The 60948-nt window shown below is 48.8% G+C and overlaps 1 protein-coding gene across 1 annotated transcript; it reads left to right on the top strand.

Annotated features, from left to right (window-relative positions):
- The first annotated feature begins 16335 nt into the window (after positions 1-16335).
- On the top strand, positions 16336-58600 carry HS3ST3B1 (heparan sulfate-glucosamine 3-sulfotransferase 3B1). Its single transcript, XM_061175624.1, has 2 exons — positions 16336-17314; positions 54928-58600. Exons 1-2 carry the CDS (start codon positions 16761-16763, stop codon positions 55544-55546), a joined length of 1173 nt encoding a protein of 390 aa, XP_061031607.1. The 5' UTR covers positions 16336-16760; the 3' UTR covers positions 55547-58600.
- The last annotated feature ends 2348 nt before the right edge of the window (positions 58601-60948 follow it).

Below are 60948 nucleotides of genomic sequence, written 5' to 3'. Positions count from 1 at the left end.
CACCTCTACGAGTTCCCGTCTGTAATGCGGTACGATTCCTGCCGTTTCAGAAGTTGGTGAGGGAGGCCGGGGACGGGACTGGAGCAAGTAATTCGCAGGCTTTGCTCCGTCCTGCGCTGCGCCACTGAACTGTCCGACGAATGATTTTCCTCAATTGCCCAGCTGTTCTGGCCCCGAGCAGACACAGCCCGCGGCTCTGAAGTAGAGCAAGACTGGAAATAACGGTGATGCTTCCGCGCGTGGGGAGCGGGCGGGCGTGCGGGTTTGCCCCGCAGGGTGTCCGGCTCTGTTTTCCCACCGCCCCCTCCTCGCAGGTCCTTTTCTGTTTCTGTTTGGACGCCTGAGTTCACCTTCACTCAACAGCGCCTCCTATAGGGGACCCCGGTCTTCTGCTCACCCTGCTTCCTCCTGAAATCTGTACTGGGCGTTCAATACCTCGTACTTCTGTCCTTGTTTTTCAAGGGTGAGCATGTACGGCGTCAAACAGCATCTGCTACAGAACTTGTTTATGGAGTTGACTCGTCGTCCGTTCCACTTTCCTTTCCTCTACACGTGCCGCTAAGTTCTCCTGGTCCCTCCTTCCTGCAGGAGCTATGACTTAGGGCCAAATCAGCCCTGACTTCCTCCCCATTTGTATTAGCTTCCTAGGGCTGCTGTAACGAATTGCCACACATTAGGGGGCTTAAAAACAACAGAGATGTGTTCTCTCACGGTTCTAAAGGTCTGAAGTCTGAAATCGGTCGGTATCAAGGGCTGCAGTCAGGGTGTCAACAGGAGTAACCTCCCTCCGAAGCTTCTAGGGGAGAATCCTTCCTTGCTTCCTCCAGCTTCTTGTGGCTGCTGGTGTTCGTTGGTTTGTGGCTTCGTGACCGTCACACTCCAGTCTCGGCCCCCTTTCTCACACAGCCCTCTCCCGTGTGTGTGTGTGTGTGTGTGTGTGTGTGTGTGTGTGTGTGGGAAATCTCCCCCACCCCCGACCTCTCTCCTAGAAGGACATGTACATCCTTAGCCAGATCCCACCCAGATAATCCAGGTTAGCCCGCCCATCTCAACATCCTTAACTTAATCACATCTTTTGCTATGTAATAGCCACAGTCTCTGGGGAGTAGGGCCTGATATCTTTGGGGGACATTTTTCAATGTCATTATCAGCACCTAAAACTCCAACCATTCATCTGTTCAATACTAGCCAGATAATCCCTGCCCACAGCCCCTTCCCACGAGAGCTCAGCTCCCCCCCGAGACCATCTCAACCCTGTGTTTATCCCTCTTTGTCTCTCCACATCCCCTGCCGTCATCCTCATGGACAACAGCATCCATTTTTTTTTTTTTAATTATTTATTTATTTATTTTTGGCTGTGTTGGGTCTTCGTTTCTGTGCGAGGGCTTTCTCTAGTTGCGGCAAGCGGGGGCCACTCTTCATCACGGTGCGCGGGCCTCTCACTATCGTGGCCTCTCTTGTTGCGGAGCACAGGCTCCAGACGCGCAGGCTCAGTAGTTGTGGCTCACGGGCCCAGCTGCTCCACGGCATGTGGGATCTTCCCAAACCAGGGCTCGAACCCGTGTCCCCTGCATCAGCAGGCAGACTTTCAACCACTGCGCCACCAGGGAAGCCCCAGCATCCATTTTTAATGAACCAGTGACTCCCTTTGATCTGACAGCCCTCAGCCTCCCCACCGACTGGAGGTCCAGCCTCACACCCCACCTCCACCTGCCAGCAGACCTGTGTCCCTAGGTCCCCTGTTCCCTCCACACGGGTCTGCAGGAGGAGCTGGATGGGACACACATTTGCTCACCTCGAATCTCCGCAGCTTGCCCTCTTCCTTTCCTGGTCTTTTTGTGGACAGCCCCATCGGTGTTATTTGTCGGGATGTGTTTCCTAGAGCTGCTGTTACAAATGACCACAGACTTGGTGGCTTAAAGCAGCGAAGTTTATTCTCTCACAGTCCTGGAGGTCCCAGCGTGGGCGGGCCTGGCTGGCTCCCGAGCCTCTGGTGGAGGATGGGCCCCTGGCCTCCTTCAGCTTCTGGGGATCCCTCGGCTTGTGGCAGCAAAACTCCAGGCTCTGCCTCTGTCTTCGCTGGCCTCTCTTCCATGTCATCCTCTTCTAAGGACACTTGTCATTGGATTTAGGGCCCGCCCTGATCCAAGATGATCTCAGCTCAGAATCCTTACCTTAATTACATCTGTAGAGACCCTTTATTCAAATAGAGTTGCATTCACAAGTTCCGGGTGGACATACCTTTTGGGAGACCGCCATTTAGGCCCCTGCACCTCTCCAACTTCCAAATCTGAAAAACACAGCATGCTGCAGGGCGTGGGAGCTGCTTGCTGCAGCCAACAAAGGGCCACGTGATGCAGTCTGGAAGCCTGAGGAAATAACTCCCAACTGATGGACCTTGACCAATGGGGGACAAGAGAAGGAGGAAACCCCCTCCAGTGGTAGATAAACCCCTGTCCCATCCTGTGGACCTCCTTCCACTCTGCTGAAGAAGGCTAGTGAAAAAAAAGAAAGGTAAAATAAAATAAAAATAAAGAAGGCTAATGAGCCAGCCTGCCTACCTCTTCCAAGCTCTTCTCCAAGTCTCCCACAAAGTACAGCCTCTCCTCTCTCCTTCCCTGGCCTCACTTCCCGTGGCCGCTGGTCCACACCCTGTGGACTTGTGCCTCTCCAGTAGATTGTTAGCATGTTGCTGCTCGCCTCAAGCCTTGTTTTCCTGAGGAATCAAGCTGCGACTCCGTACAGCTGTGCCCTGAGTTCCCTTCGAAGGGGCTAGGGTTAGGATGTTAGCTGTGGGCTTTATGTATATAGCCTCTATCATGTTGAAGAAGCGCCTTTCTATTCTTAGTTTATTGTGTGCTTTTTATCATGAAAGTGTGTGGAATTCTGTCAAATGTTTTTTCTGCATCAATTGAGATGATCATGAGTGTTTTTAAAAATTTTTCCTTCATTATATATATATATATTTAACATCTTTATTGGAGTATAATTGCTTTACAATGGTGTGTTAGTTTCTGCTTTATAACAAAGTGAATCAGCTGTACATATACATATATCCCCATATCTCTTCCCTCTTGCGTCTCCCTCCCACCCTCCCTATCCCACCCCTCTAGGTGGTCACAAAGCACCGAGCTGATCTCCCTGTGCTATGCAGCTGCTTCCCACCAGCTATCTATTTTACGTTTGGTAGTGTATATAAGTCCATGCCACTCTCTCACTTCGTCCCAGCTTACCCTTCCCCCTCCCCGTGTCCTCAAGTCCATTCTCTAGTAGGTTCGCGTCTTTATTCCCATCCTGCCCCTAGGTTCTTCATGACCATTTTTTTTTTTTTTTTTTTAGATTCCATATATATGTGTTAGCATACGGTATTTGTTTTTCTCTTTCTGACTTACTTCACTCTGTATGACAGACTCTAGGTCCATCCACCTCACTACAAATAACTCAGTTTCGTTTCTTTTTATGGCTGAGTAATATTCCATTGTATATATGTGCCACATCTTCTTTATCCATTCATCTGTCGATGGACACTTAGGTTGCTTCCATGTCCTGGCTATTGTAAATAGAGCTGCAGTGAACATACATGACTCTTTTTGAATTATGGTTTTCTCAGAGTATATGCCCAGCAGTGGGATTGCTGGGTCGTATGGTAGTTCTATTTTTAGTTTTCCTTCGTTATATTAATGGAATGTGTTACACTGATTAATTTTCATATTTTGAACCACCCTTGCACTTCAGGAATAAATGCTGCTTGGTCATGGTGTATAATCCTTTTAATATACTGCTAAATTCACTTGCTATTATTTTATTGAGGATTTTTGCATCAGTATTAATAAGGGATAATTTTACGGCATCCTGTACATTTTGGTTTTTTTTTTTCATTTGTTTCAAGGTATTTTTAAGTTTCCCTTATGATTTAATCTTTGACCCATTGGTTGTTTGAGAATGTGCTGTTTAATTTCTGCATATTTGTGAAATTTCCTATTTTACTTCTACCGTTGAATTCTAGTTTCATTCCATTGTGTCCAGAAAAGATACTTTGCATGATTTCAGTCTTTTAAAATTTATTAAGATTTGTTTTGTGACCTAACATACAGTCTATCCTAAGAATGTTCCACATGCTCTTGAGAAAAATGTGTATTCTGCTGCTGTTGGGTAGGGTATTCTGTATGTCTATTAAGTCCAGTTGGTTTATATTGTTGTTCAAATCCTCTATTTCCATATTTATTGATCATCTGTCTGATGATTCTATCCATTATTGAAAGTGGGGTATTGAAGTCTCCAACTATCACTATATAACTCCCTTTACTTCTGTCGATATTTGCTTTATAAATTTTGGGGGGAGGGTGTCTGTTGTTCAATGCACATATGATTCTAATTGTTATATCATCTTGATGAATTGACCCTTTTATCAATATATAATGTCCTCCTTTGTCTCTTATAACAATTTTTAAATTTAAAGTCTATTTTGTCTGATGATAGTATATCACTATCTCTTTTGGTTTAACTATTTGCATAGAATATCTTCATTCTTTCACTGTCAACCCATTTGTGTCTTTAGATCTAAAGTGAGGCTCTTCTGGACAACACATAGTTGGATAATGTTTTCTTTATCCACTCTGCCAATATCTGCTTTTTGAAGGTCTAATCCATTTACATTTAATGTAATTACTTATAAGGAAGGACATCTGCCATTGTGCTATTTGTGTTCTGTATCTCTTATAGATTTTTTGGTCCCTAATTTCCTCCATTACTACCTTCTTTTATGTTTAGTTGATTTTTTTGTAGTGACACACTTTGATTTCCTTCTCACTTCCTTTTGTGTATGTTTATAGATCTTTTCTTCATGGTTACTATGACACATTTAAAATCTTAAAGTTATAACAATCTAATTTTAATTGCTATCAACTTAACTTCAGTAGCACATACTCTGCTCTTATACAACTTCTTACCCACCTCTTTAATGTTGTTGTTGTTACAAACTACGTCTTTATACACTGTGTGTCCAACATCGTATTACGTTGATTTTTGTGCATTTGTCTTTTAAAACATGTAGAAAATAAAAATAACAATAATACTGGCTTTTATATTTGCCCATGTATTTACTTTTATCAAAGATCTTAAGTTGTTTATCCAGCTTTAAGTGGCTCTCCAGCATCCTCTCATTTCAACCTGAAAGAGTCCCTTTATTATTTCTTGTAGGGCAAGCCTGAATTCACCAAAACAAACTTTCTCTGGAATTACCCAATGGGATCTAATTGCTTGAATCATTACTTAGGTAGTACCTGTGTTTATACTCAGGAGTCCTTGAGGCCAAAGACAGACGGAAGGTCATGAAATGCTGCCTTCAAAGGTCAATAATTCCTTCCTGGATGGGGCAAAGGCTCACCAAGGTCTCTTCTGGATCTTTGCTCCTCTGGTGCCAACTCTGTGCAGGAATCATTCAGGCTTCCTCGGTTGCTTTAGGAAATAACTATTTGTTTCTGAGCCACCAGATAGGAGGCCTGGGGAGGGGGAAGAGATTCCTTGTGTACAGCTGTCTCAGTTTCCAACTGAATTCCCCCTCCGTATCCATGTATTAAATTAATCTGTCCTTTTCACTTTTATAATGAATAGATACCTTTATAATATCTACACTTAAAGCTATCAAGATGGTTCTGGAGATCGTGAGCTGTATGAAGGCATGGACTGCATTTCTGTTACTAGTACAGGGCCTAGCCACAGGGGTAGCTCAAGAAAGGACAAATAAATGAATGAATAGATGAATTAGCGAAGGTTTTGAGCTAGTGAAAAATCCAGAAACTCACTTACTTTCTAATCTAGGGGCTCTAAAGCAGACCACAGACTGACATTACAGAGTATTTAAGTGGCCATTAAGTAAGCTATTACTCTAATGCAATAACCCAACGTGCTTAATTACTTTAATTACTTTGAGCAGCAACAATTCGTTGGCCACCGACTATCAGTCTGGGACGGTGCCCGGCGCCAGGGCCGGGTTGGAGGAGGGTTTACACGAAGTGGGAGAGTTGGTGTGTGGATGGCGATGTGTGCAAATAGGGGAACGTGAGCGTGCACAAGCGGTCTGGGCGTCTCCCAAAGGGGGCTGGATTGGGAGGCTCTTGCGTGGTGGGGAGGAGGCAGCGGGGGATCAATGGCCCCTTTTGCTGCGGTTTAGATGACCTTAGCTTTGCTGAAAATCAGTGTTCGCGTCTGTAAACAAGAGTCAGAAGTCTTCTTGCTCTCAGGAGCTCTCTGGAAGGAACAGGGGTTTGTAAAGGTCAGAGGTTGGCAGTTGGATTTCCTCCGTCTAATCTACCTGTGTTTGGCTCAGATATTAATGACCCCCAAGGCTGTTCTTAAATTTTATTTCAAACATGTAACTTTTAAAATCTCCTCACATATAAAATGCAGGCAATTTCACATAAAGGTCCAGTTTTCTAGCTTTGCTAGGAAAAATCGGGAGATCTGGCAACAGCGACCCACAAGCCCGGAGTGGCGTCTGCTGCTTTCCTTTTCACTCAGCCTCTCAGTCCTTTCTAACCTGGCCAGGCTTGGTCTAAACTGTCGGCCAAGTTTCAGGACAGGTATCTGAACAGGAGGCGTTCACGTGATTCTCATGAGGGAATGTCCGTCGGGGTGGAGGGCGGGAGAGTGCCCCCTAATGAGTTAGATCAGAACATCTGAGTGTGTTTTCAGCCCCAGAGGTTCCGAAGGTGCCCCCTCTCCACTTCCTCATCTGAGAATCACGGGCCATCATGAGCTACGGAGCAGAGGCGAGCACTGGGGCAAGGGGGAGGGGTGTGACAGTCATTTATTTACGTGTGATGAGGAGAGCCAGCATCCCTTGAATGCCAGCACGGGTCTGGCATTGCTCTAAGCCCTGACAGCATTACCAACCCATTTTACAGACGGAAACTGAGGCACAGAGACATTAGTAACTTTTCAAAGAGCCCTAGGATGGCAGGTGACAGAAGCAGACAGCCTTGTCCAGATGAAATCAGAGTTGAGAACCACAGGTGCACACAACCAAGAACCACGGAAAGTCTTCGAGTAGAAGAGTGACAGGTAGAAATTGGTGTTGGTGAGCGCAGTTAATCAAGGTGGGCAGAGCAGAGCCTGCAGGTTAAACACTCATTGAACTGATGGTCAAACAATTTCCACAAAGAGCTTTTACTCCAGAACAGTGTGTTACTTTCAACATACTGGTAACCTCCTCGGGACACAGTCTTAGGGAAACCAAGTAAGAGGCAGCTCTGGGCTTTACAAACCAACCTCATTTTTTAGGTAGATTCACCTTTGTGCTGTTGTGGCCGATGGAAGTCAGCATCACTATTTTATACTCATACTCTTACTTCACAAAAAGAACCAGGCGTTCCTATTTCAAACGGGTTTCCCAAAGGCTCAAAGTTAAGAAATTCATCAAGCGCTAATGGAAGTCAACAGGAAACCCATCTTCCTCCTAAGGCCAGTTTTTCCAGTAATGCACTTAGCAAAGCCAGGGAAGTGGCCGGTGGCGTTTATGACAACGGGAAACTCACTTATCTGTTACTTCAGCCTCTATGCGGACTGTTGGGAATCGGAGATGAAGAATAGGTTACGAAGGTGATCTCCAGAGGGAGAAAGTGAAAAGTGGGAAAGAAGGGTCGGAAATGAAAGAGGAGAAAGCGTCCACAGTGAAGTGGATGTGACATTAGAGTCCACACGACACTGTACCCAGTTACTTCCCGCCACTTGAAGAGGGACCGGTTTGAAATACCTGAGAGCTGTACACAGACCTCTGGGAGATAAGTTATAAGAAGCACTGGTGCCCCCAGATACCTCCGAAGATTTTCTCTTCGATTAAAACAGGATTCCTCTCTAGCCAGTAAGTAAGGCAGATCTGGTTCAAAGGCTCTCAGGCTGCCACCTGCTACTTCAAAAGCTCTTTCAGTCCCCTGAGCGATTGACTGTAGGACATTTGCACTCCTGGGTGCGGTTTCTACCATTTTCTAGACATGCTGTCTCTCTCTGCCTGAAGGAAGGAGCAGTCTGTGAGGGTGGGCTTCAGTACAGACCTGATGTGTATTTGTCAGCCTTTACGGCTGTGATGGTGGAAGTGGGACAAAAAAAAAAAAAAAGGTCCCATTTTGATGGCTGAAAAATACAGATAGGTCAGGATTTTAAGGGCATTGATAAGGAATCTGGGTTTAGGTTCTACATTTAATATTAAATGTTGAAGTGACTGAAAATTCCCCATCTGTGTTGCTGCAGGTACTCTGCCATCCTATAAACAGGGCCTATAAACTACAAAAAGGTTATCCTATGAACGTGTAAAAGTACTCTAAAGCACACTAATTATTAGAGAAATGCAAATTAAAAAGAAACACAGTGAACTCACCCATTAGGATGGCCGCTATCATAAAAAATAAAATAACAAGTGTTGGCAAGGGTGTGGAAAAAGTGGAACTCTCGTGCCCTGCTGCTAGGAATGTAAAATGGAGTAGCTGCCATGGAAAACGGTATGGCGGTTCCTCAAAAAGTGAAACAGAATTACCATAGGATCCAGCAATTCCTCCTCTGGGTAGATATCCAGAATAATTGAAAGGAGGGTCTTGAAGAAATATGGGTACACCCTTGCTCATAGCAGCATCATTCATAATAGCCCAAAGGTGGAAGCAACTCCACTGTCCATTGATGGATAAATAGATAAACAAAATGTGGTTTATACAATGGAATATTATCCATCCTTAAAAAGGAAAGAAATTCTGACACATGGTACAACATGGATGACCCTTGAAGACATAATCTGAGTTAAATAAGCCAGACACAAAAGGTCAAATACTGTATGATTCTGCTTAAATAGGTACCTACAGTAGTCAAATTCATAGAAAGAGAAAGTAGAATGGTGGTTGCCAGGGGCCAGGGGAGGGGGAAGAGGGAGTTATTATTTAATGGGAGCAGAGTTTTGGTTTTGCAAGATGAAAAGATTTCAGGAGATTGGCTGCATAGCAGTGTCAATGTAGCTAACACTACTGAACTGTACATTAAGAAATGGTTAAGATGTAAAGCTTATGTTATATATTTTTACCACAATTCAAAATAAAAAGAGAACAAAACAAAAAAATACCCTAAGGCAATGGTTCTCAAACTCAGGCACACATCAGAAGCTACCCGGGGAGTCTTGTTACAACACAGACTACTGGGCCCCGCCCCCAGAGTTTGGGGGCGTTTTCTAACAAATTCCCAGGTGATGTTTCTGCTGCTGGTCCAAGGACCACACTTTGAGAACCACTGCTCCAAGGGTTCCATAAAGTGTATCTATTTTTTCTTCCAAAAACAATGGGAATTTGCCGAAATTTTCACCAATAACACCTAGCAGCTTTGTAGAAATAACCGTATTCTCACTGAGGTGGAATTTAATCATTGCTAAACTTGTACAATGTGTCAGGCACGTTATTAGACACCTTATATGCATTTTAATTCAGTCCTTACAGACTAATTCATTTATTCAACAAATACACATTGAAAGCCTACCCAGGGCCCTATGCCAGGTGTTCAGTGATAAACAAAGCAAGTATGTTCCTAGCCAAGGGCGGTGGGGTGTACAGTGATACAGTGAATGAACAAACAAAATAATGACAACAGTTATAAATTACTGAAAGCGCTGGGAAGAAACAAAGTGGAGCTGAGCTCAAAGAAGACCTACTTTTGATAAAATGATCAGACAAGGGCTCTGGAGGTGTGATATTTAAACTGAAAACTAAGGATTAGAAAGAGCCTGTCATGCAAAATGGAGGGAAAGAGCAATTATAAGGAGAGGAATCAGCATGTGCAAAGATGTGATGGGCGTGGGAGGAGGGACTTGGGATATTTAAGAAGTTGATAAAGGCCAGTGTGGCTGGGCTCTCATGGTCATTGGAGTGTAGAACAAAATGAGCTGGGAAGGTCAGTAGAGCTGCAGCAGGCAGGGTTTGTAAACTGGGGGTAAAGGGTGAGGATTTTATACCCGTGTTGGGGAAACACTGGTGGCTTGTGAGCAGTGTCAAGGAAGACCCAATGGTCACCCGAATCTAATGCTGCTTAGACCTCATGGAAAATTCAGACAGAAGCATGTCCACTGGATTTGACTTCCGGGGGAAGCAGGGTGTCTTCGTCAGCTCGAGCTGCTGTGACAAAATCCTGTACACTGGTTGGCTTCAACGACAGACATTGTTTTCTCACCATCCTGGAACTGTGAGAGTTCTGGAACAGGCCGGGAAGTCCAAGATCAGGGTGACGGGCGATTCAGTGGCTGGTGAAGATTCTCTTCCTGCCTTGCAGACGGCCACCTGCTGCCATGTCCTCACTTGGGGGGAGTGGGGGTGGGAAGGAGGAAAGGGGGAGTGTGTGTGAGCTCTCTGGTGTCTGTTCTTCTTGACAACATGAAATATACACTAGTTAATTTTTTTTTAACTTAGAAAGGGTGAAAGCAAATATAAGTGTGTTAATTATTTCTCAAAGCAAGGAGTCAATAAATACTGTCTAGAAGTAAGATATGTAGTTTAGAAAGTTATTTTCTTTTTATTTTCTTCTTAACTTTAGCAGAATCTTTTAGGAAACCATACTCCCAGGGATAAAGAGACATTTATTAGTTCAATAATTCCTTCATTTGCAAATGGAAGTTATCTATAGTTAGCATTATTGAAAACTCACACACACACACACACACACACACACACTGACATAGAATGATCACCCATATCATGGCATTACTATTTACTTAATGCTCCCATTTGAAAAAAAAAAAAAAAAGACACAGTAATGTACACTTGTTTACTTGTATTTGCATAAAATGTTTAGCAACAGTGGTTGCCTTTGGAGAGAGAAACTTGAGGATCGGGGTTAGAGAGTCATACTCTACTCTGTATTTCTTACAGATTTTTCAGTGTATGCATAACCTGCTCATTGTTTAAAAAAAAAAAGATGGGACTTCCCTGGTGGTCCAGTGGGTAAGACTCTGTGCTCCCAATGCAGGGGGCCCAGGTTCCATCCCTTGTCAGGGAACTAGATCCCACATGCATGCCACAACTAAGAGTTCACATGCTGCAACTAAGACCTGACGCAACCAAATAAATGAATAAATGAATAAATAAATATTTTTAGAAAAGAATAACTGGCATTATAAAGAGGAAATAAGAGGTGAGAAAGTAGAACCTGCACGTGTGTTTGGCTCTGAAAAGGAGCAAAAAACAAACAAACAAATATATATACACTATATATATATATATATATATATATATATATATATATATATATATATATATATATATATATATATATATATATATATATATATATATATATATATATATATATAGGAGTATGTTTGGATACTGATTTGAACCATACCATAGAGAGGGAGGGACACAGGTCAGGTTGGGTTCCTGGGCGATGCCCTTGGGACCAATACCTGTAGAAGGAGGAGGAGGGGAAAGGCTTGGGCAGGGGGCGATCCCAGCTGTGACATGGGCCCCACGTCCTCTGCCAACTGGGCAGGAAGCCCTCAGAGATGCTGGGAGCCTGCTGGGACGACCAGGCCTTTTCTCCCTGCTCCATCATTGGATGGGGCCCTCCTGGGAAGGGGCGTGACTTCCGGCCCTCAGTCTGGAGGTGCTGACAGCCGGAGGCCGTGTGCTGACAGCACTCCCGCAGCTGGGGCAACGCGTCCTTCACTAACGGGGTCTGGCTGGCGCATCCGTGTCCACACAGCAGAGACTGGGTCAGGGACAAGGAGATGGGAGGGGAGAAGGGCTGAGGTCCAGAGCAGTACTGGGGGTCACTGTGTGTCAGGCTGGCCCGCAGCTTCTTCCACTGCAACGAGAGGGAAGAAGGAGGGGTAGGAAGGAGTTGGGTGAGTGCTAATGTGCGTGGATGTCTGGTGGTAGGAAGGTGTAGACAATCCCCGTCAGCATCTACGTTCTCAAAGAGGCTTTGAGAAACGCTGGTGGAATCAAAGGTAAGAAACGCTGTCTCAGGAGCTGGAGAAGTGGGCCTCCTGGGGACATTTAGGAGAGTTGCGCCCTTATGTGCCCGTGGAAGGCTGTGGTGGGGAAGTTGAAACAGGACCAATGATCCCTAAGGCACCATCTCTACCCGCAACTCAGCAGCTCAGGCCCAGAAGGTTGAAGGCAGGATTGGCCTTGGATTTCCACGGCCAGGAGAGCTTAATGGAGCAAGAGGGGGCTGAAGGCTTCTGTAGGAGAGGAGCTCAGGCTCAGAAGAGGTGTGGAACTTATTCAAAGTCACACAGCCGGTAAGTGGTTGGGAACCAGATGAGAGAAAGTAATGCAGCCCTGGCATACCAAAGTCAGGGTCCTGGCAGGAAAGACAGGGCACACTCCCGCTGAGTAATGTGGCAACTACTTAAAAGATGCTGGAGGGGAGAACACAGGGAGGGCACGTGCCTTGGCGCTGGAAAGGGGAGGTGTCATCACCACTCTAGGCCCACAGAGGCCAGGCGGACAGCCATTCCAGAACCTGGTGACAGCAAGGCTGTGTGGGAGGACTTCCCAACAGGAGCTGTGTCTTGCAGGACAGGAAGCCACCAGCCTTTGATGACCCAGCGGAGAGGGAACCTGGGGCATAAATACCTGTTCTGCAGTCTCCCCACCACGCCCTGCCCCTTGGCCGAGGGCAAGGGAAGCTGTGGGCCCAGAGCAGGGGGCCCCGAGGGCCAGGGAGCCGGAATCAGCACACGACCTTGACTCCTCTGGACACCAGCCACCAAAGCAATCCGGGCACCAAACGTCTTTTATCCATAAGACAAGAGCCACCATCCCTCTTCTGTGGTGTGCAGAGGGCTCCTCTTAGACGGCCGCGCTCCTGCGACGTCGCGGGGCGATGGGTCCAACTAAGCCCAGTGGGCACACGGTCCCCGAGGTGCAGCTGGAGCGCAGGCTGGGAAAGGGTTTCCTCTCGGCGGAGCCCTCAGGCCACGCGGTGTCAGATCCCGCGTCTGCCTGGCCAGCCGCAGGCCGACAGCTCCCCGCAAGGAGAGGGCGGGTCCGGGGCGCGCCGGGGACAGGTTCCCTCCTCTGGGTGCGGGGGCGCCGCGACCCTCTCCCCACCGCCGCAGCCGTCGGAGCGACCCCTGCGGGCGGGCATCTGGGCGCAGTGGGGCACAGGGCGGAGCGAGCCTGCAGTCGCCAACCCGGGGCCCGCCTCGCTGCGGGATCGGGGGGACACGGGTTTCGGTGACGGGAACCGGGCTCCGGGCCATCAGCTCAGGCAGCCCAGGAAGTGCGACCCTTGCGGCGGGCAGCTGGGGGGCCCGGCCCCCAGGGGAGCTGGAGGGTCGGTGGGCGGAGCGGCGGGGGCTCGAGCCCAGAACCAGAGACCCTTCAGGCGGAAGAGATCGCGGGCGTCTTTTGGCTCAAGTATCCTACTCTACAGGCGGGGAATTTTAGGGCCAGAGAGTGACCCGACGGGGGTCGTGGGCAGCAGGACCTGGGGGAAGAGGGACAGGCGATGGCCCCTGGGGCGGCCTGTGCGTTTCTGAGGGAGAGGGGCTGCCTGCCACGCTAGCCCGACTGAGGTCCGAGGCGAGAACCCTATAGGTACGCGCAACAAGCCAACCGAAAGAAACCGTAAACCCTGCAGTTATGCTCAAACTTTGCGGGTTTCCCGAGGGCAAAACTTCTGAATAAGTGTATCCAAGGGAACCCTTTCTCCGGGTCTGGGTGGCCGCGTTTCGCTGACGGCCAGGCTCGGGCGTGGGGCGCCCCTGATTGCTGAGCCATGACTGCGGGCAGAGGCTCCAACTGGGTTCACGGTCAGCCTCGCCACCAGCTCCGCACAGGCTGGCCTCGGGTTGCGCCTCCGCAGAACCTGCAGCGGCCCCCACGCCTGGAGATTTCGGGGCGCGTCTCCGGAGAGCGCAGCGAGCGGTCCAGCCGAGTGGGCGGAAGGGTCAGAGCGCGGGGTCACGGTGCAGGTCCGCTCCGCCCCGCCCCGCCCCGCCCCACGTAACGGCCCGCCGGGCGCTGCTCAGGTTCGGATCATCGTGCGCATCGGGCCGCGGAGCCCAGCTCTGCGCGCTGCCGATTGCTCGGCGGTCGGGGCCGAACGCGCTCGTGTGGCCTCGGCGGCGACTTGGCCCGGGGGTCGCTGGGCTCCGCGGAACTCTCCGGGCAATTTCCGATGCCCATGTTTTTGCTTCCTCTCCTTCCTTTCACCCCCGGAAAAAAAAGGCCTAAATATAGCCGGCGGACTCGCTCACTCTTTTTTCTTTTACACTGGACTTTGCTAACCCGCAGGACAGGGACCATTTTTGTTAGGATTATCAAAAAAACAAAAAAAATTTTTTAAACCATGGCATTCACACCCAACCAGGCCTGAAGTTAGCCATGTGGGAGCTACATTCGCCTGAACACGCACAAATCATAAACCACTATTCCCCTCCCCGCAAACCCACAGAAGTCCACAAACTCTAAGCCGCCTCAGGATAGGAGGGACTTCATTTCCCCCCGAAATAATGTGAATTTGAAGAAACCCTTCGGAGACACTAACATTTTCCCTGTCGCTTTAAAAAAAAAAAAAAAAAAGTCGGGCTAAGCTAACGCTCAGAAATATATTCTCATGTTTTAGAAGTTTAAAATAAACTTATAATAACTTAATGTAATTTAAAAACTAGGGGTAGATAAATCACTTCCGAAGCAGGAGAGGGGAAAAGAGGACTGGAAAGAAAATTTCCCTGCGAGTATAAAAGGAGGAGGAAATCCTCTTCCTAAATTATTTTCCCCTCAGCCATTCTATAAGAAGATGTCTTGGGCTTGAGAGTTACCAGGTGGTCGCGCGGAGCACAGCTGGGCGCGGGGGCCCGGTGGGGGGCCGCAGGGTCACCCGAACCCTCCCGGGTCGCCGCCCCTTCTCTCGATCAGAGATGCTCACTGCCTACGGGCTTCCTCGGTGTGCTCCCGACGGAGGGGAACCGGGCCCGGGGCGGGACTGCGGGACTCGGGACACTACCTCGAGAGGGGACAGCGAGGGGACAGCGCAGCAGGGGGCCCGGGGCTTGGTGGTTCCGCCGCCCGCGCGGACCGGGAAGGTAGCGGGGGCAGCGCTCAGCCGGGTGCTGTGCGGGGGTCGGGATCGGAAGGAACGTTCTGTCCCGGAACCGCCCGGGGCCAGGCGTGGGAGGCCCGCTGGCCCCTCCGGGTCGCCGGCATCCAGAACTTCCTGAGTGCCACCGGGGTGACTGGAGCACCCGAGCTTCCAACCGGAACGCGGGGCAAGAATGCAGCAGAGCGCGGTCCCCGCCCCGCCCGGGAGGGTCACTTTGCGGAGGAAAACCCGGGAGAGAGGCTTGGAGTGGACTTGAAGTGCAACTCAGGGATCGATTTGCTCCGAGTTGACGTTTGACTTAGAAAAAAACATCGGTGGTAAAAAAAACAACACCTAAATAATTCGTGTAACAGGTCAGCAAACCGAACCGTCTCCTAAATGAAGGCGAATGTTGGCTTTGATATTTATTCATGGGAAGGGAGAACATTTTTTTCACCTAACGTCCTCAACACCCTCATATCCGGACAAAACTTTCTACACGTGACTTTCACACTCACTTTTCGACCAGGAAAATTTCCCTCAGCCTTTAACTCCCTGTTAATTTCTCCCTTCTTTCTCCCGACTTTTCTTTCCTCGGCACTTTGGGAAGCGAGGGAAGAACTTTTCCTGAGGATGGTTTACACCGACCCCAGTTAACCGGCAGCTGGAGAGAGATCAACTCCTGGCAAAGAATAAGAAGGAAAGACTTAAAAAAAAAAAAAAAAAAGGTTTGACAGCGATTTCCACTTAAACTTCCTAAACCGGTGCCAGTCCCGGAAGGGCCCCCCCCTCCGAATCCCGGCGTGGGGTGGGCGGGCATCTCCGGCCTGACTCTTGCTCCTCCACCCCCCTCCCTATTTCTAACACACGCACACACCACGATCCCGCCTGCGAAACATCTGGATGGGGACTTGCGTCCCCACACATGGACAACTGCAGCCAAGGCTGGCTCCTGGGGAGCAAGTGCGGAAGTGCGCGCGGGAGCCGGGGCGCAGCGCTAGGTCTCTCCAGCGTCCTTCCTTCCAGCTGCTCCTGTCACCAGCCCCTGGCTCCGCCCCTCGGAGCCCGCCCCTTGTCTCTCAGCCAATAGCAACCCCCGACTGCTCTCCACCGCCCCAAACCCTTTCCACACCCCCACGTTCCGTGAGCCGGTTGGCTGTCGAACCCTCAGCGGAGCGGCTGGATTTGCATGGTGCTCCGTGTTTCTGGTAGGTGGAGCGACCCGTCACTCCCGGTGGCCGGGTCCGCCCACTCTGCCTGGGTCCCCGGCTCTCTTCCTGCGCAGTTCTACTTCGCAGCCTCCGCGGGGAAGCGTCGGGGGTGCAATCAAGGCTCGGTTCGCAGGACCGCGGGGAGGCAGCCCCGGCGAGAGGCCGTGCGGCGCGCACCGTTTGGAGGGGCCCGGGCGCGGGAGTGCGGCGCTCTGCTGGCCCCGAGAGCGGCGTCGCAGTCCCCGACCAGCAGTTGCCGCCACCCGACTTTCGTTCCAGTTGCGGCTCCTCCGGGCAGCATGTCAAAAGCCGCCGCCGCTACAGCTGCCGCCGCCACCTGGGGAAGAGCAGCAGCAGCAGCGGCGGCCGCAGGCGCGCGGGGGCAATAAGCCGAACCACTCGGCGTCCAGGGAACTCTCTCCGCGCTCACGGCTCCGGCGGGACCCGCGCCATGTGCTGAGCCATGCCCCTCGCCGCGCCCGCGGGCAGCGCATGGGGCAGCGCCTGAGCGGCAGCCGATCCTGCCTCGATGTCCCCGGCCGGCTTCTGCCGCAGCCGCCGCCGCCCCCGCCACCGGTGAGAAGGAAGCTCGCGCTGCTCTTCGCCATGCTCTGCATCTGGCTCTACATGTTCCTGTACTCGTGCGCCGGCTCGTGCGCCGCCGCGCCCGGGCTGCTGCTGCTGGGCTCGGGGTCCCGCGCCGCCCACGCCCCGCCGGCCCTGGCCTCAGGTCGCGACGGACCTCCCTCGAGGCTGCCGTTCCCGGCGGCGCCAGCCACCCAGTTGGCTCCTGGCGGGGAGACGGCCGAGGGCGCCGCGAGCCAGGAAGAGCAGAGTCCCGAGGCGCCGGACTCCCCCAGCCCCATCTCTAGCTTCTTCAGCGGGTCCGGCAGCAAGCAGCTGCCGCAGGCCATCATCATCGGCGTGAAGAAGGGCGGCACGCGGGCGCTGCTCGAGTTCCTGCGCGTGCACCCCGACGTGCGCGCCGTGGGCGCCGAGCCCCACTTCTTCGACCGCAGCTACGACAAGGGCCTCGCCTGGTACCGGTGAGTTTCCCCGGCAGGGCCAGGGCTGGGGCCTGGGGCGCCAGCCGCGATCCCGACGGGGAGAGGAGGGAGACGTGGCATGTGCTGGTCGAAGTGACAAGGGTACAGCTTCGGACCACCGGGGTCCGGGAGTACCGCAGCGCGGTACGTACGGGGTGCGCTGGGCTCCGCTCTCGCCACAGTACGGAGAAACTTCTCGAGGAGCTCTGGGGGCTCAGCGGCCCACGGTGCCCTAAGATTAATCGGGCGATCTCTCCTAAAAGAACGAGGACAGTGTCTGCGACGGTGCTCAGGGGAGCGCGCGACCCTCTAACTGTGGCCGCGGCCCAGACGAATCCAGCCAGCGTCGCTCGCATTTTATTTTTCCTCTCGGATCCGGGACGGTCTGCGCCCCGCCGGTCGCCGTCTCCGCCCCAGACCAACTTCTAGAGCAGCTTCTGCTGCCCAGATGGGGATGGGGTGAGAGCAACGCCAGCCTGCGGGGGCCGCGGGGAGTCTGTTCACTTTCCGAAGGGGGTCAGACCGGCTCGCGGCCGGGCAGCCTGGGCTCCGGAGGGTGAGCCGGCGGGCGCGCGGCGCGTGGAGCGGTGCTGGTCCCTGTCGGGCAAAGGCGCGCACTGCAGCCGGCGGGAGGCGCGCGGCTTTGAAGGCTTAGCGGCGCCCGGGGCTCGGCCCTCCCGTTTCCGCCTCCCGGGCCGGGGTGCTGAGAGAGCCAGGGCAGGGAGGCGTGTCTCCGCGGGCCCTTGACACTTCGGGGTGCAAAGAATATTCGGGGCCCGTTGATTGAGAAATGCGGGTTGCCCAGAGGTCGGGGCTTCTGTAAAGTCGGTTCTCCGGTCGGGTTGTGGGTTCTGTTCCAAAGGGACAGCGGCCCCTCGGGGTCATAATCACGACCCCTGCTCAAGGCTTCCCGCAGTCTTTGGGGTGAGCCGTTGGGTCGCTCGAGTTTCCGGTGAGGCGCGGGTGGCCCCGCGGTCCAGACTCGGGCCTTGGGAAATCTCGTCGCCAACCAGGGGCCCGGCCACCGGCCCCCACCCCTTCTCCGCGGTCACCATCTCCGACCCCCGCAAACATGACTTCCTCGAGCCCCCGGCACCCCTCCAGGCCCAGTTAGCCTCCAAGAGGGTGGAGACTTCGGAAAACAAAAGGGGAGAGTCGAACCAAACCCCATTCCCTGCCCGCAGCCCCTCTTCGGGGACCGGGAGAGCTTGGAGGATAAAAGGGGGCTGACCGAGCGGATTAAAACCGCTCTCTTCCCAGCCTCGCCCTCCCCCTCCCTTTTGTCCTAATGTTTTTATTATTGTCAGGAGTTGCCCAAGTCTCGAGGTTTAGCCAGCCGTGACAGTCACCCTTCCCACTGTCCCCGGGCCCTCGACACCGGTTGTTGCGAATGGGGGCTCTGGAGCCCGAGCCTGGGTCCACGTCCCGGCCCTGGCAGCTCGCTTGTCGCGCGGGCCTCACTGCTTTCACCTGTGCAATGGGCGGCCCGGTTCTCCGACGCGCGGGTCAGGTGCCTGGCTGGCAGATGGGGGCCTCTCTAATTGCCAGCTATTGTCATCGATCGTATTGTTGTCATTATTTCTGCTACCACCGCTCCTCCTCCTCGGAGGGCGATGCCGGGGGCCGGGACGTCAGGCTGTAACTAGCGCCAGTCCAGGTAGAACCCACTGGAGGCCGGAGGGAGCCGGGGATTTTCTGAGATCAGACGTAGTGGGGGCCGGGCTGGGAGGAACTGGCAGGAAAAGAACTGAATCCTTAATGTCGGGCGGTTCTAGAAGCACCTGGGTTGGGCAGTGGAAGTCACCACAGGCAGAGTCGCGCAGTTTCTTAGGCGGCCGCCCTCCACCTGCCACGTTCTTTTTGATTGATTCAACAACGCAGAATAAAGAACGAAGTCGCCCTGGAAAGTCTGGCCGCGCGCCTGCAGCGGGGAGCGCAGCCCGGGAGCTTCGAGCGGGCGGGACCGGCGCCCGGGGCCGCTCGCATCGCGGCCCGCGGGGCGGCTGGGCTTGGGGGGCGCTGGGGCTTGGCCGGGCCGCGGGGAGCGGGAAGTGCATCCTCCTCCCGAGCCACCTCCCTACCCTGATGATCCGGACTGTCTGGGCCCGGAGGCCCAGGCCCGGGCCCGCGGCGGTGACCCCGCGGAGCGCGCGGCTGGAGGAGCGAACTGCAAACGCAGCGGCTCGCCCCCAAAGCTGCGATCCCGGGCTGCTCCAGCCGCGCCGGGCGTGGCCGCAGGGTTAGTGGTTTTTTGGTTTTGGTTTTGTTTTTTTTTTTAAGGAAAAAAGAATAAAAGAATCTTTTCAATGCCATCTGCTTAATTACAACTTTTAAATTAACTTAGAATATTCTGGATGTCTGGGCAAATGTGTGGACTTAATTATTTTGAAGGCGGCCGTTTTAACTTGAAAAACAGACACACCGGAGAAGAAGCCTGACCCAGAAGGCTTCTCCTAAAATCCGGTGTCCAGGGAACACCCTTCGTCCTCCTCCCCCCCCCTCCCCCCAGAGTTCTGTCCGCTGGGCCCAGCCCAGCTGCTCGCCAGAGGTGCGCTGCTCGGCTTCATCTGTGCAATCAGGCAGCAGATTGGAGAAGAGTATAAATAGTAATTAGCCAGAGTTGCAGTTCAGAAACAAGTAGTTAAAGCAAGTCGTCAAAGCTAGAAAATAGGAGACAGCAGGGACATCTTGAAGGCGTTAAACAACTTCGGGCACGGATGGTTGGATCCGAGGGTCAGCGTCGTCATCGGTTGGAGAATGAGATCTTGCCTGTGTCTGAACGAGTGGTTAGTAAGTTTCATCGACTGATACACAGCCCGGCTCCGGGCCTAACCAGTAACCCAGGGCCTGGGCGGATTTGCTTGAAGTCTCCCAAGTTGATTGTAGTTTCTTCCACGTGGCAGAACTAGACGCCATCAGCCCCAACGGGAGGGCTCGCGGTGGGATGGAGCCCATCGTGGTGGCCACGCGGAGCTGACCCGCCACTGGCCAGAGGGTGGGCGGTTTGCCGCTGCCTTCCCCCGCTGCAAAAATCAGACGGTCCATCTGTCCTGGAACCCGAGTTTGTTTTAGCCTGGGATGAAAACTCTTCGGGGTTTACTTTTCCAGTTCATCACCCGGCTCACTCTTGAATCAGGCCTCCCAAACTGAGCAGGTACTTATGAGGACCCCACGGAGTGGCTTATGAGGACTTCCGTTTAAGCGGGCCCTTACCTTCTGTTGCAGGGGGTGATGGTGTCTGAGAAACAGACGCCAGTGGTTCAGGAGAACCTCACACGTACCAAGGTGGAGAAACACCCACCCGGTACATTTAGGCTTTTTCAACATTGATTTAAACTCGGAATGGTCTAAAATTAAGTATATACGTTCTTTAATAAGTTTCTCTTTTTGATTTGGCTTAAGTTTGGTAGATTTTCACAAATTCAATGAGCTCAGTTTGAGATTTAAGTTAGCCAAATATTGTGTAACTACTATTTTTTTATATAGAAATATTCCTTAGACTTTACAGTGGCAGAAACTCCTTCCCCACCTTGACTCTCCTTTCCATTTTTGGTTGTACAAACTAAGCTGACACTTTAATGCTGTGGCCACGTGAAAAAAAAGTGCTGTGTGTTTGTGTGTGTGTGTGTGTGTGGTTTAATAATCTTGGTAGCTAACACTTACTGAATGTTTTCCCTATGTGCCAGGCACTGTTTCAAGTTTTACAGGATTAGCAGATTTAATCCTCATTACCATCCCGTGAAGTAGGTACTTTTACAGATGAAGAAGTACAGGCCCAGAGAGGTTAAGCAACTGGCCCAGGATCTCACAGCTAGAAAGTGGCAAAGCTGATACACCAACCCAGGCAGTCCTGCTCCAGAGGTCACTCTGGGCCATTCTCCCTTGCTTAAATGACAGAACGTGATGTTGGTCATGTATGATGAATTCAAAACTGAGTTGTTGGGGGGTTTTTTTGTTTTTGTTTTTTGGTTTGTTTGTTTTTTTTGAGTTTTCTATTGCACCTCCAGTGACCTCAGTGAAGGTTGCTCACTTTGTCATTTACTTTAAAAGAAGACCAGCTCCAGAACAGGATAGTGAGGGCATCCAAAGTTAGTTTATAACCAGAGTGAGGATAATTACATCACCATGGCAGTTTCCTTTCTCTGCCTGCACAGGACAGTGAGAATCAATGGAGTCATTAAAATGACAAAAATATCCTCAAGTATAAAGGCTGAGAAAACATGGCAAGGGTCCCCACCGAGAGTAAATTTATTCTCTTCTATTTGTCCTTTTTAAGGCTGGGAGACATGGGAGAATACAGGGTTAAATGAGATGTTCCAAAAGCTCTTGGAATGAATTTATTCATTTAAAAAAGTACAGTGCTTCAAATCAAGACTGAAAACTTGTATTTATTAACCAGAAGACAATTACAAAAATTACAACTAACACTTGGATAGAGCTCTTTAGAATTAGAATCTAAAACCCAGTAACTTCTGAAATCTGTCTCAAAAGAGAACTTTCCCTACATTTTAAATTTAACAAATGCTGAGAAAACTAATTTCTTCCCTCTTTTCCTACTCTATTTCTAAAAACGTGGTGGCAAAGACTGTTTCAGTCTTCCCTAAGGGAAATTTATGATAAGATCTGATTGGGGATAATCCTTTTTGAAGTAATTGCATTTTTTCAGTCCAGGAGTTTAAATCAAGTATGCAGCTCACTTCAGGCTGCTGGGTGAAGATCGAAAATCTACATTTATATGCAACAATTTGAAATACAAACCATCATGTTACAAAGCTGTCAAGATTTATTAGCAAGACAGTGTAGCATGTGTTGGACTCTGTTTTCAATTAGGCACCTAAATTAGACCATAAAATGGTTGATTAATCTTTTACAAGTTGAGGGGAAAATATAACATAAATTAACCTAATCATAAGTGTTTTCCCAGATGCTCTGAGTTAATAAAATAGTCAATATTAAATAGCAACCTATTTGTTTTAGGTGAATAAAATGCTGAAGTGCATGCATTAAATTACATTTATCTTCCAGATGATATGCTGTTATTGAACAGGTCTCTAAAAATCAGGTTGCAGCCCATGTCTTAAAAAATATATATCAAAATAGAATACTGCAATTTGACTAAGCTACTAAACTAAATTTTGCTTTTTTAATGGAGCCTGATTATTGAAAATTTACAATTTAATATAGACTAATATTTATAAAGGATATTTTTCCCAGCTAAAGTTGTATTACTTGCCATTTTAAAGTGAGCTGTCACAGCTTCTGTTTTTTTCTGGTTTGGTGTGTTTATTTTTTGTCTGAAGAAAAGCTTTTAGATAGTTTGAAAAATCAATATGTCACCAAAAACCTCATTTCAAATATCTATGCTGATGTACCTTTTTGTTGAAAACATTGTAGAACATAAGGTTTTCTGATTATATAAGATAAGCCTTTGAATCACTAAAATTATTTAGAATTAAAAGCACACCAGGAATTAAAAAAAAAAAAAAAAGATTCACCAGTCGGTTAGTGTTATGAATCAGGGAAATGGCATTCATTTAAAGCTTCGGGACTGAAATACGTGACCAAGGCTGCCTGCTCACCGCTTTCTATGTCAGTAGTTTTTCAATACTTTATGCTCTCAATTCTATGAACATGGAAATTAAGTTGATTGACAGAAACACAAAAAGTCCACTCTAAAGGCACAGCATAATGAGCACTTCCTTTGCTGTGAATAGACTTAGTTTCCAGATAGGGTGCTACCTCTCTCTTTTAACAGTCAGTGATTTCAGACAGTAAGGGAAATTTCAGTGCTAGGCTGTCGGGATAGTCAGGAATCCCAGCAAAATGAATTCCCCAAGTATGTGCCATATTTTCAAGGGTAATGAGTACAATATGCTACCTACCTCAAATGAAAACATTTACCATGACCGAAAAGAAATAAGATACTGATATCTTTGAAAACTATTCGGGAGTAGAGCATGAAACATTAAAAAAATATATATTTAAAAGATTACCTTGTTAGAGCTCTCCTATTCCTCTCAAACTATACCAAAATAAAACTAACATCAAATAAAACTGGTATTAGCATATGTTCCTTTCTCTTTCTGATTTTAGATTTGGGGAAAAGTTTAGGATGTGAGGAGCAATTACTAGCCTACTAATGTGATAATAAATAATTTTCACTCCAGCCAAGAGACTGTGTGAAAATACTGCTAGTGCTAATAATATCCCCCATTAATTTTCTCTGTACATATAGATAAGAGTGACACTGGTTTCCTTTATATTATATCTGAAATTATTCATTTAAATACATATTTCTGTGACTTGAAAAATATTAAAAATAGCCTAAGTTACTGGGGCATTAAGAAAATGTGCTTCATTTTGTCATGGATGAAGCATTTTAAAATAGCGAAGTTGGAATGCAGTTTGTTGCTTCCCAAAGAGAGCTGCTTTTAAAAATTAAGAGTCCAGATCTGGGGAGAGGGAGCTGGTATAAAGAGTACTGCCAGCAAGGCATTTATATTTTCTACCTGCATTTTAAAAGTATGTATGTGTGTATACACATACGTATTCACTGTGACTTTAAGTTGATACATTTGTTACAGAACAGATAAACTCTTGGCATAAAATATTTTTGTCCCTAAGTACCTATAGCAAATGTGTTAAAATAAGACTCTGGTTTTGTAAATTGCGTTTCAGCCCAAGCTAGACTGTTTTGTGCCAAGGGGTCACTTTTAAACCCCTTTGACTAGATTGTGAATGATTCCATGTGCGTTCAGCAAGCAACTTGGGGGCACATGATTCAGAATCCCTGTTTTTTCCCCAGATCTTTGCCCCACAATACTTAACAGGGTTACACTTAACTTAGAAACCCACAAAATGCTGAAAGATGGTTCTGGGCAATACGAAGCTTGGGGCAACAAATGGAGAGTGAAAAAAAACCCGCACATACACAGTGGGAAGAGAAGTAGAAGAAGAAGCACTTTTTTCACGCACACTCGATTTAATGAATGGGGGCAGGAGGGAGGCACTGGTGACAGAAGTGTCCAACATGGCCCAGCAGGCGCGACGGGCCACGTGTCTGCTCTCTGGCAGCCAGAGGGGCGTCCGCGCGGACCCCCGGCTCTGGAAGGGTGGGCGACGCGCACCCGAGGGCGCGGGACATGCTCCGCGGCGGGCATGCCTCGGGGAGCAGTCAGCACGGCCCCTGGGTCGCGTGGGACTCCCGCATCTGGTCCGAGGAGGCAGATGGCGGTGCCGCCTCGTGTCGGGGGCGGGGCCAGCGGCCTGGCCGCCCCTCAGCTCCGCGGGTCGCCAGCCGCGACCACGTGACCAGCCGAGCCCCGCGCTCCCGCCTCACCTGTTGGGCGCAGCTGGGCCGAGCATCCCGCGCTCGCAGAGGGTGATGCCGGCGGGCCCGGCCCCGCGCTGATTGGCCCTAGCAGCTGTCAGGAGACCAATGGCAGCCCGTCTGCACGAGGGCCCCGCCCAGAGGGGGCGGGCAGAGGGGCGCGCCCCGCCCGGGCCAGGCCGAGCTTCCCAGCTGCTGCGCATCCTTTCCGGGAGGCGAGCGGATGCTGAGCCGGTCTCCAAGTCTGGCTTATCTGCTGATCTCTGTGTCTCTTCTCTGAACGTTTGCCTCTGTTGGGTGGAGCAGTGAGGACGGAGTCAGACTCTCCCGTCCCTGCAACCGTGGCGTCGGACGTGGGTCTGAATGAATGAATTCTTCAGAGCCGGACGTGGAAGCTTTGTCTTTTTAGGGCCTTATTTTGGGCGCGGAAGAGGGTGGGGTTAGTTTTCAACCAGCACGTTTCTTTTCTTTCTCCCCCTCCGCCCTTTAGCCCCCCTCCTCACCTTTTTCTCTTTTGGGGAAAGAAATATATAATCCTCAATTCACCCACTTCTATAAAGGGTACTTAAAATGCGATTCAGCAAATTCAATAGATAACCCAAAATAGGTTAGTTCCCATAATGTGACCCGTTAAGTGACGGGATGAAGACAAAAAGTGGGAAAGAGTCCGACGGATCGGAGAGGAGGGAAAGGAAAAGCAAATAATTCTCAGCCCCCTTCCGATTCCTGAATCTCCGCTCGACTGAGACCAGGGGCCCGTCCCTCCGCAGCCCGTCCCCGCTGCTCCCCTAGGGTCCTCGAAGACACGCCCTCCCGGGGCGCCCGCTCTCCTTCCCTCTGCCCCTACCCAGAGTGGTAACGCATGGCTCCCGCGGCAAACTGGAAGCTGCCTTTCTGCTCCCCCAGCTTGGGGGAGGGGGCACTTACCAGCTGACCCTCCCCTAGTGCTGTCCAGGCAGAATCCCAGCCCGAAAATGCCTCTTCTCGGGGTGGGCTTTACAGGGTGGCGTTGAGAGTTCTGCTGTGGATTTGGATGAGGCAGCCTTGTCCTCTGGAAGTTTTTTCGGAGGTGCAGGAGATGACCTGTCTTAAAAGGGCAGGAAGCTCACTTAGGATATTGCTTATTGCTGCAGGAGATGTTGAAGAAATGCAGGATTTGGTCCCTATGTTCATTAAAGTAGTCTCCCTGGGGGAGACGACACACCCAGCCAACAATTAGAGAACAGTAATCTCCAGATCACTCCTGGTGCCTGCCCCACCCACCAGCGGAAAGGCGTCTCCCTCCCCATCCTCACCCCTCTGGCTGGAAACCTGTCCTGGCTCAGCCCAACCATTCCTCTCACGTGTGCTGGTCCTTGGGTCCCTGGTGCCCTCCATCTGACTGTTCCAGCCTCCAGACACTTAGTATATGTTGGCACTGCCAGTTAACACAGATACACAAAGAAATAGACATCGTGTCCCACCGAAGAGCTTTTACAGATAGATGCCCAAATGTGTGTGGTACGGGGTGGGAGAGCAAGGTAGGGAGGTCTCATCACTTTGTCATTGATTTGAAATACTTAATGGAGGAAGGGAAAGGTGACCAAAGTCTTTTTCTGTAGTCAAAGTCATTCTTATAAATCGTGTTGACTTTTTTTTTTTTAACCTATTCTAGCAAGGATTTGTTGAGCACTTAGCTTTTAAAAATATATAAAGTTGGGCTTCCCTGGTGGCGCAGTGGTTAAGAATCCACCTGCCAATGTAGGGAACACGGGTTTGAGCCCTGGTCTGGGAAGATCCCACGTGCCGCGGAGCAACTAGGCCCGTGAGCCACAACTACTGAGCCTGCGCGTCTGGAGCCTGTGCTCCGCAACAAGAGAGGCCGCGACAGTGAGAGGCCCGCGCACCGTGATGAAGAGTGGCCCCCGCTTGCCGCAACTAGAGGAAGCCCTCGCATAGAAACGAAGACCCAACACAGCGAAAATAAATAAGTAAATAAATAAATAATAAATTTATTTAAAAAAATATATATATATAAAGTTTATTTTTTAGAGCACTTTTAGATTCACAGCAAAATTGAAAAGACAGAGTTCCCATACACGTCCTGCTTCTCACAGACACAGCTTCCCTGCTCTCAACCTAAAGCCCCAGAGCCGCACATTTGTTACCATTGATGAACCTACACTGCTCACCACTGTTGTCCAAAATCCATAGTTTACATCAGGGTTCACGCCTGATGTTACACATCTTATGGCTTTTGATAAATATATAATGACACGTATCCATCATTATAGTGTCATACGGAAAGTATCATTGCCCTAAAAATGCCCTGTTTGAGCACTTACTTTTAGCAAGGGCTCTCCCGGGCAGCACTTGAGGTCCCAGGGAGGTTCAAGAGATGTGAACTTGTCCTTGAGGTGCCCCGTTAGTCGGTGAACTAAACTCTACAGGCTCAAAGAGGTCTCAAAGCAAGTTTGGCACTGGCTAAAAATAACCATTAGTCCTGCTGAACCACTAATACATCTAAAAACCATTTTAAGGAGATGAGAGTGCGTGTGATAAAATATTCAATAGTCAAAATTAAGAAATGTGATTTTGTATTTTATTTTCCGGGAACCTTCCAGAGAGAGCTAAGGAGAAGAAGGAAGGAGAGGGAATGTCAGTGACTAGGTGATGTAATAGGAAAAAAGATAGCTCCGCCTTAGCGAGTGAGGCCTGTGGTGTGCAGGCCAGTGGCCAGCGTGCATTTCATCTTAGCAGTGCTACTTCCTTTGTGATTTTCCGCATTCTACAGAGGAGGAAAGGGGACCTCACAGAGATGGCCAAGGTCATACAGCTGTATCTGTAGGTGGCTTAGCCTCCTGAACCCAGTGCCTCCCTGAGGGCCCTTCAAACTCTACAACATGGAGCTTCTCTCCGTGGCTGAAATGTGACATGATGTTACTTCTGGACCAGTTTAAGCCATGTCTTTTGTTGTTTCTTTCCTCCCCCCAAACACAGACTTTTCCATATAAAATATCTCCAAGATTATATTTTTTTCTCTCTTTTTCTGTCCCAACTTACACTCACTCTCTGCCCCGTCTCTGTTGCAAGGATGTCTGCATTGAGGCTGGTAGTTTTCATGCCCATCACCCCTGCCCCGACCCAGGGCTCTGGCATCATCCCTGGAGCCCTTCCTCCCGCGATGAGATCTGTATATTTGATGCCCCTTTTCTGACCTCAGCTCCCTCCATCTCCTCGTCTGCCAGCCTATCTCTCCTCTCACCTGTCCCTGGAAGCCGCCCCGCCATGAGCAGGACACTCAGATTCTTAGTTCTCAAGATGATACTGAAACCCTCTCCACTCACTTCGTATGGTCTCTTCATCTGCTGTGTCATCTGACACCCTAAACACCCTCTACCCCCGCTGTGCAGACACCCACTTTGGTACTGTCCCCAGCAGCTGGCAGGAGAAGGTCTTATCCCAGAGCAGCCCTGGCCCACTGAGTTCCTACCCTCGCCCAGAACTTGGACCTTATAGCTCGCCAGCCCTGCTGGTCACCAGCCCTGACCCATGCCAGGAGCCCCGTGTGCACTGGTCCTTATGATGATGTCCTCTAACTTCAGTCATCGGTTAACATGTCTCTCCACACACAGGGAGAAACTCCAGACAAATCGCAGCATCTGTAGGAATTCCACTGGTTCAGTCACCTCTTGGTGTGGCCTTAATTTCTACTTTGCCCAAGACTTCCCTCCATCATTTCCAGGAAGTGCTGTATTCTCTCTTTTCTATATTATTTGAAGAAAATACAGACATCATATTATTTTACCTATATATCTGGCCTATATATGTATATTTTAGTAAAATTTTATTCACATGCCTATAAAAAAGTGTACCAATCAGAAGTGTGCACCCTGATGAAGTTTCACAGCGCGCATCCCCATGTTACAGGCGTTCCAGAGTCCCCAGAGCCGCGCCTAAGATCCCTTCCAAATACCGTCCCTGTCCCAAGGATAACCACTCTCCTACCTTTTACCACCACAGATTGGTTTGCCTGTTGTTGGACTTAATATAAATGAAATCCTTGACTGAATATTTGTAGGGTGTTAAAAACATGCAAATTCATTGCCAATATTGACAGATTTGGAGATTTCACATACAAGTGCAGATTTTCTGTTTTTTTTTTAATTTGTATTTTATATTGGAGTATAGTTGATTAACAGTGTTGTGTTAGTTTCAGGCATACAGCAAAGTGATTCAGTTATATACATGTATCTATTCTTTTTAAAATTCTTTTCCCATTTAAGTTATTACAGAGTATTGAGCGGAGTTCCCTGTGCTCTGTAGTAGGTCCTTGGATTTTTAATATAGCAGGGTGTACATGTCAATCCCAAACTCCCTAACTATCCCTCCTCCCTGCCACCCACCCGCCACCCCGATTTTCTTTTTTTGATAAGGGATCTGACTGTTCTAGGCCTGCGTTTCTCATGGCAGCAGCTGGCTGGGGCTGGAGAACAGCTGTGCCTGTGACCGGGGGCATCTTCTCTTCCTTGGACACAGTTTCCACTGTTCCTTATTGTCTCACACTTGGCCTGCTTCACTCATTTGTCACCTGCCTGGTCCAGCTCAATGCCAGACAGTGGGGAGCTACAACCTGTCCCCCCTTCCTTCAGGTATGTGCTGTTTCAGGATTGAATTTCCTCATGGACATTCTCGTCCGATGTTGGCATTAGCCTTTTTTCGACTTGACTTAGTTTTCATTTTACACCTCTGTAGGGATCCTGGGAGAGGATGCACGGAGGTCTGTTGGCTGGGTGCCATTTCGAATCAGAATCACCATCATCAATGATTTTTAATGGATGCTTCTCCTATTTAAAATTTTTTTTTAGTTCTTTAACAGACTCTTCTTCCTTGTGGCCTCCTCTTGTCGGCAACCCTTAGGGTCAGCTCCTTGCTACGGACACTCTGTGACCTCGAGCAAGTCACTTTATCTCTTTGGTGTCAACACCCACACTGATCTATCCCCTGCCCAGTGAGTTCATTGATCAGGGCCTTGGATTTTGTAGCCACGTCAAAGGACTTATAATAGCTTTAAACGCTTACTCTCAGGCCTTATCTTTATCTCCTTGAGGACCCTTGGCAGGTGGTCCACAGATCACACTTTGAGAAGCACTGTCTCAAGTTTCTTCAGTGAAAGAAATTTCTGAAAGATTAATAGGTGATGTAGAAAAAATGGTTCCATGTTAGCACATTAAAGGCCCTGATAAGTACTGTAACCAAAGAAAAACCCCCAAATCTGTTTAATTGTGTTGAACCTAGCGTTTCCCCCGAGTACAGAATCCTCTTTTCTTTCAATGCCGACTGATAACCCGAGGAGGGGTGTTTGTCGAATGCTGGTGTGGGGCACGTTATCAGAACAGGTCTCCAAGGTCACTTGCAGTTCAAGAGTTTGACCCCTGACCCTGGGCTCTGTCTCTCCACCTTTACCCCTTGGAACAGGCCGCCCCTTCTTTTTTTTTTTTTTTTTGGCCGCTCGGCATGTGGGATCTTAGTTCCCGGACCAGGGATTGAATCCTCACCCCCTGCAGTGGAAGCACAGAGTCTTAACCACTGGATCGCCAGGGAAGTCCCAGCCACCCCTTCTTATTGGGAGTTAGATCCCATACTTGTGCCACTGGGACATCATCTCAAATGTATTGTGTCTGCACCCCCTTTGCTCCTGGAATGATGGGTGAGAATTTCAAGCTGGGTCTTGCTACGAGCTTCTTTAGCTGGGCTTCCACCGCTGCTCCCTCAGCAGGCTAATTGCCGGTTCAGCTTTCCAAGACGATTATTATGTCTCTTTTCAAAGGTAAGCACTCGTCTCTGTGCTGTTTATATGGAGCAGGATGTCTGATGATGCTGGATAAAGGGGCCAAGCTGTTTTGCACCCTGCCTGGTCCAGGGTCGCCCCCGTGGTCTGCATGTGTGTTATCATCACACCAGGCTGACTGCTCTCCCTGCACGGAATCCTGAGAAATTACAGCAGGGCCGCGAAGAAACATTGGCAGCCTTGAGCTGCAAACAAAGCCAATCGCTTTTTTTTTTTTTTTAAACATGCATTTCCCCCTCTTTGTGTCGGGGCCAAGGGGGGACACTTGAAAGTGTTCTTTAGTTTTACAGCACCGGAAACGAAGGAAACTTTCAGATTAGGTGTCGCTGGGAAAGGAGATGAGTGGAACCTTTTACAGAGAGAGGTGGGGGATTAGTTTACCTATTTGTACAAAACTTAAGTTACAGGAGAATCTGGATTTCCCCTCCACACACTCTGCTTGCTCGAATGATCTTGTTATCTCCTGACACACTTAGCAAGGCCCCTTCCTCGTATTTGGCGAAATCCGAACTCCTGTTTGTGTGGCCCCCTCACCTCGCTTCTGGGTCTGGGGGTGTGTCTGGCTAAGGTGTTTCCCACGGTCTGGAGGTGAACAGTTTCACACCAGAGTGGGGTCCTGGATGGTGTACTCTCGACTAGTTTTTCATTCTTATCACACTTCCTCTCCTATAAAGTTACGTATCTTTTACCAGGACACTTAATACCCACCTTCTCTTCCTACGGGGACTGTGAACATCAGGCAGTAACGACGCGGCCTTCTCGCCAAGTCGTGACCAGAGTGTCTAGATGGCGGTCCTAATGGGATACCGTGGAGTCTACCGTTCCTTCCTCCGTGATTTAATTTCATCCACCAGACAGTTTGGAACAACTGGGATGGGCCAAGCAGTATGAAAGCACTTGGGAGAATCAGATGTTAACCCGTTATCAGACGCCTCAAGGAGCTCACGATCTTGCTCAAGGGGCCATAGTGAGAGATAATATAGAACAAAGTGAGAAATGCCATGGGAGCAGAGAGAAGGGGACCCAAAGGAGAGGTCACTGTTGAGCTGGGCTTTGACGTATGGATAGGAGTTGGCTGGCTGATTGTCCCAGAAAGCTGATAAAAGGATTCAGGGCAGAGCAGCTCTGTGGGAAAGGCCCAGAGCAAGGCCTGGCCAAGTGATGGGGACATGCGGGGGGATGGGGAGAGGGCCCAGGAGGCCAGCTCGGAGGTGGAATGTTTTGTTGAGGATGGGTCTTCAGCTCACTGGAAGATTTTTGGGGCAGCAGAGCCTCCCATACTGAAGAAATTCAGACGTGACATGAATTATGCATTTGAATCATATGAATGTATTTTTGAGGAAAAGGAAATGATTCGGTCTTTCCAAGGCAGAGAAAGCAAGAAAATGTATAGATGGTTTTCTGGGGTGATCAACACCCAGCCCCACTGGATGGTTTCTATGAGGCTCTTGGAATTCCAGGGCAAGCATGTGTCCCCATGGTGCTCAGGAGAAGGGACAGGCCACGCCTCCTCACTCGTGACAGAACCCACACACCCCTCTTCCCTGTTGCCTCTCTGGGTGACTTGAATGGCTGTCCCACAGGGCTTTGGGGGAAAGAGAGTCCTTTTTCCCAGGTCCCAACTGGGCTCCGGATGCTGGTAAGAAACAGATGGCCACAGCCTGCAGGCAGGGCCGCCCACCTCCTCCTCTGGTCCCTAGTTCTGCTGGGGGTCGGGGAGAGCCCTGTCATTCCTCTGGGGGGGACTTCTGAGCGAGCAGAGGAAGCCAGGGGAGAAAGATGCCACGTGGCCCCCACTCCCTGGGGCTGACCCTGGCCGCTGTCTCAGAATCCTGGGCAAGTTGAGAGAAGCACGCTGGGCTCCCGGTTGCCAGCATCCCCAGAGCGGTTTAATTCTAGTCCCATCACTCACCGTGGAGGAACTCAGTTAAGCTTGGGAGCCTCCCATGTTAGCTTATAGAAGTGGTGGCATTTACTGATCAATCCCGGCTTAGAACTGCATTTCCCTTAGATCCAGGGGCTACTTCTGTTTAGAAGAAACAGATCCGAGAGGCCGAGGGGTGAGCTCAGGAGAGCCCGGCTAAGGGCTCCTGGTTAGGGGGCTGCCAGTGTGAGCGGGGGTGGGCCCTGTGCACTGGCCCTGTCTCTCCCCATCTGGTGGAATGTTCTGTCACTCACATTTTTAGGGTTGTTTTCTTCCAGTCCCAGCTGGAAACAGAAGTACGGAACAGGCTCTTGGCTTTTTTGTGTTCTGTTAAAGGAGCATTTGCCAGGGAGAAACGTGTGCCAGCTTCTTCGAGACTTAATCTTGCATTCATTTTGAGGCCTCTGATCAAAGCCACCTCATCTTACCCCAGATGGTGTCTTTGGGAGATGTTGGTTGGGGGGGATGGGAAGTGCAAGGGCATGGCACCTATGGGTGTGCGTCCTCTGTGGTTGCTCAGCCCCCAGCTGTGTTGGGGAACGGGTCCCAGGAGCTGGAGCTGTGGACCCAGCACTAGTGGACCCAGTGGTCTGGGCTGCAGGTAAAGAGGCTCCCCACGTGGCTGCACCGTTCAGGTTCAGCGGTGTGCTTGGGTTAGTCAGTCCCACTTATTTTTATTGCACGTGACCTCCATAGAGAATTTTCCAGCTGCTGGTTGCTTGTCAGTTACATTCTAATTTAGATTTGATGCTGTTTTGCCTTCATAGTAAAATCCTTTGTCTTTTCTCTACTCAGTGGAGTCTATCAAGAGGATAACCTGGGGGAAACAGACATTATGGACACCCCTGGGGATTGTGTCCATTGGAAACCAGCAGCGAGGACAGAGAATTGGGGACGAATCCAGTTGATTTCACTCAGCTCGTGGTGTCCCTGGACTACAATGGCCACTGATGTCAGTTTTGCTTCTTATAGTTACATATTGATTTTGTCAATTAATTGAGCAGCTACTCTGTGCCAGGCTCTGGGGATGCAGAGATTTATTCATTTCACGATTATTATTGAGTGCCTATTTTATGAACACTGATCCTGCCCTCCTGACACTTACATTCTACTAGGGAGATGGGCAGGAGACTGATACACAAACAAACTAATAAAAATAGAAGGTCTCCTGCAGTGATAAGAACCACGAAGAGAAATAAAACAGAGAGAGGGGATGGAGAGTTGTGGGAGAGAGGATGATGGGAGAAAAGGGCTATTTTAGGCCTTTTTAAAGAGGTGATGTTGGGTAGAGACCGGAAGGAAGAGAAAGGGCATCTGGGGGCCCCAGGGATGGGATCACGTCCCTGTGAGAAGTCACTGTGATCAGAGATCGAAGAAAGAGGGCCGGTTAGGGGCAGAGAAGAAGCTCTCTGTGTTCTTAGTGTGTTCTCAGTGTAAAGGGGTGCCAGTTGGGGGTTCCATAAATGAGGGCGGGGACAGGGCCTGGACTACACCATGGATATTGACTACAGAGCTCGTGAGTGAAGTCGGGGGTTGAGATGACTAAATACAGTCGTGTGGTGCGTGATACAGGCAAAAAGAGAAGGATGCTCAAGGCAAAGAAATATTGCAGAGGAAGGAGTGGTTAAATCTGTCGAAGTGGGGAAGGATCTTTCCTGGAAAGGCTTCAGAGAAGAGGTAACGCAGAGCAAGGTTTTGACGGATGAATAGGAGTTCGTGTACAGACCAAGTGAGGAAGGGGGAGTCTTCTTGGCAGAAGGAACACATGTGAAAAGCCAAGGAGGTTTATGTGAAAAAGTGTCGTGGACGCAGGGAAGGACCAGCAGGGGAGAAAGGAAGGCGAGTGGGACAGCGTCAGGGGGACTGAGAGCTTTGGTGAGTGAGCCTTTAACATCATGATTTCAAAGGGTAACTAGTACAGTTCATTATGCATCTTTCCTCTCTCTCTCAAGCATTTCAACTTGGAAGCGGGATTTACAAAGTGCCACTGAATAGTGTGAAATAGGAATTGCTTTTGCTGGTGATCAGAGAATATGCCCCACCCCCCAGAAAAATAGACGAAGGCTGGGATCCTCTTGGGATGTGCTCGGGGACCCACATCCTCTAAGCTGGGTGCTTTTTGCTTGCCTGGATGGAGCCCGTCATTAGGGTAGAGCCCAATGCCGTGTAATTAGAAATTCCACTTCTCAGCTCGAGGACCTGCCCAGCAACAGCCCCTCGGATGCTGGGTTCCAACAATCTTAGAAGCTGCTCGGGGCTTGGCTGTCACAGCCAAATGCCAAACCTGGTAATTACAAGGTAGCTTTGCAAGCACACACCTGTTCTGAAGGTGCAGGTAGGGCCTGCTGCCCCCTCACTGGAGCGTATGCCTCTGCACAGACCATCCCCAGGGATGCTGGGTGCACATGTGTGTTTATCCCCTGCCCCCATTCTCTCTCTTCACCCTCCCCCTTCCTTTCTTTCTAATCTGAACATTTCTTACTCTGTCTCTTTCTGAATGCCACATTTCTGACCATTTTGTCTCATGAGGCCACCTCTTCGGCTGTTTTACTAGGAGTGACCCCAGTGAACTGTGCTTTTCTCTGAAAACCAGAACCAGGAAAGTCTCACCCCTTTGGCTGTGTTGTGCTTCTTATCGTTCAGAAGAGACACTGCCCAGAAGGGCCCAGCTTGGAGGATGGGAGGATGCTGCTTGGCGGGGTGGGGTTTGGTGGTGGAGTTTTTCCCCAGGATCACTCATCAGATATTTTCCACTTGACATTCCTGGTTTATAGCCAGGCTAATTTAATTTCCAGCTGACAGGCGACTCCCCGCATGATGGTAATCTCAAATAGTTAATGGGCTAGAACAGGAGGCAGCCTTTCGAGTTGATTCTTGGGGGCTCTGCTCGGTGGCTTCCCAAGACTAATTTATCAGCCTGTTTTTCTTGGTTGGAGTGGATTGTTCAGCCTGGCACAGCTTTTGTGTCTCACTGCTTCTAAAAATGGATTGAGTCGTGACTTCTGCCCTCTGGACATTTAGAACCAGCTCGCTTTGCCTTCTACACACCTGGTCTGTTTAAAGGGAAGAAGGAGGGCAGAGCGGGTATAGACTCAGGTCAGCTCCTCTGTCCGAGATACCTGAAAACACCTTGTGAGAAATTCTGATTCTTTCCCTGGCAGGGTGGGTAGCAAGGCCTTCTGGGCGAGCCGTATAGAGCCGCCCTGGTCTGTGATGTTGGTCCTAGGATTGGAGGGCGAGTGCTTTTCCTCCTGCAGGACACTGGACTTTGGAGAGATTTCTTTACGAGACAGATACTGTTGAAAAAAACCAGGGCTAAAGCATACGATACAGAATAGGAAGAGTGACAGAGGAATTAGGGCTGTGCCTGGGGAAGGCTCGTCTGATGATTTTCAGTTTTGTGATCATTTGTTTCGGTGGGGTTGGGTGAAAAATGATCTCCTAAAATAAAGGCAAAAGGGCAGAAGTACAGGGAACCAGTGAGACATTTAGCTTTCACTTTCTAAATTATTCTCTCTGTCCATATATGTATGTTTATATATATATATTTATGTTTATTCCATTATAATTTTTACCCTTATAATTCCCCATTTATTTATTTTTTTATTGTCTGAAAAAGAGGGGAGATGGACGCCTCTTTAGAAAGGGGGTAGGTGATAATAGATGGGTCAGATGGGTCTGGGGAGACGGTTGCTGTATTTGAGCATTTTAATCCTGGAGGTCCTTAGAACTGCTGAGAACCGGGATGAATGTGACATTCGGAGTTGAACCTGCTGAAGCCCGAGTCCCTGCTTTGCCGTGGCCGGATCCTTGGGGCGACTCCATCTAACCTCCCTCAGCCTCATTCTCCTGGCTCTAGAGTGGAGCAAACACCCCTCGGAGAGCCTGGGTCCCCAGTCTTTTCTGGTGGATAAAGTGCCGCGCGGGTCTTAGAGTTGACCTTGTAACGGCCAAGGAAGAGAGAGACGCATCTTCTGATCACAAGGAGGCCTAGTCATTCTTGCCTGGAGGCAGACTGGCTTTCCTGTTGAGCATCACAGTGGGCAGTGTCTTTGTGGCTTTACAGGACCACGTGCAGACCACTGTCATGCCAGCTCATCATATCGATGTCACTCAAACACAGAGGCGTATCCCATTTGGAAGGTAGTTCAGGCAAAGCATTGGGGGGTGAGCGAAGCTTGGGGGTCCTAACTGTGATGCTGACCTCACAGGTGGATGGGGAACACGTGTCCACCGTGCTGAGTACGCTGACCGCCTAACACACCACCTCGTCTGGGCTTCTGATGGTCGAGCAGCTGGCTGGTGGCTGGCGCACTGCTGGTGAGCCATCTCGGGGCTCTCCACCTGGGCCCGTGGATGGCCCCCGCGGGTCTGTAATGCCCCTGAACCTGGGTGCTGAGGCTCATATGCATGTCGCACACGTGCACTCTAGCACCCAGCCCTTTTCCCAAATTCTCTGTAACCCCTAAAAGTGGAAGCACCCTGCTCTGAGGGCACAGCTCTGGGACTTGCAGCCTGTCAGTGAGGGTAACATTCTGTCATGATCATTAACTAGCCCCATTTCTGTTCTGAGTAAGAGGAAAACCCTCTCTCTTCAGAGGAAGCGGGGCCCCAGGAAAGGGGGTCCTTCCTTGGACAGACACTGTTTGTCTCGTAAAGAAATCTCTTGGAATTCCAGCTTCATGGAGACAGCTTAAGGAGATGCAGTATATATACAATGGAATATTACTCAGCCATAAAGAAGAATGAAGTTCTGCCATTTGCAGCAACATGGATGGACCTAGAGGGCGTTATGCTGAGTGAAATAAGTCAGAGAGAGAAAGACAAATACAGTATCATTTATATGTGGAATCTAAAAAAACAAACTAGTGAATATAACAAAACAGAAGCAGACTCACAGACACACTAGTGGTTCCCAGTGGGGAGAGGGGAGGGGGGAGGGGCAAGACAGGAGAAGGGGATGAAGAGGTACAAGCTACTATGTATAAAATAATCTACAAGGATACACTGTACAACACAGGGAATCTAGCCAATATATTTTTTTTAAATTTAATTAATTAATTTATTTATTTTTGGCTGTGTTGGGTCTTCGTTTCTGTGCAAGGGCTTCCTCTAGTTGCGGCAAGCGGGGGCCACTCTTCATCGCGGTGCGCGGGCCTCTCACTGTCGCGGCCTCTCTTGTTGCGGAGCACAGGCTCCAGACGCGCAGGCCCAGTAGTTGTGGCTCACGGGCCTAGTTGCTCCACGGCATGTGGGATCCTCCCAGACCAGGGCTCGAACCCGTGTCCCCTGCATTGGCAGGCAGATTCTCAACCACTGAGCCACCAGGGAAGCCCTAGCCAATATTTTATAATAACTTTAAGTGGAATATAATCTATGAAAATACTAAATCACTATGTTGTACACCTATAACTTATATAATATTATAAATCAACTATACTTCCATTTTAAAAAAAAAAGAAAAAGAAAAAAAGAAGATGGTTGGGGCATCAGCTCTGGGCACCTTTATACAGTGAGTTGATTCCACGCCTCTTTTTGTTACCTGGTCGTCCTACCTGCTTCCACGTGAGAAGTTAATCGATGTGCACTCAGCCAGCCCAGGGAAACAATGTCCTTGGAGGGGTTGGGGGGTTGATTAATTTCCCAAACGTGCTAATGGGGCAGCCGAGAGAGTGTCTCTTGTTCTCTCCTTTAGCGGGTGTTTGCTCACGGGCTTAATGCTGCGTGTTCCCAGCCCCGGATTTGGAAGTGGATTCATTTGGGAAAGTAGCAGCTTAAAGGTCTTTATTTGGTTTTGTGGGTGAATGGAGAACAGCGCTGAGTATCTCAGGGAGAGGCAGCCATTGTTCACAGCCCCTGGCCTCCGGCTGGCCTCCCAGGAAGGCTCCTACCCCACCCCAGGCTGGCCTGCCTGGACCCAGAAAACCTGTTCTAGCTTAGAAACTGGGGTGATGCTCACCTTCTCTCCATTTCTGCTTCTTACATACGGACACAAAAACCTAAACCCTCGTTTGTTTATAACATTTCTGGGATGAACACCGACCTTGTGTTTGGATTCTCACCCTGAACACTGTGTGGGAAGCTACAGTTTCTGTGGGTGAACTCAGAACGCAGAAGGACCCCGCCCTCAGTACATCTTGCTTAAAAACTGAAGGTCTTTCCTCGTCTCTAACCTGTTACCAGCTTTTCTTTTTTCCTTCCATCTGCGTGTCTTCGAATCAGCCGTTCTGTCATTTTCACCCCAACACCGCTTTCCCACTCAGATCTGCGGAACTGCATTTATTTTGTATCTGCCCTTCTTGAACACATACTCCAGGTGGCTTTTGAATGATACCGAAAGGGCCACAAACACATAAAATGTGAGAGTAAGACAGGAGAATCGATAGTTGGGCCATAAAATGGAGCCAGGAACTGGCCTAAGAAATGTCTCTCAAATGACAGTGGACATGACCCTCAGCTCCATGGCAGCCTTCACAGACAGACAAACCTCAGTTACACAAATCACTCAAACAAGCTGTTTGCTCAAAAGAAAGCATGACTGTTCTTGGTACTAAGTTGGGGAGGGGGTTATATAAAGAGGATGCTGTGGGGTAACAGCCACTGGCGTGGATAGCACTCTTATTTTTTCTTTTAATTTATTTTATTGAAGTATAGTTGATGTACAATGTTGTGTTAATTTCTGCGGTATAGCAAAGTGACTCAGTTATACATATCTATACATTCTTTTTCATATTCTTTTCCATTATGGTTTATCACAGGATATGGAATATAGTTCTCTGTGCTCTACAGTAGGACCTTGCTGTTTATCCATTCTATATGTAATAGTTTGCATCTGCTAATCCCAGCCTCCCACTCCATCCCTCCCCACCCCCTCCCCCTTGGCAACCACAAGTCTGTTCTCTATGTCTGTGAGTCTATTTCTGTTTCGTAGATAAGTTCATTTGTGTCATATTTCCGATTCCACAGATTAGTGATGTCATATGGTATTTGTCTTTCTTTCTGCCTTACTTCACTTAGGATGATCATCTCTAGGTCCATCCATGTTGCTGCAAATGACTTTTTTTATGGCTGAGTCCATTGTCTATTATGTACCACATCTTCTTTTGGCTAGCACTCTTATAAAAAGCACATGGCTAATCCAGCCTTTTTGGTAAAGGGTAATTTTCTAAAAGCAAAAGGTAAAATCAGGACTCTCATCCAGTTATAATGTAAGGATTATATTTCTTTAATGATCACGTGAAGGATTTTATTTTACTTATTATTGGGTTGGCCAAAAAGTTGGTTCGGGGTTTTCCATACGATGTTACAGGAAAAACGGAATGAACTTTTTGGCCAACCCAATATTAATGAGAACCAGACAGATGTTACCATTGGTCCAAAGGAGAAGTCAAAAGAACTTAAGTTTCCTTGACATAAAGGAGCATTGAGATGAATTACAAATAGGTGGAAACTGGCTTTTTCCATGTAGTGGGAGGTGGAGAAGGAGACCCACAGAAGTTCCACCGGAAAGCACTTATGTGCATGCCTGTGGTCAAGACTTACATTGCCTTGCTATGTTGTTGCCTATAATTTACAGAGTTGCAAAACATCTCAAAGGCAATAAAAAGGCTAGCTCCAGATAACACACGGCACAGTTTTCCGCTGGAGATATCCAGTAATCTTTTCTGCCTATTCCAAATTTCTTTACATCTTCTTGTGTCAGTCCTCAGTAGCCTCACGGAATTTATCATCAGCTAAAAGCCCAGATCTGTTTAAAATATGCTGCTGGGAAGCACAGTCACCCCCACTCCTGATACGTCTTGAAGCCACTCACCTCCCACGTTTGATGTGGCTTCTCATTGCCTCTGAGATCAAATCCAAATTCTGTCTGGCATTTGTTCGTTTATTCGTTTACCCTTCATGCATCTAAGAGCCATATATTTTGGCCACAGTGCAAATAAGGCAGAGCCCAGTCCTCAGCCCCCCTCGAAGTCTGTAAGAGCAGCTAGAGAAAGGTTATGCTGATGTTTGTGTGTGTGCACGCGTGCACGCATATGTGTATTTGCAGGGAGGGTGGTGGTCCTAAGAGGGGAGCAGAATTGCTAGCCCAGCCTGGGGAAGGAATGAGTGCCATAGGAATGTACTAGAAGGAGGAGGGCTCTGCTTGCCCATGGCTGGGGTGAAGGGTGAAAAAGGAAGGTAGGGGACATAGCATGTCCTTGGGAAAAAGCGGGGAGACACCTGGGCAGGGAGCTTGAATGTCATGTTCAACATCGTGAGAAGCTGTGAAGGTTTCTAGATTTGGCTTTTGGGAAGATGTCGGGGAAGCAGGGGTGGAGGGCTGAGCAGAGTGGAAAGGGGACCACTCCAGCCTGCTTTCCAATCTTTCTTGCCTTATTTCTCACCATTCCACAAACAAACAAACAAACTTCAGTCCAAGCCCAATGTTTCAATCACTGTCTTATGTTCCTACACTCGGGTATCTTTTGTTCTTGATGTCTTCACTTCCACCTGCCCTTGGGACCAGCTCAAGGAAGCTTTAGATGTCCCAAAGGACATGACTTCTGGGTGCTTCTTTTCCACATTTCAATGCAATATGTACTGGCAAAATTCCTGGATGTGGAATTTCTCTCCAAATACACAGTAAGCCCCTGGAGGGCAAGAATCATACCCATGAATGATAGCTACGTGCCATTTCACTGATTCCTTAACCATCCATGAGAGAGACTACGTCCACATTCCTAGTCTGTTTTCTTCTTGAGACCCAGGGGAGAGACATTTGGGGTATCTCACCCCACCATCATTTGATGAATGCAAATGAATTTTAATAATTTAAGTAAAATAATAAGTAGAATGACAATGAATAGACATCAGCTCATTAGAGTCATTCTTTTTTTTTTACTGTTGTTAACAGCGACCACTTATCATTTTGAGAGAAGGTGGTTTATTACCGGCCCCCAGAGGTGGTGCATCCAAAGTTCGAAAGTGAGAGGCGCTCATGGCTGGCTTCTGTCCCACAGGTGAAATAAGGAACTTGTTCTTTGCTGTAGCTTAGCACTCACGGTCGAGTCCTTCTTTATGTGTACGGCCTCGTAATGTAATTGTGTCACGTAATATAATGGGTAGGATGATACATAAATGTTGCTCTGGAATTAACTACTTTTAGCATTGGGATACTGAGATGATCACCACTTTCAAACCTGGCCCACGTGGTAATTTATTATCCCAGGTTGCCCCCAATTCTCTTTACATATTTGCATTGTGACCTCTAGTCATTAGCTTTAAGCACTGCTAGTTCATTTCCTTTCATTCATTCATTTATGTGTTCATTCATTCATTTATGTGTTCATTCATTCATTTATGTGTTCATTCTTCATTCATTTATGTGTTCATTCAGCAGATTATTTTCCAGTGCTTCCTATGCTGGGTGTTTTGCGGGGTTTTGTTCTTGTATTTCTTTTGAAGATAAAAATCTTTACAATTCACCGTCCATATAAATACAAAACAAAACATGGCGGGCCATAAGATTCAACCAAACATTTTGATCTTAGAAATCGTCATTAGGGCTTAAAAATAGTTACAGGGTTAGTTTTTCACTGGGGCTAATGCAGGGTAAAAGGCTAATCTTGCTTGTAATTCTTAGCAGCCCTCTCACTAACCATTTGGTTATTTGATCTCCCTGGCGCTTACAGTTTTGTTCCCTTGTGCGAGTTGTGGAGTGGGGGGAGGGAACGCTTTGTCTCAAGCACAGAAGAATCGCTGGAAATTTTAAGACTCACTGTCTATCAGGAAGTTCTCATAGAATTTGAACAATCTTGATGAGACGTGCTCAAGTAATACAGAACACTTGAGCAGAGCTTCAGCCTCCAAGACTTTCCATCTGTCCTATCTTTGGACATGAAACACACAAGCAAGTTGGACTTTATATAGTAATCTGTTACAGATGCACTGAGTTTTTATAAAAAATGGTGACCGTGATAATGAATGGATGCAACTTTCTTCTCCTGAAAACTGGCTCTGGAAAGCTTCCGTACTTCACAAGCTGAGAATCCCCAAAAGGGTAGGAGAGAGGGCACTTTGATGGGTGTCTTTATTTTATTTTTTTAATAAATTTATTTATTTATTATTTATTTATTTATTTTGGCTGCGTTGGGTCTTCGTTGCTGCGCACGGGCTTTCTCTAGTTGTGGCGGGCGTGGGCTACTCTTCCTTGCGGTGCGCGGGCTTCTCATTGCGGTGGCTTCTCTTGTTGCGGAGCACGGGCTCTAGGCGCATGGGCTTCAGTAGTTGTGGCACACGGACTTAGTTGCTACGCGGCATGTGGGATCTTCCCGGACCAGGGCTTGAACCTGTGTCCCCTGCATTGGGAGGCGGATTCTTAACCATTGTGCCACCAGGGAAGTCCTGATGGGTGTCTTCAGAGTTTGCATCGGCCTTGCCATGTCACTTCCTTTCTCTAGACACCTTCCGATCAGCTTCAAGCACTAGGTCAGACCAACTGGGAAGAAATAATTGCTGCTGATTATCGGCGTGCAAATAAGAAACTGCAGGGTTTTCTTTGTCAGCAGTGTCTCCAGGTTTATACACTCCCAAGGATGTTCTCTAGAAAGTACCTCTTTTCTTCTCTAAAATGTTCTCGAGCTATTTAAAGCCTGTGATAAGGGAAGTTTATTTGCTCTCCTTTCCCTTCAGTTTAGCTTAACTCAGACTTACGTCTGGGGTTTTTATTGACCTAATTTACTTTATACTTTATATCAACTTTTCAATTGATAACCATAAAGTGGAGTTCTGTTTGTAAAGTAGAAAGGGAGCAGGGAGAGGGATGGAGCCATTGTGTCTTGGACTTACGTCGAGGATTGACTGGGATTTCTCTCTCATCCCAAACTCCTACTGTCCCTGCAGTCAGGAGGCAGGAAGGTAATGGATTCTATCAACTCTTCATTCTGTGGATCTGGTTTCAGCAGTTGGGTTGTTTCTTTTCATCAGCCAGAGATGGACCCCTGCCCCTAAACGGGCTGTTTTACTTCATGTAAACCTCATTCTCTGTCATGGAAAGAAAGTAAGAAAGAAAGAGAGAGAGAGAGAGAAGGAGGAAGGAAGAAAGGAGAGAAGGAAAGAAGGAAAGAGAGAAGGATAGAAGGAAAGAAAGAGAGAAAGAAGGAAGGAAGCAAAGAAAGAGAGAGAGAGAGAGAGAAAGAAAGAACCCTCCAAAGTAGGATGTGTTCATATGAAAGACTGCCTCATTTCCTGCTCCTCTTTGGCTTGGATCATCACATCCGTTCAGTGATGTCAACCCAAGAAGGGGAGTTTGGTTTTTCTTGGTCTCCAAGGTCCTACCAGGGAACTAAGAAGGAAGGTCCAAACATGGGATCCTTCCTAGCACAAGTGAAGAATTTCAGGAAACAGAGACTCTTTCAAATATTTGTTTTACAGGAGACTTTGAATTTAAGAACCAATGTGGAATTTCTTTTTCCTTAGCAATATTTCCCTAGAAATATTCCTACTATTTAGAGCCATAAGTCAAAGGAGATAATAAAGAGGGGACATAAGTGGGGTTCATTCCACCTTACCCATAGGAAGGGCTTTGCTGCTTTAAGAGCTTATTCACGTATGAACTACATTTGAGTCTCATTTTTTTTTTAAAGCAGGACAAATATCTCCATTTTACAAATGCAGAGAGACAGCTCAGAGATGTTAGGCAACTTGCCTGAAGACACATAGCCTGACCTTGAACCCTACTTTCTATTCCACCAGGCACCAGGTTGCCTAATGAGTGAGTGCCTAGTTTTAGGATACCCTTGACATTGACTTCCACCTGAATTGCACTCTTGGGGTTGATCTGTACCCCCAAGGTACACTTTGAAGTACACTTTGTACCAATTCAGTCATCGAATATTTATATAGGTTCTCCTTTACCAACTTGTGCCAACCTATGGCTGGCTGGAGGAGGAGGAGGTGGCATGAGGGTGGGGAGGGAGAGATGGAGATTGTAAGGGTCCCCGTATAGAATTTTAGAGCCTAAGAACACCCTTTTAAACCAATCCATTATTTTTTTTTAATATTTATTTTGTTTATTATTTTTTATTTTTTGGCTGCATCGGGTCTTAGTTGTGATATGCAGGCTCTTTTGTTGAGGCGCGCGGGTGTCTCTCTAGTTGTGGGCCGCAGAGCACGTGGGCTCTGTAGTTTTCGGCACTCGGGCTCTCTAGTTGAGGCGTGAGAGCTCAGTAGTTGTGGCAGGTGGGCTCAGTTGCCCCGTGGCATGTGGGATCTTAGTTCCCCGACCAGGGATCGAACCCGTGTCCCCTGCATTGGAAGGCGGATTCTTTACCACTGCACCACCAGGGAAGTCCCCCAGTCCATTAATTTTTATACACAGGAAACTGAGCCCAAAGCTTTGAGTGCCTCGTCCAAGGTCTTAGGCTCTTGTCGGTGGCAGGGCAGGAACCAGAGCCCAGGGCTTCGTGTGCCCAGTGCCCACTGGGCTTTCGCTGGGCCAAGAAGTCCCCTCCCCTTGCCCTGGGAGAAGCGGGGGGGTGGGGGGTGGGGGGGGCAGGGGGCGGTGCTTCCCTGGTGGGGAAGTGATTTTCGTCCACGCTGTGTTGACGGGCGGTGTGGAATGGCTCAGAAGCTCTGGAGTAAGGGCCTGTTTACAAACATTTGCACCTCGTTGCCAAGGGCACAGGGTAGGCAGCCTTTCTTGGGATGAAGCAGGGAGCTGGGAGAGGATTTACCTGAGCCTGTGACACATACCAGCCCGTGTAACAGCCTGAGGGCTGGCCCTTTGTTGCCTGGGAGGTAACCCAGGCAGAGCTGGGGTCCCCAGCGCCCCAGGGAAAAGGAGCCGGTTCCAGACGGGAAGCCCGCACGGATCAGAGTTCATCCCTGATGAGCAGGTCAGGTCTACACAGGGAAGAATCTGCCAAAGCAGGAAAGAGCAGAACTGCTTCGGCGGCAGCCTTTCCTCCTCTGCATCTGGTGCCCTACTCTCCCCTTTCTGGGTCCTCTGCTCTGCCCTGCCTCTGCCCAATGGCAGGGCTGATTTTACTTTCTAGAGAGTGTGCTTCCCAGAAAACTTTTTTTCTTTCTTTCTATGGATGAAAAAAGTTTTTTTTCTTTTTCTTTTTTTTTTTTTTTTTTCAGGAAACGGGACACAGATTACTCTGATTTCACATGATTTGTGCCCGCACACAGTGAGGTCCAATAAACACGAGCAACGCCCCACAGAGCGCAGACACAAAAGGCTATTAGCTTTTAATTGAAACCCTCCCGCCACCCCCCCCATCCCCCCAGCCCCTTCCAGGAACAGGAACTCAGGCCTTTGTGAAGCAGGGTCTATAACAGAGGATTCTGCCAAAATGAAAGGAATCTTGAGTTGACCCAGAGGAGTGAGATGCTCTTTTGAGCCCCACCCCCTTATGGCATTCAAAGGCTTTTCATTTTCTGGGCAGTATTGAAATTCTAGGACAATGGAGGCCAAATCCTTGCAGTGGGGTTGGGGGCTGGGAGGGGAGAAAGGAGAGAGGGTTGGCCGAGGAGGGGACCTGGGGGAGTCCATCCTTTGTTATTTTTCTTCTTTCCTACCCATTACCTTAAAAAAAGAAAAAAAGAAATAAAGTAAAAAGACCCAGTAAACTTTATAATGAATAATGACATCACTTCCGGAAGGCGACTGCTCCGGGGGACCAGAGAGACGCGGAGAGCAACAGACTATTTACAATTTCATTTCAAATTATTTGAAACCCTCCCAGAGGAGTTCTTTGATATGCAAACATCTCGCCCAAATGGAGATAATTATTTATGGAGATGTGGCTCTTTGAAGGGGAGCTCCGATCTGGTGGGGCAGAGACTTCCTACAAAGGAAGAAGGTTCCAGATAAGAAGGGGCTGAGCTGATCCTCATCTTCCTCCCTCCCCCCCCTCCCCCCCGCCACAACTCCCCTGGGGAGAAAACTGCTTTAAAGAAGAAACTTCCCAGGGTTACAACTTACAGCTCGAGTTACAAGTCTCAGGAGCCGATGGTGTCTCCTTGTCCACAGTCAAGTTTACAGGAAGAGTTCCTTTCTCATCCCTGGGTGTCTCATCTTTCTGTCGGGATGGAAGCTACAAGGCTGGACCTTTGTCTTTGCACCCCCTCCCCCCGAAGTCCACTGTAATTTATAAGGTCACAAGGTAGAAAGGCACCTCCCCGGGGAAGAGTTTGGGGTGCATGTTCAGGGCTGGTAGATGGGCCTTCAGAAAAGGTGACAGCCGTGCGGCATCGGTGGTATCGTCGTGAGCACGGCCGCCCTCAGAGAAGGTGACACCAGCTTCCCGCACGCTTGTCACTACAGAAACCCCTCTGATTAGGACTCTAATGACCCTGGGGACTCCAGAGCACCCGCTAGCCTCTGGGGACGTGCGCCCTCTCCTCGCCCCCGAACCTGCCAGTGTCTGCCACCTTAAGGACTGTCCACAGCTTTGCAGTTTGCTCCTTGGCAATGTCCCCTCCCTGCGACCCCCCAGCTGCCCTTCTGCCCTTTTCAAGTTAGCCAGCTGAGTGCTTCCCCGGCCTCTGTGATAGGGAGATTGAGGCACTCATCTAACCTCAGCCTAACTGCCTTCCCTGGGGACCAGGCAGGGTGGGCCAGGCCTCTGGAGGAGGAAAGGATGAGGGAGGGGCTTGGGCAGCCGAGCAGTCAGATCCCAGTAACCCAAGGGCGTCCTTTCATAAAAGAAGACTTGTTATTTTTTGTTCGTTTTCTGAGTTTTTCTGGCATGTATTTTCAAGGCAGGAAGTTGGCTGTTTAGTCCCTGATCTTGCCTGTCACAGGTTAAGATGTGCTACCTTTGACAGCCCTCAGTGTTCCCTGGGAGGAAAGGGTTTTCTTTTTTCCTGAGTGGTCACAGGTGATGAAGGCACAGGTGCCGCGATCCCAGCATCCCAGGGAGAGCCCTCGACTGGAGCCGCAGAGGAAGGTGAGGGTTAGGAAAGGGTCCCCATGAGCGTGCTGCACCTGCGTTGAGGCCCGGGCTGAGGGTGCGAGGGTGTGCGACCCCATTCTTCCCAAGGAGGAAACCAGCCTTCACAGACAGGAAGCCAAGGAGAGATGGGATCTCAGGGTTGTTCGGGGTTGCTGCTTTTTTTTTTTTTAAAGCAGATTTTATTTATTTATTTTCTTAGAGCAGTTTTAGGGTCACAGCAAAATCAAGCAGAAAGCGCAGAGTTCCAGAAACCGAGCACCGGCGCATGAATTTGGGGTTCAACCCCATTCCCATAGGCCTCCTGCTCCCCCCGAAGCACAGCCTTCCCCCATCAGAGTGGTCCACTGGTTACGATGAGCTTACACTGACACATCAGTCGTCATCGCCCCAAGTCCATAGTTTACAGCAGGGCCCACCCTTGGAGATGTCGGTTCTGCGGGCTTGACAAACGCATAATGACACGTATCCGTCATGACGGTATCACTCGGTATTTTCACCGCCCTAAAAATCTTCTGTGCTCTACCTGTTCAGCCCCACCTCTCCCTGCATCTCTGGGGATCCCAGTGTTTTTGAGTTTTGCTGCTGATACTTGCGGGTTTATCAGCTGCTCAAAAAAAAGGCGGGGGGCGTCCTTATTCCCCACATGGATTTCGGACTGTGGAGGTTTATTTATTTAGTTGTTTGCAGGGTGGGGAGGAGAGGTGTAACCTTCCTAGAAATCCTGATTCTTCTGTGTGTAAAGGTTTCTCCTGGCTGCTCTGTTGTTTTTTGAATTCTCAGGGGCTGGGCGTGGGCTTTGGGAACAGCTAAAAGTGATGCGGCATTTCGGCTTCCTGGCCGGTTACCAACCTGACACCACAGTGGGATTGTCCTCAGAGCAGTTTATCAGAATGCCACCTCCTCTTCGGTGCTAATTCACAGAGCAGGAGGCTGAGGCCTGGAAAGGCAGGGATGTGGCCAGGGTTGTTCACCGTGAAAACTTGTAGCTTCTTTTTTTTTTTTTAAAGCAACAGTATATAGATCTGTGATGTCAAAATGTTTAAGTCTCTATTGACCATTTTCTCTTTTCAATCAAGATTTTCCTCCCAACGGCATCCAAACAAGGATTTGGGCAGCCTCGGGCTATTTGTAAGGGGATTTGCCTTGTGGAAGGAGTTTGCTTTAAGCTCTTCGTTGGAAAGGGGCAGCACAAGGGAAAGATTTGGGAGTGATAGAATTGGTCTGGATCTTGTTCGTGATGCTGGTTGTTAAAGATTTCTATGTATGTGTCTGAAGTCATGGAACTGGACACCAAGAATGATTATTTACTGTATGTAGGTTAAAAAGTAGATTTTTAGAATTAAGAAAAAAGATTGCTGTTGGAGGTCAGGAAACGTGCGGGTATTTCTTTTTATTGGGGTAGAGTTGATTCACGACGTTGTGTTAGTTTCAGGTTACAGCACAGTGACTTGCTTATACATGTATCTATATCTATCTATCTATATTCTTTTTCGGATTCTTTTCCCTTATAGGTTATTACAAAATATTGAGTAGAGTTCCCTGTGCTCTGCACTAGGTCCTTGTTGGTTATCTATTTTATTTATAATAGTGTGCATATGTGGGGTATTTCTGTAACCAAGCAAGAGGTCATTCTCCCCCCAGGAGAGGGAAACAGGGGGCCGGATGTTTCCCTGACTCTTCCTAGTTTTCCTCAATCCAAGGGGGAGATGGGCCCACCCCAACCCAATGTGGCTTGCAGCTTGTCCCCTCTCTGAAGTTCAAGTTCATTCACTTCCATCATCTGCTTTGTGTCAATGTCTTGGCATCTGTTCGGCTGTAGTGCATTGGGTTACACCCATTTCAATAACCTTCTTCTTTATTGTTGTGTAATTTGCCAGTTCAAACAATAAGTTCACTTGCTGGACCCTGGGAGGAGGCGTGCCATCTGAAGAAAGAAAAGAAGCAGAAAAAGAAAATTAGGGCAACCTTTGCTACTGGAGAACATCAGAATTATAAGGCTTTTAGAACTTCTCTGGTTCATTCAAAGTTTCTACGCATTTAGGCCCGAAGGTCTGTTTTTAAGAGTCTGCTCCCAGCAGTAACACATCAGAGCCCCATCGAGACTTGGGGTGATCAGCTGTAAAGGCTGGGCTTCTGCAAAGCCCGTGACAGTCAGTCCCCTGTGGGAGGCTGACTCCACAGGTCACCTCTCAGCCGCTCCTGAGTCTGGCGAAGCCCCGTACAGGTCAGCGCGGACCTGGGGCTGAGATTCTAAATCCTCACACCTGACTCTGGACATCCTCCATGTCAACCTGCCACAAGATTAGGAAAGAGGAAAATGGCCCAGTGGTCGTTTTGGCATCAATTCATCTTAGTTTCATTGGAGTTTTTAAAAATAAAGAGAACTTAGTTTTGTTTTAAGCCCTGAATTTGACAAAAGCATAAATCAGATAATTTGGGACTTGTACTATTCTTCACCTGTTTGTTTTTTTTCTTTCTTCTGTTTATGTTGATATTATCTAACTTTGGACGATGAAAGAGGTAGATGCATCTTTTAGTCTCTTATGCACACGAGTAGAGACAACCTTACATTTCTTCTACTTCCTTCAGTTTGCCTCATTTTGTTTTACTGGGAGCCCAATTTGTGTTCGATAATTAACTCTGTAGTGTGTATGTGTGTGGTGTGTGTGTGTGTGTGTGTGTGTATCTCTATGTGTATGCACACATGCATGTATTTAGGGGCAACAAACATCCTTTTCTTTATTTGCATTGAACCTGACTGTATTTTGTTTGTTCTGTTTGTTACATTCCTTCTCTGTAGTTTGTAGATCCCGGGGCGTCACCGTCACTCACTCTGGGGCCTGGTCTGCTTTCAGCGGGGAGGATATGACCCCGAGTTCTCTAGACTTCACTCCAGGCCTTTGACTCAAATCATGCCTTGGATTAGCGGAACAACTTTTGTTCTGTTCACAGTATTGTTTTCTCAATTTTTTTTCACCATGGGGGTCTCTGTCCCCACGCAGCACCCCCAGTAGATGCACATGGCATCAGCAGAATAAGTGGCTGAAGTGCACGGCAGCTGCCACCTCCACAGGTGCCCCAGGGGACGATTTCCGGTCTGGCTGCAGGTGGCATCATTGGAGAGACTCCCGTGACGGGACCGCACCCACACAGGCCTGATTCGGTGGGTCTGGGGCTGGGCCCAGGCGTCCAATTCCTGGCACCCTTGGCATCCAGCGTGAATCTGGCCACCACTGAGAGGCACATCACTCTCCTGTGAATTTCATGAAACACGTTGAAAGCCTGAAACGCCCCCTGTAAACCCACCAGTTTCCCAAGTTCCTGCTCCGTGGCCCAGCTTTTAGAGGGCCCTGGTGCTCCCGGAAGGTCACCGGGCTGGTCATCGCAGGCCTGAATGTCGTGAGGGTCACCCGACACCTCTGCTCAGTATGTCCTCGGCTTGTCCCGAGGGAAGCTTCTGGTGGGTGTGAGCATGCGTCTTCTTGAGACTTGCACCCCACTGTCTTCACAAGCACCCATGGGGGACGTGCCAGGTGTTGAAGAGGTGTCCCTTCCCACCCACGTGGTGGAAGAGGGGAGGAGGGGGCTGGGGGATGGCGCTGGCAGAAGGAGCTGCTGCCACCGTCCTGACCTCCCAGCCCCGTCCTGATCTCCCAGCCCCTTCCCATGCAGTTATCCGCGGGCGTGTGTTACCCTGAGATATCCATTGTTTCGAAATCTGACTGATCTTTGAACAATCATGATGGTAGTCGTGTGATTCTGGCCCTGGAATACCTATTATTAAGATGCTAATCTCTGAATGAGAAGAAGAAATACAGGTTATCTCTTTAGAGAGAGGAGAGGTGTGTGGCTCTTTGTAAATTTCATCACAGTAAGAAAAACAAAGAAGGCTGGGGCGGCGGTTGTGATGAGGGGCGTCAGAGGACCTGACTCTGGGTCTCAGCTCTCGGCCTGGAGGCCGGGGACCCTCCCCGTCAGCCCCAGCTCCTTCCTCAGTAAGTTGGGGCCTGGCAATGCCTCCTCAAAGGCTTGTGCGAGGGATTAGATCAGATGGTGTGTGTGAGAGTTTCTCTGGGACCCCCAAGAGCGCCGCATAATTATTAGCTGTGACTGTCAGTTTGGGAAACTGGCTTTCCTGGTGAGCTGCTCAGTTAAGCTGCAGCCTCCCTGCTGGCTCAGGAGACCAGCCTGGGGCTGGAGCCGCCTCTGGAGGGATGGGCGCGCAGGGTCCACATGCGGGGGTCACCCTCGGCCATGTCCTTTCTTCTCCGAGCCACTGCTCTGCTCCGAGAGGTCCTGAGTGTTGGGACAGGAGAGCCTGGCCAGTGAAGGGCGGGGAGGCGGAAGCTGGGCCCAGGAAGTGAATGGTAAGGGCTTTGCTCTGGGACTAGGTGGCGGGGGTGGGAGAAGAGCTGATAAGGTGAGAAAGGGGACTTGCCTGTAACCGCCCGGAAGGCTCTGCCAGGAGCTCTCCGCACACTTCTCGGGCCGTGCTGTGTTCCCCGCTGGATGGACCCACAGGGCTGTGCTGGGGAGATGCCCAGCTCTGTCTGAGCCCAGGGCCTGGGTAGGGGAGGAAGAATAATTTTCTCTCCACCCTTCTAGAGCTGAGACCCCCTCACTCCCTGTAATAAAAGACAGTCAACACAAGAAGAACAAACAAGTTTAATAACATGTGTACCTCCTGTGTATGTGGGAGATACCCAGGAGACCTGAGCAACTCTTAGAAATGGCCCAAGCCGCCATCTTAAACACCATCTCCAGCTGAAGACAAAACAAGATTTTGGAGGGGGGAGGCCAGTTCTGGGAGGTGGTGGGGAAAAGCCCAGTAGATAAGGGTACAGTTGTTAGGCAGATTTAACTCCTGATACGAGTTTCTAGAGACGTACCTGTTCTTCTCTTCCTGGTACACAGAGGAAGACACTCTTACATTTCCCTTATACATGTACATTTCTCTTACTAAAGGGTAACTTTTACTGGTTTTCAGAGCTTTTCTACGTCTGCTGTTTCTTAAAAATAATCAGCCTAAAATAACCCTTATGCCAAAGAGACATATTTCGGGTGGCGTATTCGGCTCCCTTCCCGCCCCCCCGCCACGGAAGTGCCCCCGGAAACCGGCAGAAGGGGTTCAGAAGGCACCTGCCGAAATGATGGAGAACCCCGTGGTGCACTCACCCACCAGCTCCTCGGTGTCTGCACCAAGTACGCCCCGAGGAGACTGACCGTGGAGCCTGCAGTGGTCGGGGGCTGAGGCTTGGTGTCAGCAATTTCCCTGGCTGTTATTGGATAATCAGAGAAAGTCTGAGTGCTTTCTGACATATGTGTGCAAACTCTGGACCATCCTGGGGAGGCGGGGTCCCTTGGAGCTGGTACCCCAGGATGGCGAGGGTGACCGGTGGGTGGTCCAACCCAAGAATCTGCCCACGGTTCAGGGATTCTTTGTTTATGGCCGAGGGGGCTGTGCCTTTGGACCAGAAGACGGTGAGAATTTCCCATCCTTTTCTGCTAGTCCTGGTACGCGCTTTCTTATTTGGCCATTTTGTCCCATGACCACCAGGCCCTTGTTTTAGGACGTTGAGGGGACGCAGGCCGCAGAAGTTCAGAGATGGTTCTGGAGCCCAGGCAGGCTGAGAGCCACGTCCGCTGTTCCTGCAGCTTTGCCGCTCCCGGGGGCCGTCCCCATGGCCCCTCTGCGGGGTAGATCCGAGGGAGTGACCAGTCTCCGTGTGCAGACCTTGCTTCCTTACACCCTTTCCCGGACGCTGTCAACAGAAGGGAATTGACAACATTTCCTTGGCACCCACGCTTGGTCACAAGGAGTGTCACAGCCCTTCCAGGAACCCTGGGTGGTGGGCATCATCCTTTATCTCATGGATCAAATGAGAAAACTGAGGCATGGACAGGTGAGGGGCGCATCCCTCAATCAAGGGGGTGCTGAGACTCAGACCGGAGGCTGGACTTCGGCGCCCACGCCAGGTCAGACGGACCCTCTGAAGACAGACCCCAAACCCACTCCATCTGCCCTGGCCCTGGAGAACTTGGCGGGTTGGGTTTCCTTCAGTCATAGCGGTATAGCACTTGGATGCTGAATACTAAACCCTTTCTTGTAGACTCAGTCTAGGTGCAAATGGCTGAACACTGGAAACAACTCGGACTTGAGCAAACTCGACCTGCTTTTGAGTGAAATGCAAAATAAGTTGAGAGCCGGGCCCCTCTTTAATCCTTCATCACATTAGCCTGATGACATGGCTACGTTTGTCTAAGTGGTTAATGGGCAAAGTGGGTCAATCCAGCTTTAGCTTAAGCCGGGGGCAGCTGCAGGGCTGCAAGACAGTCCTTTGGGGAGAAGCCTGCTTCCTCTAACTTGCTATGAAGGAGGAACCCGTTGCCCTTTCTGCCGCTTGCAATAGAGTTTATATCGTCATTTCTATAAATGTCTCCCTAGAGGGATTTTGGTCTCAGTAGATTAGGGATGGCTTGAAGCTGGAAGTTCAGAATGTCCTACTGAGAGGTAAATATTTGGTCAAAAATGACGTGGAAATTGTCTTTTTTCCAATTCCTGGGCCCAGGTTGGAATCAATCAGAAATCTCTATCCCATAGCAAATGGAAGATTGTACATCTGTGACCACTACTTAGTGTCCGATTGGGTAACACATCTCCTTCTGATGTACACACACCAACGTGTACACATGCATGCTCAGCGTGGTCCTACTGTGTGCTGTAAACTGTGTACTGAACACGGTCATAATGATCATAATAACGGAGTAGTAGCCGCAGCTAGTGAATATCGAATATATAACGTATGCCAGGCACGTTCAAAGCATATCGTGATCATTAATTGTCTTAATCCTCATTAAACTCCCATAAGGTTGGTATTATCATCTTTATTCTTACAGCTGAGGAGAGAAGGCCAGAAAGTAAGTTGCTGAAAATGAGACAGCTTATAAGTGACCGAGCTGGGATTTGAACCCAGGCGGTCTGATGCCCAAGCCCACGGTGCTTAAATGTTAAGCTAAATGCTTCCATTTTACAAACCCCGCAACAACCGAATGCAGTGGGTGGAAATCATTCCCGTTTCACATATTCGGATGCTGAAACTCAGGGAGCAAATCAGGCGCAGTCTTATATCATTGATTCCTGTGATTTTTAGTGCTAATCACCACACAAAACTGCTTTTTGGTCCAAATATCATGTCCTATCTTTCCTGTAGGTTATAGCAGTTTTGCCTACATAGTTATGTTTAAATTATGCTAAGATAGATATCATACAAGTCTCCCTGCCTATGCCAGGCACTTTTCTAAGCTGTTGAGGTATATTAATACGTTTAGTCATCACAACAACCGTAGGAGATCGGTAGTAGTATTATTTCCCATTAAGTGCATCCACGAGGAACCAGGGGTGCACAGCCTTGCGTCCGTGCGACTTCTCGGCGATCACGGTCACACGTGTATTAAGTGGAGCGGTCGGTACCTCACCTCAGGCTCCGGGTCTGTAAGACCCTCCCTCTCCCGGGAAGGAGCTCGCGGTGGCAATCCGGGGAAGGCGCTCAGTCTTCAGGCTCTAACGTGCCTTTCTGCTCCGCCCAGGGACCTGATGCCGAGGACCCTGGAGGGGCAGATCACCATGGAGAAGACGCCCAGCTACTTCGTGACGCGCGAGGCGCCCGCGCGCATCTCGGCCATGTCCAAGGACACGAAGCTCCTGGTGGTGGTGCGGGACCCGGTGACCAGGGCCGTCTCGGACTACACGCAGACGCTGTCCAAGCGGCCCGACATCCCCAGCTTCGAGAGCCTGGCCTTCAGGAACCGGACGGCGGGCCTCGTGGACCGGGCGTGGAGCGCCATCCAGATCGGCCTGTACGCCGACCACCTGGAGCGCTGGCTGCGCCACTTCCCCGCCCGCCAGCTGCTCTTCGTGAGCGGCGAGCGGCTGGTGCGCGACCCGGCCGGCGAGCTGGGCCGCGTGCAGGACTTCCTGGGCCTCAAGCGCATCATCTCCGACAAGCACTTCTACTTCAACCAGACCAAGGGCTTCCCCTGCCTCAAGAAGGCCGAGGGCAGCGGCCGCCCTCACTGCCTGGGCAAGACCAAGGGCAGACCCCACCCCGAGATCGACGGCCAGGTCCTGCGGCGGCTGCGCGACTTCTACCGGCCCTTCAACCGCAAGTTCTACCAGATGACGGGCCACGACTTCGGCTGGGACTGATCAGACCCTCCCGCCCCCACCCCCCCGCCTCCCCTACCCGGGGCTTAGGAAATATTGAGAGAGATTATATGTATGTAAAATGTACAGAAATCTATTTTATAATAATTTATTTTTAATTCATAAGCAATTAATTCACTAAGCTGCCTAGCCACGCTCTTTAGAGAGTCACATAATCTGTTAACATTCCAAAGTGTTTCTAATATTTTCTTCTTGTCTTCACAATGGATGGTGCTTCCTTTTTTTTTTTTTTCTTTCTTTCTACCCATTGTATTTCAAAAGAAGAAAAGCACAACTTGAGATTTTTGTTGTTACGGGTATGCAGCCTTCGATTGCTGTCTGGATGCACTTGCCCACCTCCTCATATGGAAGCTTCCATCTCCCTTCCTGCCTGGGCACCTCTGGGAGCTCTGGGCCGCCAGACCTTCACATAGCAGCTTTCTCGCTGACGTGCTGACACATCCAAGGGCGTAGACTCCAAACCACAGCGCTCGGTTTTCCCCCCAAGTCCGCTCAGCACACAGGGGAATCACTACCTTGGCAGGGACCTCCACATCCTTTTAGAGTCTGCCTGTCAGGGCCCTTGACTTTACCTTTTGATTCTGAAGGATGCCCCTGCCTCATCTTCTGCCCCATCCCTGGTTCAATAACCGGCTTGAAGTGTATGCAAATATTAGTCCCCACTTCTGCAGGTCCCGTGTGTGAGATGCTCGGCTGCTGCTTTAGAAATAAAGACGATCCCTTCTAATTTGCATGCGAGTGCATCGTGTTCCGTTCTCCAGGCAGACGGTTCTGCTCTGACACACCAAAGAATCCCCTAGGCCAGCAGAGCCACCGGATCGAACCAAGGGTGCCAGGCGTCGAGACCTGCAGGGGTCAGGTTCATCCCATGCCATCTGAGTCTACCAGGGTGCCACTAGGTGCAGAGCCAGCCCCTGTTTGGTGTCTGGAACTCCCCTCCCTGGAATTCCTAGCTCATCTCAGACAACACGCTCTGTAGCCAACAGCCAGACAGCGAGAACCAGGAGAGGCTCTTGTAAAAAGAGACTGGGAACGCTGGCCCGTGTTGCCTATAAGCGCACGAGCCTGTGCCGCTGTCCCTTGTTTTAGCCAGGCCCTGGCAGAAGGGGTGCCCGCACTGTTGCTGCTGACGCAGAATGCTCTCCCCTACCTCTCCGTGGAGGGGGCAGTGGAGGGGTCATTTGTGATGACCAGCTAGTGGCAGTTGGGTAACCGTATAGCAATATCAAAGAACTGTCATTTGTGTTATACTTTCACTAAGGAATATATGGGAAGATATTGTCAAAATGGTTGGGTTGTGATATTTACAAAGGACACTTTGGTATGTTCTGTGGGATAACTCGCTCGCCAGTGAAACAAAACACTGGTCTTTACGGGATGTCTTATGGATAATCTGGTCTGTCTTTGCCCACACGTTTTAGCCCCGACGTAGCTAGTTCGTGCTTAGCTGCAAAGCTAAGGTATAGGAGGATGGGCACGAGAACGTGGAGGCGGGAGCTCTGTGCATTCCTGAGATGCTGTGTGCATTTCATAGCTTTGTTACTGCCTCTACCAAGCCATGTAGAACCTGCACTTAGGGGAACGCCCATAATCATGGCATGGCTCTTCCCTCTTGCTGCTTGGGTGTCAAAGACATCTTCATAAGGGTGCTAATTGATCGTGCATTTCTCCAATCAGAAGGCTCATTAGAAATAAAACTGGAAACACCTCTTTTCCATTACAGCATAACATCGCTCAAAGTCAAAGCCAGCCCACATCTGCCACCTGATCCGGCCCTGTCCGCTTTCTGTCCACTCTCGTGCTCTGACATGGTGCGTGATGTCAACTTGCAAAAAAAGTTCAGAGAAGGGTTTGCCACAAAGCAGCGGGGAAATGCACATGAACTTTTCCTTCCCCTCCAGGTCCCTGCTTGTCTTTCTAAGCTGGACCATTTTCGATTAAGTTGTTTATTCCCTGCCTTAAAACTGAAACAGGAAATCCTCAGAGAGAAGGAGGGTCATTTAGTCATGAACACTGAAGTGAATCAAGATTCTATTCTGGGTCAAATCCTTGAATCCAAACAGATGTCGATAATTAGCACTGAAGGACTAGAGCGAGTTTTTCTGTGGAAGACAAATAAATCAGACTTCCTGTGCATCTCTTCCGAGGAGTCTGACGGCTTACGGTTCCTGACGGCTCCTGACTCAGCATCGGCCCCAAGGTTACACCCCATCGCGTGATACTTATTACAGGGCACACGTGTCTTCCTCCTGGAGAAGTTGGACAATACATAAAATTAGGACTTGACTTTCTTCCTGTTCTAGCCATCTGCACGACCACCGACTTAACCTTTTAGCTGCTAGAAGACAAACACCATTTCTGGTTTGGCAATTTGTCCTAACACATTTTGGGTTTCTTCCGGATTACAGGAAAAGCTCTGATATTCATGGGGTACTTGATTCCACTCAGTTTGTTTAAAAACAAACAAAAAGGTTAACAAAAGGTTTGGAGGTTGTTATTGTTCCTGTCGAGCCCATGCTGTCTTTGAGGTGTTCGTACTTGGTAAGTGGTACCTGGAAGGGTGATTAGGTGTAGTGACTGCATCATAAACGTTTAATTGGAAGATGAAGGAAGAGAAGTTGTCTTCTTCATGGGATCCTCCTACGAAGTCATTTTGAGTGACAGGTACATTATAGGCCTTTGGAGAAACACAGTTTCAGATCCTATCAGGATATTTTCATGAGAAAGGAAAATGGAAGGTTCCGCTAAACTAGAAACACATAGTGTCTAAAATGCTGACATGGAAGTCAATGTCCTTTTTCTTTTCAGTTGATCAAGAAAGATGGTCAGTAAAACTTCAAGGTGTGGTTAGATTTTTTTTTTTCACTTTTGTAACATTAATTTATGACTGAGTTTCATTCAGCCCAGTAATCTGGAATACTGCAAATTCTAGCAGTGTGTCCTCTATAACCTGGATGTTAGAATAACCAATATGTACAAAAAGAAAAAAAAATAAATCAAGTATTTTGTCCTATGTATAACACAAATTAATTTTACACAGAGAAAGATGTTTCTAGGAAAATGAAATTCTGGTAATTCATACTCTTTCTTTTTATGAACAAATAAAATATATTTTACCAACTTGTGGGTAATTCTGTGTTTTATTATATGTTGTGGATGGGCAAGGGGATGGTATTTGATTGAATAACTAATCACATGCATGCACACACACAAAAGTATTCCAAAGGCACGCCGATCTTTCATATTTTAAAAGATTTGATCCAAAATCCAAATAGTCTGCAAGTATTTGGGGTAGATTTTTTGTAAATGAGTCTGAAGGCTGCAAGATCAGTGAGCGGGCTCCTGCCCGCTGGAGACTGTCCATGGGACCCCAAGAACACCATGTGCTACAACTTCAGTGCCTCAGGTTCTGGCCAGGGTGGGTGTGAGGGGCTGTCATGCGTGGGCATGTGTCACACTATGGGTGCCATGTAGCAGGGCACTGTTGCCTGGGTGATTTGGGGAAAGGCAGCATTCCCTTCTCACATTTTCAGAGTATTCTCACGTCAGTCATTTGGAGTTCCTTGTCTTTGGGACGGAGTGGAAAAGGGTTTGGACAAGAGGGCATTTCCGTATCTGTTTTCTCTTGACATAGCACACCACCTGCACCGTTATGGATTATTATTTACTACTTTAAACATATGATTCATTCTTTCACTTAATTTTTTTTCAATTGAGATTTATTTTCATCTGGTACACCTCTGGTTGCGTTTTAAAGTAGCTGACACTAAGTTGATACATTAAGGCTCAAACCCAAGAGTTCTGACTTCTGTTTTTTCTTTTTTTTTTTTTTTTTTTTTGATTTTATTTATTTATTTATTTATGGCTGTGTTGGGTCTTCGTTTCTGTGCAAGGGCTTTTCTCCAGTTGCGGCAAGCGGGGGCCACTCTTCATCGCGGTGCGCGGGCCTCTCACTATCGCGGCCTCTCTTGTTGTGGAGCACAGGCTCCAGACGCGCAGGCTCAGTAATTGTGGCTCACGGGCCCAGCTGCTCCGCGGCATGTGGGATCTTCCCAGACCAGGGCTCGAACCCGTGTCCCCTGCATTGGCAGGCAGATTCTCAACCACTGCGCCACCAGGGAAGCCCTGTTTTTTCTTTTTTATAAACCACTTTATTGAGGTGAGATTGGCATACAAAAAGTGTACATATTTAGTGTATCCCACTGGATGAGTTTGGTAATAATTATACAGCCATGAAACCAATGCCACCATCCATGCCATAAACATATGCATCACCTTCAAAAGTTTCCTCCCACCATTTTTATTTACTTTTTTTGTGGTAAGAACATTTTACACAAGATCCACCCACTTTTAGCAAATTTTTAAGTATTCAACATAGTATTGTTAACTATAGACACTGTGGTGTGTAGTAGGTGTCTAGGACTTAATTCATTTTATATAACTGAAATTTTATTCAATTTAAAAAGGAAACATATTACAGTTTTAGGTGAATAGCCATTATCTCTTGCCATAAAGAGGAGGTAATAATAAAAAACGTAGATACAGTGAAAACAAAGAGACGCTAGTAATCTCTAGTTATATATAACTCAAGCCACGTTGGCCATAAGCTATCCACTGCGCCCGGCAAAGGTCACTCCTGTTGAAGACTAACACTCACCTGAGATGTGCATCTTGCCATGAAGGCTGGAAGAGACTTGAAGAGGAAATGATCGCTCATGCTTTTGGTGTTGAGTCCAGCCTAGCATTTTGGAAAGGTAGTGAAAAGAATGCCCCTCCAAATAGGAAGATGCCTGCTCGTCAGTCTAGAGGCAAGTCTCTTGTTAACACCTGGTTTTCAGAAGCCTGCAGTTTATAGAACTTGTTCCTTCAAACCTAGGAGTATGACACTAGGGGATATATGTGTGGGCCTTGAGTGCTGACCTGACTTTGCACCTCACCCCATCGGTTTTTTGCTTTTTCTACAGAAAGGTAATAAAGTGGACCTAAAATCTACTCATTAACCTGATGGCACAGTTCAGAGCAGTATTTCTCAAGCTTGGGCAAATACTCGGATGACTGAGAGAGGTCTTAAAAATTGCTGAAGCTCTAACACACCTTAGACCAATTACATTAGAATCTCTAGGGGATGAGGCCCCGACACTGGTGTATTTAAAAAGCTCCCCAAGCATGGACCTTGAGGGCATTACGCTTAGTGAAATAAGTCAGACAGAGAAAGACAAATATTGTGTCATCTCACATATATGTGGAATCTAAAAATGGCAAACGCAGAGGAACAGAGCAGAATGCTGGTTGCCAGGGGCTGGGGGATGGTGGAAATGGGGAGATATTGGTCAAAGGGTACAAACTTCCAGTTATAAGTGAAAAGTTTGGGTATCGGGGACTTC

The sequence above is a fragment of the Eubalaena glacialis genome, chromosome 19 (genome assembly GCF_028564815.1).
Source record: "Eubalaena glacialis isolate mEubGla1 chromosome 19, mEubGla1.1.hap2.+ XY, whole genome shotgun sequence".
In the NCBI taxonomy this organism is placed as follows: Eukaryota; Metazoa; Chordata; class Mammalia; order Artiodactyla; family Balaenidae; genus Eubalaena; species Eubalaena glacialis.
The sequence above is the reverse complement of the archived record's forward strand: the minus strand, read 5'-3'. Positions and strand labels throughout refer to the sequence as shown.

What these genes read in the sequence shown, in the direction of transcription:
- HS3ST3B1 (XM_061175624.1), top strand. Translation starts at nt 16,761, where the DNA reads ATGGGGCAGCGCCTGAGCGGCAGCCGATCCTGCCTCGATGTCCCCGGC. An exon ending in AAGGGCCTCGCCTGGTACCG is followed by an intron (nt 17,315 to 54,927) that starts GTGAGTTTCCCC and finishes TGCTCCGCCCAG; the next exon opens with GGACCTGATGCCGAGGACCC.